This window comes from Panthera tigris, chromosome B2 (assembly GCF_018350195.1).
Source record: "Panthera tigris isolate Pti1 chromosome B2, P.tigris_Pti1_mat1.1, whole genome shotgun sequence".
Taxonomy (NCBI): Eukaryota; Metazoa; Chordata; class Mammalia; order Carnivora; family Felidae; genus Panthera; species Panthera tigris.
This window is the reverse complement of record NC_056664.1, coordinates 94,445,584-94,517,672: the sequence shown is the minus strand read 5'-3', so window position 1 is coordinate 94,517,672 and position 72,089 is coordinate 94,445,584. Positions and strand designations below refer to the sequence as shown.

General features: G+C 40.1%; 1 long non-coding RNA gene across 1 annotated transcript; it reads right to left on the bottom strand.

Moving 5' to 3' along the window:
- Positions 1-25,852: 25,852 nt before the first annotated feature.
- LOC122238700 lies at positions 25,853-71,643 on the bottom strand. Its single transcript, XR_006217774.1, has 6 exons — positions 71,531-71,643; positions 66,910-67,018; positions 65,179-65,369; positions 29,152-29,341; positions 27,645-27,823; positions 25,853-26,753 (listed from the first exon to the last, which is right to left on the bottom strand). It is a non-coding gene; the product is annotated as an uncharacterized LOC122238700 (long non-coding RNA).
- Positions 71,644-72,089: the final 446 nt, after the last annotated feature.

The following is a 72,089-nucleotide window of genomic DNA, read 5'->3' as shown; positions in this document are numbered from 1 at the left end:
ATATGAGTGATATCGTATGGTATTTGTCTTTCTCTAAATGCCTTATTTCACTTAGCATAATACTCTCTAGCTCCATCCATATTGTGGCAAATGGTAAGATTGCATTCTTTTTTGTGTCTGAATAATATTCCATTGTGTGTGTGTGTGTGTGTGTGTGTGTGTGTGTGTGTGTGTATGTATATACACATACCACATCTTCTTTATCCATTCCTCAGTTGGTGGACACTTGGCTTGTTTCCATAATTTGACTATCGTTGATAATTCTGCCCTAAACGTTGGGGTGCATGTATCCCTTTGAATTAGTATTTTTGCATTTTTTTGGTAAACACCTAGTAGTACAATTGCTGCTTAGTATAATTTTTAGAGATAAGTTTTTTTAAAGGTGGCATTTAATATAGACTTTAACAGAGTAGAGATGAAATTCAAGCAACAAAATCACAAGTCAGGAAAGGTAATTCTAATAGAGTGTGAGCCATATTTGGACAGGTTATATTAAAAAGTCAACAGAGATAACAATTATACATAGAGGAGAGAATATAGGTAAAGACAAGAATGCTCTTTAGATGAGTTAAAAACTTGACTGCAGGTGATCCCAGTGGTCAAGCTGGACACAGGTCACATGAATCAAGCATCAGGTGCCCCTGTGTAATGACAGTCCTTGGTCCAGAAAAAAAACCCACATCCCTTCCTGAAAGAGTGTGCTCCAAGTCATGGTGGGGCTGGTGGAGAGAAAGTCCTATATGAGGCAGAAGGCATGGTGCCAGGAGTAAGTTCTTATTGCAGGAGAAAGGCTGGATTTGACAACATCCACCAGGCCCCTCAGTATGGGTCTAAGAGTCTGACCTGCCTGAGTTCTTCTGTAAGCTATTCTTTCTGACTCAAGAATGAGAGCAATATGGAATATATGAGCTAACTTGCTAACATTTGTGCCTGGTTTCTTCTCCCGACTCAGCATACAACCAGAGTCCATGCCAGAAGGAAAACCCTTTCCCTCCCATCATATCCCTCTGCTGCTGGAAGTAATTTTTTGTACTCTTTTGGATCAAGTCATATCTTAATCAGCCCTCAGCCCTTGAGCCAATCATGGCTGCAAAACTGGTAGCCTCAATGAGTCAGCAAAATGGATCATTCATCAGATCACACTCATCGGATCATGACTTGACACCTCTACGTCAGCATCTGTCTTTACACATTGGCTAGCCTTCCACCGCCTATTATGGGTGCATATTTGGGGGGTAAAGACCCATCTTTTCACTATCCACTTGGTTGTCCTTTACTTCCATACAAAATCATTGCCCTGAAACAGAGGTTAAAATGACCACCAGGGTATTCTTTAGACTGCCCTACTGTCTTAACCTTTACCCCAGGCCCATTCCCAAAGGAGATCTGCTCTCTTGACATTTAGATGCCAGGAATTTTTCACATAAGCAGCAGAAATGAGAAACATTATTTAGTTCTGGCTCTCTCCTCCCCCTGATAAACTTGTAGAATTATGTAAAAGGTTTATTGAAGCCAAGTCTCTAGACAAGGCACAGGAATCAAACAACTTATTACTTAATAGATGATCTAAGTGCTGCGTAAACCTTGCATTAGAGTCATGTGCACTGAAGCAACAAAATTTGTGACAAAACCATTTTTTCCCTATATCTTTAGTTTTATCTTCCAATCTGTACTATACATGGAGAAGAAATGAGACTGACTAGATTTCAATGGAATTAGATGGGATTTTAACCAGTTTAAATAAAAGATTATGCAAATGGAGTAATGTCATATATTTAGATGTATTAAGAAAATGTAGCTCTGTAGTTTTGTCCACAGCTAATATAGTTTTATTCACAACTCCCACCTACTTTGTGTATAAAAATTAACTACATTTTCAATGTAATTTCATATTAGTATAATTTGCTAATTATTTAAAAATTGGATAGGGGCACCTGGGTGACTCACTCGGTTGAGCATCCAACTTCGACTCAGGTCATGATCTCATGGTTCATGAGTTCGAGCCCCGCGTCGGGCTTTGTGCTGCCAGCTCAGAGCCTGGAGTGTGCTTCAGATTCTGTGTCTCCCTCTCTCTCTGCCCCTCCCCCACTCATGCTCTGTCTCTCTCTCAAAAATAAAAGAAAATGAATACAAAAACATTTTTAAAAATTGGATAATAGTATCTGATTTGGGTAAAAATCCTTGAATCCTCAGAGAGACCACTGTCCCTTAATAAGGGGCCCAAGTGTATAGAAGGAGAGATGTGGCTTATGGGTCCTTGTGGGATTAGGGAGAAAGGACATCCTGGTCCCATGCTGGTCCTTTAGTGACTCCTGATAGTATTGGCTGTTTTTCAGAGCTGCCTATTCTCATCTGGAAGTATTTGTCCTGATGGCTTCCATGCTGGGGCAACTTGAGATCTGATGTTTGCAGCTTCCCATAGCCTGCTAGAATGCCCTGGCTGATTGTCCTCTACTTCTCCAAGACTTCCTCTAATGAGCCTGATGGCTCAGCAGTGCACCCCATAACCTTCTGGACTAAAGTTCCATCTTTCAGCTCAGCAATTCTCTATTCAATTGTATTCAGTCTGCTGATGAAGTGATCAACCAAAATTTATTTTCAAGTATTACCTTTTTAAATTTTTAGACATTCTACTGGTTTTTAATTTTTTTTATGTTTGTTCTCTATTCACATTTTACTCTTCTCTTTTATTTCTTCAAACATATCTAGTATAGTTTATATTCAGCATAAGACAAATCAAAGTTAAATCTTTCAGAGTCTGTTGCCAATATTTGCTATTTGAAAAATTTTTATTCCGTTGTTTTAGTGTGTTTTGTGAATGTGAGTTGCTAACTTTCCCATAAGAATCCTTTGAGGCCTGCACTGAACTTCTGGTTCTCTAGAGTAGATTTGTGTCTCCTTCTGCCAATTACCTGGAAGTGCTACCCACTGGAAAGTATTTAAATTAAATTCTCAGCTTGAAAGCATGAATTCCAAGTTAATCTTTCCATAATATGATTATGGATTCTCACTAAGGGTATTTTTCCTCCCTTCCAGAGCCAGAGATTATACAAGCTATTTTGTACATCTCCTGTATGGTACAGTTCATTTCTTATTCACCCTTTTATAAGGGATGCAGCTGTTTGAGATACTTCCCATTTCATGCAAGGATTTCCTACCTTGGTGGAGCTGATGTTTATCTTTCATTCCCTGAACCCCAAGCGGTAGTCAGAGCAGAAGTTCTAAGTTTCCAGGTGTAGACCAAATCATGTCTGGAACCTGTTTTTAGCATTTGTTCATCTCCCAGAGTTCCAGGTTTCTCTTCTTTTATGTGCTTGGTGAATTTCTTGCTTTTGTGCCAGCTCAATGAAATACTTTTATTCTATCCAAGAATTTGTATTAATCTAGAATGTAATCTAGGGTATCTATTCCAGGATACTTTTGAAATAGCACCAGCCCTTTCTCTGCCATGAATAAGAATAAACATTTATATAATTACAATTTGGTATCCTAGGACTTTGGAACCAGACAAATTTAGGTTTGAATTCCAGTGCTTTGTCCTACTAGTATATAAACTTAGGCAGACTTCTTAGACTTTTAAAACTCTATTTCTTCATCTCTGAAATGGATACTACAATACACTTAGCTCTCAGGTTAATATAGGGATTAAAGAGATCATATTTGTAAAGCACTTAGCAAACTGCCTAGAATCTGATGAGTAATTAATATTTATTTTGATTATTAATCTTATTTTATACATTTTGCCATGCACTTAAATTTTCCATGAAGTAATTTTTACTCAATTACTTAAACTAATATTTATCTAATGACTACCATCCTCCTAGATTTTAGAGTTAAAATAGCGAATGAAGACAAACTCCCTACCCTTTGCTATTTATATTCTAGTAAGAAAGGCAGAAATAAACCATTAAGTAAATAAATACAAATATATATATACATATATTATATTTTAATATATATCAGATACTGGTAAATGCCACAAAGAAAAATAAAGCAGGTTAGGAGATAGAAAATGATTGAATAGGATATAGATGCAGTGCTATTTTAAATAATGTAATCAGATAAAACCTTTCTAAAGAGGAAATCATTTGAATTAAATCCTAAATGAAATGAGCGAGCAAGCCATGTAGATGAGAATAGATGAGAAAAGCCTCCCAGGCAGAGAAGTACAAGTATGACCTTGAGTTAGAAACACACATGTCCCGGTGGGGACCACTGGGAAGGTATGGATGGTTGGAACAGAACATTAAGAACTGAGGTTAGAGAGATGGGTAGGAACCAAATCATATAGGCCTTTGTGAGTCATGATATGGACTTTGGATTCTATTCTGAGTATAATGGAAAGTGACTGGAGCATTTTGTAGAAGGGAATGATGTGGTCTGGCTCATATATTAATGAAACCGTTCTGGGTAACGTATTGGGTATAAGCGATGGAAGTAAGCAAGTCAGACTGATAGCCACTGGAGAAGCTTATTGCCAGCCCAGAGAGAGACAGTGGAGGTTTAGGAGAGGCAGTTGTAGAGGAGCTGAAAGGAAGCCATGATCTGAAAGTAGTGTTCACAAGATTTGGTGCTAGACCTGGATATAGAAATACATAAAGGAGTTCAGGATAATGACTATCTAACATTTGGGGCTGGGCAACCAGGGGTCAATGAGATGGGAAAGAGTGGGAGAGCATTGAACTCGTTAGGCAAGGAAATCAAGTTTGGTTTTGCACACATTTAAATTTGATATGTCTATTAGTGGAAATGTTGAATAGGAAATTGGATACTCATGAGTCTGGAGCTCTGAGGCCCTGCAGATAAAATCTGCATGAGCAGCATATGGATGGTTTTTAAAGCAGTGAGACAGGATGAGGTTACCTAATGCATGTGTGTCGATACAGAGGCAAACAGCTCTGAGCACGTTTCGAAACCCTGGGATGCTCCAATATTTAGACACTTAGAAATTAAGAATGAGAGTTCAGTGGGGGTAGAGGAGGGTATGGACTTTAGGTTATCTGAGCAGGTAATAGAAGAAAATGATTTTTAACAGAGGGTTTGTGACTGCTTCAGTTTTGCTAAGAAATCAAGTAAGGTGACGGCTAAAATTTTGACTTGGCACTTCACAAGATGGAAGTTATTGGTAGGAATGAAAACATAATGGGAGTGATTCATAAAGAGACAGCTAATATTGAAACTGGGAAAGGTTTTTTGCCTTGTTTTGTTTTTTGAGAGAGAGTATGGTGAGGGGGGAGGAGCCAAGAAAGGGGGAGAGAGAGAGAGAATCCCAAGCAGGCTCCGCACTGCCAGAGCAGAGACCATCACAGGGCTCAAACTCACAGACCATGAGATCATGACCTGAGCCAAAATCAAGAGTCCAGTGCTTAAACTGACTAAGCCATCCAGGTGCCACTGGAAGAGTTTTATAATAAAGGGGAGCATGGTAATGGGGATGTAGATTCCAGGGGCATTTTTTACAAGATGGCAGAAATTGTACCATGTTTGTATGTTGATGGGCATGATCCCATAAAGGAGATATTAGTAACACAGGAGGAATGTGGGTGGAAATTTTAAGACAAAGGTTCCAAGTAGGACAAGTCAGATGGGATCCAGAGCACAAAGTGTTATAAAGCCTTAGAAAGTAGCAGAGACAGCTCATCCCTCCTTCACTTTTTTCTGAACTCTGCTCAGACCTAGAGGGAGGTGTCTTCTCTGAACACCTCCCCTAAAATTGTACCCTACCTCCTGACCACAGCTCTGACTTCAGTCTCCGGTGCTTCCCATCATAACACACTTTGCACCTAATATTATATTGAACATGTGTTTATTGATTTACTGTTTGTATTTTACCCAAGAATGTAATCACCAAAGGGAAGGGACTTTGTTTGCTATCCTTCGAATTTATAACATTGCTTTGAATATAATACCCATTTAATAAGCACTTGTGTATTAAATGAATGGAAGAGGAAGAACAATAGACAAATATGTGTACAAATGTAGGTAGGTTAGTAGATTTGGTGGAAGGAAGAATAATTATTTCTCTTCTCATTACTTCCATTTTCTCAGTGTAATCAGCAGCAGAGTCACCAGAATGGAAGGTGGGAAAAAGTAAGAAGTATTTGCCCCAGGAAATAGAATAAATGTAAAATGTAGTTGAATAACTGGAAGATGTCAAGAGTCTATAAGACCTGTGGTCAAACTGTCAAGTGAAATCACTTAATAAATTTGTGTGTTTTCTTTCAACCCAAACCTTCCAGTTAGGTGCACGCACAGAAAAAGTGAAGAACTGGGTTTAATCAGTGTTGTTTTTTTTTTGCCATATGGGTATAACAGAGGGACAGAGGGTTGCATTCACTCTCAAGGGCTGCTGAGAAAAGTTAGCACCAACTTGGTGGCTTAAAACAACAAAAATATATTCTCTCACGGTTCACGAGGCCAAAAGTCTGAAATCAGGTGTCAGCAGGATTGGGTCCTTCCAAAGGCTCTAAGAAAAAAACAATCCCATACTTCTCTTCTAGCTTCTGGTGGTTTCCAGCAGTCCTTGGCATTCCTTGCCTTGTGGCACAATGTAATTCCATTCTCTACCTCCATCTTCTCTGTGCCTATGTCTCTATACGTGTTTCTCTTCTTATTACGAGGTACCAGTCATTAGATTTAAGGCCCACCCTAAACTGGTATGTCCTTATTTTAACTAATTACATCTGTAATTAACTAATTGCCTATTTGCAGATAAGGTCCTATTCTAAGGTTCTGAGTGGACATGAATTTTTGGAAGACACTATTCAACTCACTACCAAGGTTGAGGGCATATGCAAAAAAGTGATGATAGCAATGAGCCATAGAGTCTGGTAAAGAAAGAGACATTGGGATATGTATTGGTGCAGATAACGGGAACTGAAAGCTGGTGAGGTTGATAGATTGGTGGACCCTATTTGGTCAAAGAAATGGAGTAAGGCTACTACAGTAAAAGCAGAGATGGTGAACAGCATGAAAAGCTTAAAATTTTGGTCAAATTCTAGAGCATAACCATGAAAGAGGTTGGTAGAGGTGTTATAAAGGAAAAGAACATCACAGCTTAGACTGAGGAACTGTGAGGACAGCAGATTAGCTAAATTGTCTATGGGGGTGATGAAGTCCCCAATGATGGTGCCAGATGGAAAGGTAAATAATTCACGTGCTACACTCCTTAGTGACTAAGGAAGAATGACCGGACTGTCAGTTAATTACTTCAGTAAGGATGGCTAGCAGCTGGCTCCTAATGGCAGGTAAGCATGAAAAGAAGTGGAGATTTGGAGGGAGGGGCAAGAAGGATACCCACCCACGTCCAGATGCTGTGGGAACTGGGGCAGAGAACATGACAGTCTTCCCATAAGAGTGACCAATGGGCTGCACTGTCCTCAGGGAACATTCAGGTTTGGGGTAGACAGAGAATGTTCAGAGCATAATCCGAATAAGGTGTGCAGAGGATTTTGCTGATAACAGCATGGTAGAGAAGTTTGGGAAGTGATCAGAACAGCAGGAGACTGGATCAAACTACAAAATATACACCCGTGGGAGACAAGAGGCCAGGGGAGCGGGGGTAGAGTTGGTCAGGGAGACTTCGAATAGTGATGGAAGTGAACAGGGCAGCACAGCCCTCCATTGTAGGGACAGACTTTAATTTAGTTAATCCTTCTCTTAATTTGAGGGATGTGATATTCCCTACATTCTCAGTATTATAAATAACTCTAAGATGAATGTTTGCACCCTTCTCAGGTATGACAACTGTACCTTCAGCTTGTTGGGTTTCACCGTGTTTATTAATATCTACTTCTCACTAAACTGGGAGCTTAAGGGCCTTGAGAGTTGGGCTCGTGAATTATTCAGCTTCTTTGTTTGCAGCACTTTGCACATAGTGGGAGTTTCAAAATGGCTGCGTTGGCTGTGGCTAATTAAAAATCTAAAAATACAACACTTTTCAGTTGTCTTTGCTTTCCTTTGTCTTTTTTGGAAGTGGGGTGAGGAAGCCCAATGTTATGTTCAAAGATTTTTCTACCCTTATAATAGTCTTCTTGCCTGTTTACTTGTTCAGGGCACATCATTACCATGTGACAGGACGTGTGTGCTCTAAAATGACAAAGTGTGTGGATCCTAGCCAGCAGGGTCAAGAAAATACTTCATAAACAAGGCTGTAAATAACATCTGCACTGTCCAAATACAGCAGGACCTGGTAGCTCTTCCTTTTGGTTGTTGTTTTGTTTGGTCGTGGCCACATCTCCCCGTAGACCCAAACAAGTCAGGGAGCCACTGTCTTGGCCCCAAAGTACTTCAGGCTAATTCTTATTGCTGAGAATATATGGCAGGCTGTCAATGGGAAAACCAGACACTGCTGAGTGAAGTGACAGGAAACCAATGAATCACAGCACTGAAAAAGAAAGCCAAAAGATCCGAATAATCAAGATAAAGGCTTTAAGCCATGAAGGGAAAATAAAGTTTATAAACATTTTTTATCTCAGAGCCCAGAAAATATTTGATAAGACTAATAATAGTTTAAATTGATAAAAGAGTTTTCATCTGAATACCTCAAACCACAACTTTCCATGTAGCCCTTAGTCAACGTAGCAATAGTCAATTTGTATTCTTTCTACTGCAGTTAATTTGCAGACTATTATAAAAATATACTTTGCCTAATGGATGTTACATGAAATTAAAGATAAAAGTGGCTGTTAATATCTCAAAAGATAACTACATCATAGATATGTACTGCAGAAAACTCAACCGTGGCTACAGGTGCAAACTTATCAGTTACCTTGATGACTGATAGAATGATTGTGCCTTTTCTGGATGGTTCCGATATGGTATGAGCCCTGCTCATGCAACCTTGACAAATAAAGGTAACTTTGAGGAAAAAGCAGTGGAACCTTGTAAGGTGGCTTTTCCTTTTCTCTGTCTGAAAGAGTAGGCCAGAAAAAGATCTCTTGCCAATAGCATGCTGTGTCGCCACTCAGCCATTGTTACGATTACCAAATTGAGAAGGGATAAGGTGTTCCGGCAGGGCTGGATGGGGCTCCATCACCCCCACCACTGGCTGCAGACCGAATGCGCTGAGTCTGGGTCACCTGTGCACCACATTGCCAAGGCCTGGGGGCCTGACACAGGGAAAGGTGCCAGAGTACAGCTCTCTTCACTGGTGCTCATGGCACAAACTCATAGAATTGCCAAAAGAAATACATGAAGCCGCTTTCATGGTTGAGTACTCTGGAAGCACTACTTTGTTTCTGAGTCAATTCCATTTGGCAGGTACTAACTACTATGTGCCCTAGGAGGCAACATGGACACAGCATTGGACTTAGAGGAGGGACATCTGAGTCCAGAGCCAGGTTCTACCACTCACCTCCTATGACCTCAGGTCATTCAGTTGCTCTTTTTCTCAGTCTGTCTTCACATCCATGAAATAGGTGTCAGTGGAAATTAAATGCCATCAAAGTGACTGCTGTGAGACGTTCAGCTTTACTTTCCTTCATGTCTCCTTGTGGATTAGGGATTATTGGAAACAAAATCAGTTTAAATCAGGGTTTTGACTCTTAAAGAGTTGACTGTTTCAATGAGAAGTTATTGGCCTAATCCCCAGGAGAAATTTGCACATGCACCTGGAGATGGCATGAGGGAGTCAATCCAGGACAGTGAATCTGGACCTCTGTGGTGCAAGAAGGGGTCTTCATTCTCAACAAGCTCCCAGGTGATCTGAGGTGTTCTACTGAAAAGCCAGCCTTGGTCCCCATCAACCTCATGGATGCTGACATTTTAACAGAGACTACTGACACACCAGAACTCAAAGCCATTTCAGGAGTTGTTTATACCACATCCCAAAGAGCTGGGGACTGGATATAGGGAGGGAAAGAAAGGAAACCTTCCCTAATAAACGTCTCTTCCATTATACGATAGATACATAAGCTGTAACCATGAAATTCAGATGGCAATTTTTATGTTCTTCTTCCATGTTCACTTTCTACTTTGCATGAGAAATTATAATTTGTTCTCTCCACAGTTCACCTCATATCCCTTAAAGTGCTTGGCACATAGCAATGAGAGATAAACGTTGAGGTGAATTGCTCAATGGATAATGCACTCTTCCCACCTTCCGTAACTGCTAAGACCCATAAGGAAAGAAAGGATTGGAGTAAGAAGCAGAAAGTATGTGCCTTTAAAGCTGCCCTGGCCAAGAGCAAAGTATTTTTGACTCAGGGACCATTTCTCAGGGATGAGAACAAGTGTCCATGTCCCTGTCTCTCCAGGAAAGGAATGAAGCCTGAGATCTTGAAGACACCTTGTTCTATTTTGCCAACTTCACAAACACACCATATGAGATGCAAGTGGAAGCTGGTTTACCAAAATAATTTTTAAAAAAGGAAAATCAGTAATTGAAGTGGGCTGCCCTCCAATGAGACTTAGTGGCTTAAAAATTTAAGCAGCTGTGGTCTCAGGATTTTTAAGCTAGCAGTTTGATGCCCTAGTCCCTTGTGTGTGATTCTGTCCATTGATAGCTTTAATGCCTGATAAGCTGAATTTAGAGTGGGGAGAGTTCTAAAGCCAAAAGACTATAAAATGTAGAAAACTAAAAGAAGAACCAATGGAACTAAGAGCTTATTTATGATGTCTCGTGTGGCATTTGGGAGATTTTCCATTTGAATTGTTTCTTAGGAATCCATATCGGCATCTTGCTGAGGGCAGATATTAAGACATGGTCCCTAAATCTATTGGGGGGGGGGCATCAGTCCCAACATCCAGACAATTCCAAAGTCAGGTTGGCCAGGTTCTTTCAGGATTTCATGATGGAGCATGTTCTTTGATAGACAAGAATACAAAGCAGGGTCTCATTTGGCAGGATGGACAGGTCAATCCATTAAAGTTAAAGCCCTTGAGGTCTACCCAGATCTGCTGTTATTAAGGGAATAACTTAATAGGAACAACCACTTCACCTGAATGTCTATGGAGCTGTTTTCATGGGCAATTCATAAGATTTCCTATCAACACCCAAATTGGTGTCAGAATCATTTGTATAAATATATACACATATATGCCAGCTCTACCCTTGGAGAGCTTGGTTGAGTAGGGCTGTTAGGACTCAAGAATGTATACATTTAATGTTTATTTATTTTTGAGACAGAGAGAGAGTGTGAGAGGGGGAGGGGCAGAGAGAGAGGGAGACACAGAATCTGAAGCAGGCCCCAGGCTCTGAGCTCTCAGCACAGAGCCCTACACAAGGCCCAAACCCATGAACCATGAGATCATGACCTGAGCCAAAGTTGGACGTTCAACCAACTGAGCCACCCAGGCGCCCCACAGAATGTATACATTTAAAGCTCCACATACGATTCTGAGGCCCAGCTAGGTTTGGGAACCACTGGTGCCCATAATTAAACTGTCTGAGAGCAGCTCAGAGGCAGCATCACCATTCTCCAGTGAATTTTAGACTTTGAGAAATACTTCGATAGTGAGTTAAAATTTGTAGAAATACTCATGTGCTTCCCATACACACACGTACATGCACCCACACCAGTGACTGAAAGAAAATCTCTCGATTTGATTCACCCAGTTGCTGGCCAAATTCTTTCCATCCACTGAACTTCCTTGGAGCTCTTTGAAGTCAGCAATTACTTTGTTCTCAGAGGAGTCATTCTGTGGTGAGGAAAATGTTGAAAGTTTGGCAATGTATTAGGACTTTCCAAATCTGCGTTATTTCAAAATATTTATCTGTATGTTGTTTATCCTTTTTCGGTATTTAGACTTCATTCTTTCTAATAAGCAGAGGACAATCTATTGATATTAGTCACCTGGAATGCATAATAAAGATAGTAAATTTGCCAGTGGTGATAACAAAAGGCAGCTACCCATGACTGATGTCCTTATTAATCCACCCTGTGCTTTTTTGGGAGCACAGATTTAGTAGCTAACTGAATAGAGTCCTGCTCACAGTGACTGAAACAGCATCATTCCTCAAGTAAATATGAGCTATGATTTTCATTATTCTTCTTTCATTAACTCATTAACCAGCCCCGCTCCTCCTGATAGGCTACCAAGGATGTTCTGAGAGAATATTTTACACACATCCTATTCCCATCTTCTAGAATTACTATTCTCCGACTTCCTGTTTTATCCCACATATTTGTTCCTAACACTAACAGAGTGAGAAATCTTTGAGTAACATCTCCATTGATAATGGAAACATGTGGCTTTGTTATGTTCTCTTAGATTCCCCATTTGCAGGAAACCACAGATCCTAATGTCGATTTCCTGTATTGCTGTAGAATCTCACGGTGCAGGGATTTCACTTTTTAATGGTCTCTTCTCTCTTAGCGTAAGCCCGTCCATACAGCCAGGCTCACTGTTGTGTCTCAACATACACTGACTCATAACTCTGGGCACGGCTGCTCCCATACATCTCTACTCTCCAGCTCCACTCTGTGGTGCTGTCTCAGCCTGACCCTCCAACTCCAAAGGGTATTGAATCAGTAGGACATACCCAGTCCAGGTCCCAGTTAGTATCATCCATGTTTTTTACTATATAATGAATTAAGTGTTGATATTTATAGCAGCTTTATTGACAACCCTGATGATAAGATAACTTTGGTGTCTCCCAAACCATTTATGTTCCTTCAGTGAATGCTTCCACTGGATTCCCTCATCACAGCACATTATCAATCAGCCTCTGCCTATTGCAGGGAAATTCACAAACCCAGAGCATGTGTGTGTCTGTGCCTTTGGAAGAGATAGGCAAATTACAGAAAAAGGGACAGTTTTCATCTGTTTTGATTTTACCATCCTTCTACCTCCCCAAGACACACACACATGCACACACACACACACACACACACACAGAGCTTCTGTTTTTCCAAGAGCTTTTGAAATTTTACTTGCTTTATACCCCCGAGGCCAATGGACAGGAAATGAGAATTGGATAGGAAAGGAGCTGAAAACATCTTCTGCAAATTTTTTGTCATGTGGGGTATGGTAATTTTCCGTCTAAAATGTTTTTAAAATAGATTTACCAGGAAATATTGCTTTATATAGAAGGATGGCCATTCTTTAATATTTGTATATGGTTATTCTTATCACTAGCAGTCAAAATCATCTTATTAATAGCTCTTCAATAATAGCTTTCATTTGACACCTGAAAAGTTTAGCGAAGATTGAGATAAATTTTCCTGTACTGTAATTCCAGGGATGATATTCTAAGAAAGATCCTATCCTGTTAAAGGAACATATCCCATAGAATTACAGTGCCTGAAGTGCGTGAGGGGAAGACCTTTCCTAACTCTTAAATCCTTCACTCTTTTAAATTCACTTGCTATAAAGGAACAGTTCCAAATGATTTAGTCTAAACACAGAAAATAACCCTTCTAAATCTATTTAAAGTTTTAAGATTTTCTAATTTTCTCCATCTTCTTTATCATTTATGCATTTGTTTCCCAATCTACATTAAAATGGGAAAGATGAAAACAATGTAGCGGGTCTTTTCAAAAAAGATCTGTTACTTCAGTTTGAAAGGACTTCCTTCTTAAAATTTTGGTGTTCCAATGTCCTTGCTTTTTTGAAGTTATAGATAGGCTAGATGGAAGAATTTTGTTTATTGTCCTCACTTGACAAAATAAAAAGTAAACACTTCCAGATTGGTCCCCAAACTTAACTTTGTAATTTTACCTTATAAAGAAAGTCAAGGCTCCTACAGTCAGCACTCTGCCTTTAGAAATCCACTTTGGAACAGACTAACTGCCCGATAGTGGTTGCAATAAGCCAGACCACATAGGGATGCCTGCTGGAGACTTTGCTGCTATAACTTAAGAAATAGATTAGGTGACTGTTGCTGGTGTCCCAGAGGTCATAATTCTTCTTCAGATATTTCAAAAGGATAAGGTAATTAAGTTAATAATCCCTGTTGTTATAAATACTAGATGTGGCATTGTTCATTTATTGCCTTCTAACATCCATGATATCGATTTACACAAGAATAACTCGGGGGAAGTTCTGGTATTGAAGACTCTAGAAAGGAACTAGGATCAAAGACTCCTAGATTAAAGGGTTGATTTAGGATAAATGTTAAAAGGCATAATGTGAACAACACACTTATTACAAACAAGAAATCCCAGTCTTACCTACTGTTCTATCTGACAGGGATTTCACTTCCTGTAAAAACAAAACAAAAATGGAAACATAATTGAGTGAAGTAAATTGTTACTTGTGCAATTAACATAAAAGTGCTTGCATTTGGATACCTTTAATTTACATTTAAAATGCAGTTTAATAGTTAATGTAGAAAGGGCCACACAGGAAGAAAAGTTTGACTTCTGAATATGTACCTATTTGAATACTATGTGCAGTAAATGTACATACATATTTTAGGATCCTAAAAAAAAATTCATTTATCTATCTGTTGTATTTTGAGATCATAATATTTACAGTGTGTATGTGGCCTCTTTTGAGAAATTCAGAGACTACAATTTAAACTGCTAGATGGTCCCACTTCATAAACCAGGCATCCGAATTAGCATAGTGTCACAGGCTCCAAGATGGAGATAAATCGGTATGTGCTCAAAGAAGAATTTTTTTTTTTAATTTTTTTTTCAACGTTTTTTATTTATTTTTGGGACAGAGAGAGACAGAGCATGAACGGGGGAGGGGCAGAGAGAGAGGGAGACACAGAATGAGAAACAGGCTCCAGGCTCCGAGCCATCAGCCCAGAGCCCGACGCGGGGCTCGAACTCACCGACCGCGAGATCGTGACCTGGCTGAAGTCGGACGCTTAACCGACTGCGCCACCCAGGTGCCCCTAGAATTTTAATAAAACATAAAAACACAACCTGTACCCATTGTGTAGTATTTCCGTAGACAACTGTTTCTTGGTGCCATGTCATGTGTGACAACTGCTATGGCAAAGAACGGGTGGAAAACTTAAAAAAGTAAAAATTATGCAAAATAGTGGAGTTTCAAATCTATCTACCAAGTTGACCCAGAAAGATCATTTTATAGAACATTTGTCTCAACTAAGTCTTAATTTTCCCCCTTATATCTTACTCCTGGGCAATTTGCCGGGCACACTACCACTTTCTAGAAGCTATGGGAGGGTATTTGTGTTCAGCATCTGGTGTTCAGAAGAGATCTGTCCTCATGCTTCTGTGATTCTCTACCTTACCCTGCAAGTAGATATGCACTGTTCTTTTCCATTTTCAACTTTTATTTTTGGCTACTTAATATATAAGTTTACATCTATAACAGGGGTCACAGACTGCAACCCACAGGCCAAATCCAGCCTGCCACTTGATTTTCAAAATAAGGTTATATCGCACCACATTCATGCTCATTTGTTTATGTAGTGTTTATGGGTGCTACAACATTTGAATAGTTGCCACAGATATTGCATGGACCACAGAGCTTAAAATAGTTATCGTCTGGCCCTTTATAGAAAATGTGTGCTGACTCTGGTCTGCAAGGAAGAAAACGTATTGTAGGAGGGGGTTATCCTTTTATAGGGGTTTGGATGCTAATTATCATTGAAACATTTCAAAAGAATTTTTTATATAAAGTCATTGCCTTCTGGAGCACCTGGGTGGCTCAGTCGGTTAAGCATCAGACTCTTGAATTCAACTCAGGTCATGATCCCGTGGTTTGTGAGTTCGAGTCCCATGTTGGGCTCTGTGCTGACAGTGTGGATGGAGCCTGCTTGAGAGTTTCTCTCTTCTCTCTCTTTCTCTCTTTCTCTCTCTCTCTCTCTCTCTCTCTCTCTCTCTCTCTTTCTCTCTCTCTCTCTCTCTCTCAAAATGAATAAACTTTAAAGTCACTGACTTTCAACTCACTGAGGGAAAAAAAATATATATTCTGTGCAAAAGCAGATACCTGCCTGTGTTTCTTATCACTTTACTTTTTACTTTACTTTACGTTTTTCACTTGGTCTTCATGTAGACCCACAGTCCAGTCCATGCTGGGAGAAGGGGAAATATTTGGAGCAAGTATGATTCCTACTGAAACAGGCAGGCCTTTGGCAAAATTTGAAGAAGAGGAATTCACTTTTGATGTCTTTCTACCATCCCTTTTCTCCTGTCCTGCCCTATGCATCTCCTCTTTTCTCTTGGCATGGTTTAGGTCCTAACTAGGTCCTTTACTCGGGTTAGCTCTCAGTGAATCCCCACCGGACTCTTAGCCGATAGGGACTTTGCTATTACTCTTCCCCTTGGCATTTATATATTAAAGATGACTTTCTGAAGCTGAAGTGCTACAGCAAAAAAACAGCCAATCAGGCGGCTGAGTGTATGGGTTGCTGTCAGGCAACCAGTTTTGATCTCCATTGGGCAGCCCCTCCTGGGCCAGCTGCTTTCCAACATCTACTAGCCACACCAGAGGCAAACGGCTTCCCTTGGGGTGACATACCAATTGTATTTCCCTATTATATGAAATTTAAAAGGTTGAGATAACCTTTATCACCTCTCAGGATAAACCATTATGTGTTCCACTTACCCAAAAGGGGGGTGGGGGAGCGGTAAATCTTAGGGAATCAGAGTTAATGGTGACCACTTTATAGTTCCTGGAAAGTTAGAAGACTCCGCCTGTAAGTAAATCAATAATCTATAGATAAGTGTAGATGAAAGAGTCTAACTGTTGGTCACTTATAATTCTCAATCGAGAATAAACTCAGGTTTCATTAATTAACTGATTGGGATTGTATGCTGGTTATAAAAATATGAAGTGTCCTCTGTCCTCTTCTCCCGATGCCTGGTCTGTGGAAGGAGCTCAATATTCTACAGTCACGCTACCCCGAATGCAATACGCCATCACCTGAGAGCTTGTTAAAAATGCTGAATCTCAGGTCCACCCTAATCTCCTGATTCAGAACTTCTTGCTCTTTAACAAAAACCCCAAAATTCAGTTTGAGAAGCATTGGGTAAGAGGCCAAGTGACACTAGAAACCTGGCTGTGCTACCTTAAACTGGGAATATTTAGGAGATATTGTAGGAAAATATAGTAGGGGAAATGAAAAAATTAGTTAATGTAGAAGGACAAAGCGTATTTTTCCTTTAAATAAAAATCCGTGAGGAGAGAGAGAGCGTCGTTTTGTAAACTCAGTCAGTACTGGGACGGGCTTTGTGAACCACGTGGCCCAAGTCTGGCCTGCAGGGAGTTAAGTCGAAATCTTGACTTCGTCCCTAACATGTGCCATTTCCTTTAAAATGCTGTGAAAAGAGTGAAACCCTGACAGGTTGAGCTTGGTGAAGGCTCTGTTTTTCCTAGCAGGGAATTCTGTCAGCTTCGTGCTCATGTGGAGGGCTTGGGCTCATGGCAGGAAGAGTCAGCAGGACACAGAAATGATTTAATGGACTGTGCAAATCTCCAAACTAGAGCCCACTCCCAGAATAGAAAGAAGCACCTGGGATTCTTGGAGTGCATTGTCTTGGGGCCAAAAGGAAGGATGATACTCTGCGTGGTTTACTGAATTTGAGATTCTTTCTGTCGGCCACTCCACTTCTAAAAGAAAGAATTTAAAAATCTGTTGTCTAGCCAGAATGCAAAGTGGAATTGCCTAATATTTGGGAGAAAAGAATCGCATTCACAAGTCAATAGGATATGAGGTATAACCAACATGCTTGGCTTTGATCCTTTACCATCTTTAAAAATAAGTGCTTCTGCAGCCAGGGGCCAGAAATGAACACTAGGGTGGGGTGGTGTACCATATTCTGCTCTGTTCCTTCTATGCAGTAACTGTATGCAGTTATGAATTTTTCCAGACATCATAAGGAATGTGTGAAAAAACCAATTATTCTGACTCTGTGGGAAGGTCATGGACATCCTTCTTTTAGATTTCTCCATGAAAGCAAAGGCAGACTTCAACTACAGGGAAAGATTCTTAGAGATGGCCTGCAGTCACAGACCTTGTGGACAGCTGATGGGGACGGCAGTCCTAATTTGGACTCTGTCGGAGCTGGTCCTGGCATGTGAATGAATCTGGGCAGTAAGAGCCAAGCAGAAAGAGTACAGGTCTGGAAGCTAAGGTAGAAAGAAGAAGAAAAGTAGAGAGAAAATGCTCTAGAGTCCATGATCTAGAAGGATAGGCCAGGACAAAGTTCAGAAATCCCTCTTCAGCCACCTCAGCAAGATGATGGAGGTGCTTTTTTTTTAATGTTTATTTTATTTATTTATCTTTCTTTCTTGGAGGGGAGTGTAGAAAGGAATAGGGAGGGAGGGAGGGAGGGAGGGAGAGAGAGAGAGAGAGAGAGGGAAATCTTAAGCAGGCTTCACACTGAGCATGGAGCCCAACATGGAACTCAACCCCACAACCCTGGGATCATGACCTGAGCCTAAATCAAGAGTCAGACATTCAACCAACTGAGCCACCCAGGCACCCCTGATCACCTGTTCTTAACCTCTCTGTCCAACATCCATGCATGCCAAGTTCTTTCCCAGTAGAAGTCATCGCCACTCTGATATTCTCTCCCCAGCACAGTGAGCTAAAGGTCGTCTTTCAGACTCAGAGCCCACAATATTTCCTTACAGATGTCTTCCCATTTTTTTTGTCATAGCCAGAAAGGCAGGTTATAACATTCATTCATTGGGTCCCTATAGCACATGTTACATAATTCTTTCTTAGAGATTATTGCATTGTCTTCTAATTTCTAATTTATACCCTATACACACCAATGTGGTGCTCCAAAGGAGACACCATGCCTTTCTTGTCCATGTCATATGACTAATTCTTGGCAATAAAGGATGGCATGTAGTAGGCAATATTTGCCAAGGTAGAACAAAAGTATTACCATATATACGAACACTTTTAAAATAATCTCTCAACCCTTTTTTACTTTTTTTTTTTTAATAAAATGAGGGTATTACATCTACTAAGGAACCATTTGAAAAACTCACTTGGAAAAATGTGAAATGCATTAGCAGCCCAAAGTCCATCTCAAGCCCCTCATCTTCTGTAAGTTTTTGCTGACAGCTTTGATCCCCAGGGCTATCTCCTTTATCCACAGGACAGTTGATACGATACAGAGACACCAAAGTGTGCTGTCTTTTATTGCTCTTAATTGTTTCATACCTATAAATCTTATCTCTCCAGATAGACTGTAGTTCAATGCAATGCAAACAAATTCAAATCAGGACATGGTTACTGGGCGACCAATATGTGTGAATCTGTGCTGGTACCAGTTCTTGTATTCACTTTACTTCATTTACTCAACAAATACTTGTTAAGCATTTAATTAGATGTATAATCACTTTTCCGAGAGAGATGACGTTTTCTTTTAGGTTTCTATATTTCTAAGAAAATTACTAAATTGACCAGACTACAGTGAGTGAACCTGGAAGTTGCAGCTCAGTGGTCCCAAGCCTAACGTAGATTGACGTACAGCAAATTCACATGAGATTCTGATAACCTTGATCTCAGGAGGTCCCATCCAGGAGGTGAAACATGGCAAAAAGGGATTCTGAACACCAGTCCAAGCCAAAAGTCATGTATTCCTTAGGTTATAGGACCCCTGCCCTGGGTGAGGGAATACTATGGCCCCAATCCTGGAGAACACCTAGAAAATATTAAGGAAGTTAACTTAGCCAAAAACTTGGGACTTTTAGTTGAACCCTTATAGACTTTATGAGCCTCCGAGGAAGATGCTAGCAACGAGACAGCTTGTACCTAGAACCCCAGAATCAATACCTCCCAGGCTGCAAAAGAGGGCTGGGGGGAGCTGTAGGAGCCTGGGAATTCTACCTGAATGTCAGATCTGGGGAACAGAACCCAAGTCTATGTTCCCCCAGATGGTGGCCCCGAGACCGCTGACCTTCCATCTGCCTACGTTCAGGGTGGGAGTGAGCCTGCTGGGAGGGGACTCAGAGAACCCAATGTCAGCTGAGTCAGGGAGAGAAAAAGAGGACCCCACGGGACCAGTAGCAGGGAAAACCAGAAGGGCTAAGGACCAGAAATTTAGCCACCAGTTGCTCTAAATAGCTCCTGGGTCACTAAATTTATTGCACCACATTAAAATTGTCTTTTTCCTTTTCTGTCTCCCCACCAGGCGCTAAGTTATAAGGGCAGAGCCTAGGTCTTATCTTGCTTATCATTTATTCTCAGCACAAAATACAGTGCCTGCCACAGAGTGGATATTCCAGATATATTGCCTAATAAATGAAAGAGTGAATCCACGTCAGGCATAAAGCAAATAAAGTCAGTCAAGTAAGGAAAAGTCAAAGTGTGGAAGGTAGAGATGTACCTGGGCCAGGCAAGCAAAAGGTCAAGTCTAGAAGACAAACTGAGGCAACACTGAATAGTGATTCTGTGTCTGGGCTTAGGCGTCAATCTTGGGTTTGAATGCTGCCTCCGCTTCTCTTAGCTTCTACCGTGTGAGCTCGGGCAAGTTGTTAAATTGCTCTGAACCTTGGTTTCTACTCTGTGAAATAGCAGTTTACACTACTGACCTCATGTGAGGATTTAATAAGGTAATTTATGAAAAAGGTCAGCTCCGTGCTAGATCCTGTACTCAACAAGTGGTTGCTGTTAAGGCAGGCAGGAAGCAGCAAATCCTGTAATTCCAATAGCTAATAAGCATCATCCAGAGTTGGTGCGATTGGAGTCCAGAGTTAAAGAATCCAGTCCCCGAGGCTAAAAAATAAATGAGGGACTCAAATGGAGACAAATAACCAAGGCCAAAGACTGAGGTGTCCCAGGCAAGGGATCTTGTATATCAAGCATGGAGGGAGAAGAGGGAGTGTAGCTTGAACTCGTTCCAATAGCTTTCTAAGGCCAGGGATCCTTCTGTGCCTCAGAACAGGGCGCTCATAGCAAGTGGGCAAGTATGAGCTCATCAGAGAAGCTAATAAGTACACTTGGCAAGAGCAGAGATGAGAAAGGGTGTGAAGTCAGGCAGTTCATGACAGCCGGGCAAGGAAGGTGGTCAATAAATAGTTGCTGATAATTTGCTTTCATCGTTAGCACAACTGTTCCAAAGTGGGGATGTGCATAAGCTCTCATTTGATCGTGAAACTCAAATGAGGCACAGTTGAGCATCTTATTTGCAAAAATTCTGGAGAAAATGCTTCCTAAACCACCCCACTGTTTCATTTGTAGAATCACTGGGATATTTTATGGAATGTCTGGCCATTTGTCATTAATCTACATCCAACGATGTAGGAAGCACCACCTGTGCCAGCATGGAAACAATATTTCTTGGCTGAAATAGGAATGAGCTAGTAGAATGGATCTGGCACTTTTACCACTCTGGAGATCTTCTCTTGCCAGCCACCCCCTCTTATTAAAGCTGTGTCATGATTCTGCTCACAAAGACAGTGGTGATTCTGAAATTCTCCAGCTTCTTCAAACCCTGACTCGAGCATGTCGTGTTTGGGGGTTGGTTTGGGCTGTTTTTTTGTGAGTAATGAGTCTGTTTCTGAGCGTAAGAGCAACAGGCATCACGCAGAATGCAAAGTTTCCTTGTAAAAATGTCAGTTGCAATAAAAGGAATCTGGAGCCAGCCTGGCAGCCTGGGAGCTGTTACAGGATGAAGCCAGAACCTCAGCTTGTGTCTACATGACACCAAACATCCAGTGAAAAAGTGAAAAACTCAAGCAGTCATCCAGATGTTTTGTCTGCCTGATGCCAAACATCCTGATGTTTTCAAACATCCAGATGTTTGGCATCAGTCAGACCAACATCCAAAATCTGGAAGCACCTAGGTATTTGTGTCTTGCAGAAACAGCCTTGGACCACTGGGCAGTGAAAACCAGGAACTTGGGCATCATTTTTCCTGTTTGTAGGAATTTCATAAGACCTTCATGAGAGTAAAGTGATTCAGTTTAAAAAGTGGAAAGAGCTTGGAGGTAAACACATAGTGTAATAGGGCTTTGCCAGAGTAACTGATACAAAGAAAAGAAACACATGACAAAGCCCACTGCAGCTCAAATGATTTCGCATTCTCTCTCCCAGCCGGTGAAACTTTTTATATGTCCATCCCTCAAATCTCTGGGAAGGGACAGCAGGGACCTCACCTCTGAAGCAAGTAAAAGTTTGAGTCTAATCTTGTATTGATAGCAGGCATCACTTACTAAACTGGATCCTCTGCTTCCCAAGAGTGAAGCTGACCTTCTAGACAGACTTCAGAAATTTTTTCATGTTCTCATGACCAGTCTGGTCATGCTGAAGCTATTTGACCTTCAAGCTGACCTATTTCTGGATATGCCCCCTTAGTATGAACATAAACAAAGACTGAGCCAGCCTCTAAGAAGACAGAGAGAGTCAACTGGGCTTTGCCAGGACATACTGCATTCTCATTTCTAGATAGGCCCTCTATCTCAGGTTGCTTCTCTTGATTCTGGCTCATGATCTATGCCTGCCTCTCTTCTCTCAATAATCCCGAGGCACCAGAAATGAGGAAGAGAAGAAAAAATGAAAGAAAGAAGGAGGGAGGAAAGGTAGGAATGAAGGAGAAAGACAGAAAGAGGGGGCAAAGAGAAAGGTCTTGAGAACAGCATGTGCAGCGGAGTTTAAAAACAACAACAAAAGGAACCATAAGAACAACCCAATAAAAGAATGAAACACAGTCATGGGACTGTGAAGAGAATCTGAACATCTGCACTTTTTCTTATTTATAACCATGTCAGGAAAACAGGAAAAACAGTGTACAAAACCTCAAGTGGAATTTTCTTTCAGTCCCAGTTTTGTTGGTATATTCCACTAGGAAGAAAGTAACCATTTTGATTGTCTTCTATAGGCTTGAAATATACAATTCATCATTGTCTCAAGCATCCTATGATTGTGAGTTAGTCGTTATTACTCATTGTTCTGTGGGGGAATTCCTCTCCTACCCACATCTGGACTTCTGCTGTTACGGCAAAGCGGAGAAGCAGAGACCGTCCGACCCTTTATCATTTCTGGAGTCGATGCATCCTTGTCTCTTTTGGGATGGCTCTTTGGCTCTCGCTTCATTGTTGTTGTTGTTTGTTACTGGTTGATTGAATCATTTTTAAACTTTATTGTGACAATGATAATGGCAATGATTGTGCTCAACCAAATTAGTTCATCGGTACCATCATTGTTAAGTCAATCAGGAGATTAGCAATGGCTACTATACACATAATTTGGGCTCCTTGAAGGAGACAGACATCTGTTTTCATTGGCAGCGTCTGTTTCCAGGCCCTTACTTGATACCATGTGCGTGCCGAACCCCTGTTCACAACAATAGCTTTTATCCTTGGGGGTTGGTAGTATACTTAATTGATGCCTTTATCTTTTCATGAGAGATGCCAGCTCACATCAAAAAAAAAAAAAAAAAAAAGAGGAGAAAAAAAACACAACAAAACACACTACAAAGGCTTGGCGTTTTATCTGCTAGAACTAGAGAACCTCAAAGCTGGACCAAGTATTAGAGAAAAAAATAAAGATTGCTTTCATCCACATTGCTGAAAAACTTTGGCCTATGTCCTCTCCTTTTTCCTGCCATCATTGAGAATTCAGTAAGTATTTATGTCTGAATATTAAAATCTGACTTTTGCCTTTGAGCAATACAAGTGTCAATCAAAATGGAACAGAGGTGGGCCAGGTGCATGTTTCCTGCGTGAGATTGAGTGATGCCGGAGACCGTGGCAGGGACCATTTCCTGTGCTCGGGGCCTGAGGGGAGGCCAGCAGCCTTCTCCAGAAAGAAGTGAAGTGTGCATTTTTATAAACTCTGGAATAAAAATCAGGTCAGTTGGTTGTTTTGTGGGGCTCTGCAGGCTGGGATACCTGCATGTTGGGAAAAGAATACTGTCATGTCCTACTTCCTAGAGACACATCAGATTCTTTAGTAGGTAAATGGTGCTGCTGTGCTCAGAGTGCCGAGGTTTCTTTTACAAGAGAGATTGGTGCATTAAAATTATGGTTATTTATTCGTCCCCTCAAAAAGCACTTATTGAGTAGGAGAGCAGCATGCTTTTGCCAAGAAAAACTCAAGACTAAAACCTGGATGATCAGGGTTCTGGTTCAGTTCAGCTGGAAAGATAAGATAAACACATGAGATATTTAAATGAAAGTAAAAGACAGTCCAAACTAAGTACTTCACTGGGCATTTGGTAAGATGAAATCTGTCTAAAGGAAAATAATGTTAAACACTTCCAGGATGTAATAGTAAGAAATACTTTTCAAAATGTGTCATCTTAATTATTTTCATTATATTCACTGCAATTATTTAATGTTTATTTATTTTTGACAGAGACAGGGAGAGACAGAGCATGAGTTGGGGGAGGGGGGGTAGACAGAGAGAGAGGGAGACACAGAATCAGAAACAGGCTCCAGGCTCTGAGCGGTCAGCACAGAGCCCGATGTGGGGCTCAAACTCACGGACAGTGAGATCATGACCTGAGCTGAAGTCGGATGCTTAATCGACTGAGCCCCTCACGCACGCCCTATTTTTACTGTGATTATTGATACTTAGTCTCAAATCCAGGGATTTTTCCTAGGCGAACACAAAGACAAGCATTAAGACGCAGGGTTTAGACAGCCACTTCACTAGTTGCTTAAATTACCTGTTTTCTTTCAAATCCAGCTACTTCCAAGTAATTTTAATCATTATATTTTCTCTTCTATTAATTATTACATGTCTACAAAAGGAATATAGTAATAATAAGCACTGATGTATGCATCCAGCTTCGTCAAACCTTAATATTTTACCCTATTTCTTTCAACTATTTTTTAAGGAAAAAAACATATTCTTTACTCAGTTGGAGCCATTTACATACCCTTCTCCTAATGTTATTCCCCCTCTTTCTGTCCCTCCTGGAGTTCTGAATTTGGCGTTTTCCCGTGCACGTTGCTATACTTTTACAGTATATGTTCATATCCATAACTGTATATTACATGTTTTTAGCTTGGTTGAAAAGGTATTATGATTATGCAATTTGATTTTTCACTGAGTGTTGTGGTTTTGGTATTTATCCGTGTTGACATTTGTGTATGTAACTCACTTATCTTAATGGTCCTATATAAATGCACCACCGTGTGTTTATCCCTCCTGTTCACAGACACTTGGGGTGCTTCGAATTTTATTATGACAAGCAAAGCTCTCATGAATTGCGAAAATAAGCTTCTTGGTGAATGTGCTAGAGTTTCTCTAGGGGCAGAATTGCTGGATCATGTAATATATGCACCTTTTACTTTCCTAGCTATTTTCTAATCCTCCAAAGAGAGTGTACTAACATACAGACCCAACAGAAGTATGTGAGAATTTCTGTTTACCCACCTCTCTGACAATGCTCACTACTGCAGGTACACAGTTGAAAAAAAGTACTATCACTGTTTATACACTCAAAACATCTGAAATATGACTAAGAGCTAATACCCACTTGTCACATTGTTGAAAATAACCTATTGTGAATTACCGCCAATATTATAAAAGAACCTGCAATGCCCTTAAGCCTTCCCACTGGGGAAATGTTACCCACCAGCCAAAGATTGTCTTTTCCTGAGATTCTTCAGTTCGTGCTCAAGTTTTAGAACCAGAAAACATTTTAGAAATCATTCTTCTTTTTTTTAATTTTTTTTTTAACGTTTATTTATTTTTGAGAGAGAGACAGAGCGTGAGCAAGGCAAGGGCAGAGAGAGACACACACACATAGAATAGAAAGCAGGCTCCAGGCTCTGAGCTGTCAGCACAGAGCCCGACGCAGGGCTCGAACTCACAGACCGTGAGATCATGACCTGAGCCGAAGTTGGACGCTTAACCGACTAAGCCACCCAGGCACCCCCGAAATCATTCTTTCCAACAGCAGCATTTAAACATAAAGAGTTATGCCCAAGGTCACACAATTATGATAATGATCACAATATTATGATTTATTTAGAAACCACTGTGCTCTAGGTGCTTTACAGATATTCTTAATCCTCATGACAGTAGCCAGAAACCATCACAAAGAGTTTATTCTTCAAAACACAGTTATCGTCACATGGCTGCTGAGAGCAAGACACTATGCTGTTTAATCCAAGCAAAACAAAATCGTAGCCGACATGGTCCCTACTATCAAAAGCATACAATCTGCAAGGGAAGGTGACACCACAGTACAAACTAGCATGCGATGGCTCAGACCAAGGCAGCGTACTGGGAAAGGGTCTTTCTCTAGCTAGGATCATTTAGGAAAACATCCTGAAGAAACTGGTAGGGGAATTGGGCTTTGAAAGTTAAATAGAACTTGGTTGGGCACCATCCCTCCCTGGATGTGTGCTGACTGGGTATTGCCCATGTAATGACCATGAGGTGGGCAGTGAGTGGAATCCAACAGTCCATAACCATATCCTGCCACCGAAATAGGTGCGTCTAGGGGTTGGGGGAGGACAAATCAGCCCAGAGGGGACTAAGGGGAAGGTCAGTGCGATGAACAGTGCAAAATATCTGGAGGGTCAGGCAACCAACAACTGGGGAAAATCCAACAAAACTACCTCTCAGGGACATGGCAACAAGACCTCCGTGCTTGGGCCCCTATGGCCACCTTTCTTTCCACTTTCCCCTCCTTTGCTCATCTCTTGGCCTCTCTTCTGTTTCTAGGGCATGCCAGGCTGGTGGACCCAGTAGGATCTTTCTCATCTGCAGTCTTCTCTGCTTGGAACAATTTCCCTGATTTTACACGTGGCTGGCTCTTTCTGAACATTCAAGTTCAACCTGAGATGCTTTCCCTTAGCATCTTATCTAAACCAGCCTCTGCCTTCCTCTTCCTCCATCTCAGCAGCCCATTTTGTTTGCTCCATGGTTTTTCTTGTTCTCCAAAATTATCTTCTTGAGGTAACCGCTTGCCCTAGTGAGAGAGTGAATGAACTCCAGGGGAAGAGGAAATTATCGTTCCTGTTATGTGTTGTGTAACTGGCCTCTGGCACATAGAGGGCCTTCAATAAACCTTTATTCATTGTTGAACCAATGAACCACAATATTTAGTTTCCAAAGAGGCAGGTAGAGTATCAGAAACTGCAGAGTCTTTGGGGAAGTTGGGTCTCACAGGGATGTAGTGTATGGACAGGGTTATAGTAAGGGGACACTATGGAAAATGTATGAAATAGAAGGTTACCATGAGGAACTCAAAAAACAAACATGTAGCATAAATTCAAGTACTAAGACTAAGGTCTAAGGTGGGCATTAGAATCAAAGCAGAAACCGAGGAGGGTGAACAGGCTAAATCAGTACCAAGAGACTTTCTACCACAGTCAGGTGTCAGGCAAGAGCTCTTTAAATCTTTCTTGCCTCAGCTCAGGGAGGAAAGGATGTGTGCATACTGCGACCTCATCCATTGGCAAAGCAGAGAACTCTGTGGTGGCTGAAAGCAGAAATTTTGGCAAGAGGGAGAGTGAAGATGGATATTCCAAGTGGAAGGGACAGCAAGAAGCAAGGCAGAGAGGTGATATGTGTCCAGCTTAGAACAGTGCCTGGCACCTCACAGACCACGAAAAACTCTTAAAGAAGTCAGTTCACAACTTCAGTCTGGTAGTTAGATCAAGGACAGAGAGCCTGAACGGGGGCAAACCAGCTGGAAGCTTATTCCAAAATCTGATTTTAGCAGTTTGGTTCCTCGCAACAGAGCCGTGCAGGGAGAGATGCGGCACAGAGAATCCACAGGGCTTGATGACTAATCGATCATGTGTTTGTGGAGGGGATAGGTCAGGGACGGTATAGGAAAGAGGGAAATGAATCTTACCCTGCGCTTCCAAGTCTGGGTGACTGGGCGACACCTTAGGGAGGTAGAGAAATCCAAACGAAGAGTGAGTTTAGGGTGGAGCCAGAGGGGTCAGTGTAGATGGTGGAGGTACCTGAAGGCTTGGATTCAGCAGTGATGTTTAGGAAGTGGTTGAAATGAGACTGCAGCTCTGCAGAGGCCTGGAAGAAAAATATATCAGTGCATGTAAGCTACGTCAATCGTTGTCAGAAACAGGCAGGCTGGGACGAGAATGAAATTGAATCGGGATTATCAGCTGTGTAGTAAAACATAGCAGGACCCTGCCTATCCAGCCTCGTTAGTCAGTGGCAGAAAATATCAGGATTCATCTCAAAAACTATACATGTCAGGCTTCTCTGGACAACAAATCAATTCCTACTAAGCCTACTAACATCCTTGAATCGGGCAATTTACTTCTCTTAGGAGGCAATGCTGCCGAGTGGTTACGAGTGTAACAATGGAGTGGGACTAGCCAGCTTCAAATCCTGACTTTGCCACTCACAAGCCACGTGGCTTTAAGCACGTTGCTCAACCTCTCCGTTCCTTTATCTGTGAAATAGAAACAGGAATAGTACCTGTGCCCATAAGATTGTTGTGAAGTTCAAATGAACTAATGCGTGCAAAATGTGTGGCTTAGACCCTGGCACACAGGATCGTTGAAGCTTTATATTGAGGACTGGAACACGGACTCTCATGTTCATTGCTTAGCCTAGGTGTGTTTAATGCCTGGAAAATTGTAGAATATTTTCAACACAATAGAGAATAAAAACCCTATCAATGTTCATTCCATCAATGGAGGCCACCTGCTTAGACAGAAATTCAAAAATACACCACTTGGGCTTGTGGCAAGTCTATGGAGTCCTCTGCCTCGACACAGTGTAGCAACTCCATTACACTACATTCTCACAATTGAAAAAGCCCTGGGAGAATTTCAATGCTATTGTTTTAGAGACTTCCTTTCATCCTGCTTTGAATTTGTCCCAGTTCCAATTTTAGACAATAAATCATAAGCCTTTAAAAAAGGAGTTACATTCAATATTGAGAAAAGGGAAAATGAATCCCTGTACTAGATGTCGGTCCCTGACTTGGGCAAAGTCTGAACTCTTCAGGTTGGTAAATTCAACTGTGGGGTGTTTTTTTGGCTGGTTTGCTTAGTTTGCTATTGTATTTTAAACACGAAGGTTTATTTAAAATGAGTCCATCTTTCTGTTTTGTTCATAGTCGTTAGACCATCCCTAGCAATGAGGCCGTGGAATTTATTTGAATTGTCATTCCTCATTACCTTTCAAAAATGAACCCTTGCGATAGTAGCTTTTACAAGGATAATCTACCAGCAAACATCAGTAGGCCAGACATACTGGCAGGCCCTAGTCAATCTGTAACTGAAAACTAAAAGTGTAGCAGGAAATCCTAATAATGAAACTTGCAGGGTTATATAGCTGATGAAGCAGAAAACAAAAAGTAGGTGATAACTGCTAAGAAGTGCAACCTTGACAGTTGTCTTGTCTTTGAGGATTTTCTTAACGTGTGGGCAGATCTTCGTCTATTTTTGAATTCACTTTAGCCATCCAAAACAACTCTTGGCTCTGTGTCATTTTCCATCCTCTTCCAAGATAACACCTGCTAGCTATAATCAGCAGGGCTATTCCAACAAGCATTTTTTTGCTCTGTTGTCTTTCCTAAAGTAATAGAGAGTTCAGGTTATCATATCTTAGTGTCATGTGGAACTAAATCACACTCCAAGAAGAGATAACAAGATGGCCCAAGATGGGTGGGCGTGGTGGGTGTGGACTTCGTCCCAGCCAAGGTCCCTTGCTCTCCAGGGGATCTAAAAATGTTAAGCTTAAGTAGTAGGAAGAGGTATCAGAGCTGGGTGGGGTGGGGTAAAGGAAATAAGAGAGACAACTCTGCCATTGGCTCAAAAAATACCTAGGCCCATCTGGTCCCATAGTCACAAACTGGGTGGTTTCATCTTGTTTTACCAGTGGATCCCAAAGTAGTCTTGAGCGATCACACCCTCCCCATATGTCCCAGCTTTCCCTCCTCTGAAATAGAGGTCTTTACACTCTCTGCCAAGTGTGGAATAGGCCAAATCTGCACGTTGGTCAGAACCACATGGTTTTTCAGATCTGCTAACTTACTCTGTGCAGCCCCACCTCACCCCAAGCTGACGGCTGCCCATGTGCCCAGGCAGTCTGCTGGTCTCTCAGTGAACAAAACTACCCAGGAATCATGGCTTTGGGCAGTGATTCTTTCTAAGGCATCTTTGGGAACCTAGAAGGCAGCGGACATGTCTACAGCACTTCCCTAAAGACCAAGGAGAACCCAGCTGTGAAGACTCAGAAGCTTGGTGGAGACATGACAGGTTCCAAATACAAAATACCTCTTTAAAAAGAAAATGAAGTCATTTATATATAACTGGAATCTGACCTCAGCTACTCACCCACCATGTATACATTTGAAGTCACGTAAGTGTGGCAGTTATTAAAAGAAAACGTTTCTAGGATTGGAGACTACTGTATTTTTACATCTTGCTCAACATACAGTAGCTTTGTAGCTATTGAACTAAGAACATGGTATATAAGAAGACAGAAATCAGGCCCTAGAAAATGTGTACCTTTGCAGCCTCTCAGCATCACCAGCTTGCAGAGAAAGCGGCAGGTGCACCTTTCGCAGCAGAGGAAAAATCTTCCCCTCACAGTCTAGGGAGGTGATACAGTCTGCCAGGACTCAGACTACTCTTGAGTGCCTGGCACAGTAGCCCACTCAGGCTTCTGACAATCACAAGGCAAAACCAGTACGTTTGCTTGCTACATGGAAATTAACTCATCTTCAGCACCTCCAGTGCCTGGCACGCTGGGGCCGTCTTGGAGCCTATCCGTGTTTTCTCTGTGCGGGAGTCTAGATTAGTACTGGAGACAAGCCCAAAAGAATCATTGGGTCCGCCTACAGAGTACTCAAGCCGGAATTCCTAAGGGTCCAAGGGTCCCTTCAGATGAGCTCGTTCGTCTTGTATACTAACAATAGAGGAATCTGAAGGTCCTACAGATTATTGGATATATTCATACACATAGGGAAAGCTGTCTGAGGTAAGCTGCCTACCTCTGGTCTTCTCTTGAAATGAAGACCTGGAATTAAGAACATGCAACGTTGTATGAAACATACTGGAAAATACTGGTAGCTGCAGTACCTGTATACACAGTACAAAAACGTACCATATTCTCCCCCATACTCATGGAGCCACAGACATCAAATATGCAAAGCTTTCTCTATGTCAATCATAGCTCACTGAAGTAGTTGAAAGAGTAAAAAAATAAATGTATTCTGTTCTACAATCTAGTTTGCATATATGTTCATGTGATTTCAGAGATTTTTAGGTTTTCTATTAACATTGTTCTAAACCTGTTTTTTTCCCTTCCCATCACACATGTTTGTTGGGGTGGGGGGAGTTCCCCTTAGAAGATACATTTCATATTGGACCTCATGTCATTACTCATTTTCTATCTTTCTCTAAACTCTGATGAGGACATTCACTTACACTTGTTAGCTGATCATTTCCTAGGTGCTTGTTGTAGAATATAATCCAAAGCAAGATTTGAAGGAAATCATCAAACGGTTAAACCTTGCTTCTTTCTGTAACATGTACACCTACAGTACTATCTCTGAAACCAGTAGGAGAAAAAAGAAAAATTGTATTCTTTTGCTGTCCAGAGATATGCGGTGTCCATTTAAACTCTCTTTGTGCACATGAGTTCACTGGGTGTATCTTTTTTTATTTTTTTTTTTAAGTATATTTATTTTGAGAGAGAGAGAGCATATGCATGTCCATGAGTGGGGAAGGAGCAGAGAGAGAGGCAGAGAGAGAATCCCAAGCAGGCTCTTCACTGTCAGCGCAGAGCCTGACGTGGGGCTCAAGCCCACAAACCATGAGATCATGACCTGACCCGAAATGAAGAGTCAGACACTTAACCGACTGAGCTCCCAGGTGCCCCCACGGGGTGCATCTTAATGTGTGTTTAGGTTATAGTGAAAACATAGCCATTTGGTGAGCCTTACTTTGTAGGAGAGCATAGAAGAGAGTCCATTTGGGCCTTCTAAAAGGTAGGCATCCCCACAGTTACCTGAGTGATTAAACAAACGCCATGAATGACATTTCAGAATAGCTAAATCTTGTCTTGATGCATAGCTCCACTATTTTAGTAGATGGTTCAGAAAAGGCTCGTGGTCATTCATCAGTCCGCACAGCGGCACCAGCAAGATCTTTGTGATAAGCTCTGTTTGTGTGTAGATCTACATACCTATATATAAGGATATAAATAAACACACGTGCCTGACTTGGCCCTACTTTAAACATAATCCACCTTCAATATGATGTGATTACAGGAGCACTTGGAAGACATATTGCTTTGAGGACCTCCACTGGTATCATAAATTCCACCACTAGAGACTCATTCCTTTACTTCAAATTTCTTCTTCTGTTATGATGCAAATAACACTGGGATGGTGCTAATTAATTAAAAGCCATACACCAGTACAAACAAAGTGATCTGCTTCTCTACTGAGAATTAGGTTTGATTTCCAGGAAAGCAAAAAGGACAGATGACACTGGCTGCCCCAGGGAACCCAAAATGGGGAAGAAAGGTATCCAAGAAGGGAGGATAGGGTTGCTTCAAGACAATTGTCACAATTATCCCTAGGGCCAAAAAGGCAGACCTGTTTCAAAACAGAGATGACCTTAACTAGTGAAATCAAAAGAGACCTTTAGCCCCAGAAACAAGAGAGAAGGAAAAAAGAAATGGAACTGCAAATAAACAAGAAAGTTACACCTCTCCTTCAATGAACCTGTCCTCTCTCCCTCCGACAGCTGGTGTGTTTCTGACTTATTCCTATTTGTGCCAACCACCACCCCCCTGCCCCTGCAAGATCTGCCTGCTTTTTGTACATGCACATAGGCCATTGAGCGCAGCCTACATTTTCCCTTGTTAGGAAATGGAACTAATCCCCGGATTGCCAAACATTTATAAACAGATGAACGTAGAGTACATTTTCAAAACAAGCTTTTGTAACAACTATAGACGGTCAAGAGGGTGAAAGTGGAGTAGAAAGGGTAACAGGGGGAAAGAGAAGCCCCTAGCCACAGGTCCCAGAAACTTGGCCCCTGAAAGGGAAACATTTGTGCCCCACGCTTAGATCTGGATGAAATTGTGTTATCTGAAGGATAGGTCTCACCAGCAGAGTGCATGTGAATGGAAGTGATTTCAGTTTCTCCTTCTGGAGCCTCACGATTTAGCCAGGTCACTTGATGCCTATCACACCCCAGGCCTCCCAGACTGCTTTCCTAGGCTTCGTGAGAGACAGATCAGAAGACTTGAGATGCAGAGGTGGAGCAAAAGGCCAGGAAAGGTCCAGGAAAAGGTCCAGGAAAAGCGGGCTTCAGTGGGCGCATTGTTGTCGCGATGACCATGGTTCTTCCGCCAACATCTTTCACTGCCTCCCAGTGTTTCTGGGAGACAAAAGAACCCAGCTGAGACTTCGACAAAGAAGAATGCAGGGAAAGGGGAGAGAATACCTTGAGCAAGAATAGCCTGGAAGGAGCCAAAAGTGGAAAAGGAAGTCTAATTCTGTCCTGGTCCGGGGGGGAAAGGTTTTTTGAGAAATGTAAACAAATCAGGAAATCCTGGCACTTACTCCAGTTCCGATCTGGGGAAGCACACCAGTCCTTTCCCTAGGAGTGAGCTGCTGTTTGTGAATGAAATCCAGATTAAATTATTCATTGAGTCCTGCCAGCCCCGAAGTTTCCAGCTTTCCTCTTGCCTATGGGGTAGTTTAAACCTTAAAATAATAATAATAAAAAAACATATGCATGTTATTAACTCTCCGTATTCAAATGGAAATTCAATGCTATCATAAATCTCTCTTTTCTAATGTAAATTCCTTTCTCCAGCATGAAGCTGCAGGAAAGCATTGTATCTGAGCAATCTAAACTTGAAAGAGAATTTTTGTTAAACCAGTTATGATAGGGGAAACATGTTTTTCACTGAGTCGAAAGATTAAAGTTGGTTGTAAAAAGGGGTGGGGGACTGAGGGAGAATTATTGGTTGCTCAGCTAATGATTAGATACAGAGCTTCAAGGACAAATTAAGAAGCACAAAAGAGCCATGCAGATAAGTGAAAACAGTTCCAATCGTATTCGATAAAAGATGCATTGTTTATCTTAGGTTGTAATCTCCATTTCCATATTCATCTCCATCTAAGGAACCCTCTGTGCCCCATTGGCCGCCCCCAAGTGGATTCCAAACTCTGGGCACAACACATCTGCAGGTCAGGGTATCTCTCCATAGTTTCTCACCTACCAGAGTCCCCCCTCTCTCTTCCCCTAATTGTGTTAGGTTTTGGTGCCTCTTCTAATGAGGCTTTGGCTGAGAAGAAGATGGGTGTGAATTGAAGTTGTCCCTTTTTTGGAAAATGTGTTGTGAACCCTTTGGTTTATTTCAAGGAATTTTCAGCAAACAACACATATCCTTGATACCACGTCAACCCCACTAGTTCTGATTTGTCACTCCTCTCCCACCCTACCCCCACTCTTGTCCTGCCATTCCCACAGACCCACCCCAGATTCTTCATCTCAAAGTATTCTCTTCACGCTAGACTTGGTCTGAGCATGCAGGAACAAAACTATATCCACGTGTTGCAGAGCTACAGGAAACACATCTAAAGGGCTTCTTTAAGCTGTCATGTCAGTAGAGGCTCACTGACAAGAGACCAGGTTCTCTTGGATGAGGAGACGGTGGTGTTGAGAAGGCCCAGTAACATGCCTCTCCTCCAGGCCATGGCCCCCACACTCTCACTGGAGGCATTTGCATGCAGGCCTCCAGAGTGGAGTGGGGTCAGTTCCTTAATCCTCAAGGCAAAAGCTTTTGCAGTTGACTTTTAGGAACACTGTACAGGGATGCACAGAGAAAAATATATCCCTCTGTATGAACACAAGATATTAACTCTGTCCAGAAAGGCATTTGTGACAAAAAGTAACATTGAAATTGGAAATAAAAATATTAACAGCAGGAGAGAACTTAATTCATTCAGGTGTGCTGTTAAGGGTTCGAATACACATGCAGTCAATTTATTACTAATGTTTAGAACTGAAATAATATAACATAGAATCAGCTTAATAAAAATACCAGAACCAACATCTCTGGCAGCCAGTGCTTATAGCATAGTCACCTTCTAACAGGGACCAATTTCTCCCTGATCTCTTATTTAATGTTCAACATTTGAGATAGAAGATTTAATGTTCTTTCTGGATGGTTCAGCGATTTATGGCACCTATAGAAATGTTCATAAAATCTGAGGCTGTGCAAGGCTTTTGGCATCTGTGTCATTGTTATCAGAACCATAAAAATCATCACCCTCTTGTCCATGGCCGGTCTTGTCTTTCCAGATAATATAATCCAGAGAAAAATAAACTTGCCACTGAGAATCTGCTTCTAGTAGACTACATTGTCCAGCGCATGTGTGTTGAGACGATGGCCGTGTCAGATCAGGAAAGGGAGGGAGAAAACCAATCAAACTGTATGTGTTTGAGAACTTCAAGGAGAACTTTGTGAAAATGTTTCTAGGACAACTCATTTTATCTGTCAGAAGGATGCTGTGGTGTGTACATTATTCTCTTCAACCTGGTCCTACCCAGGAGTGGTGGTCTCCGGAGTGTAGACAGAGAAGGGAAGCAGGAGCTGGCCTCCCAGCATCTGGTTCACAAGACCACAATGCAGAGAACACCTGCAGCCGGCATTTCAGCCAAGTCTGGCCTCCCATTGTATTCGATCGGACTTTCTGCCTTGAGCAAGAAAAAGGCATTGTTTATCAGATTTGCCAAAGGATCTCCGGGGAGGTGGAAAGAGACAGGATAAACAAACCAAAACAAAACACAAGGGTAAGCAAAGCACTGGGAGACCTTGATTATATATGACTACCCAAGGTAATCTTTCAACCTGACACAGAGTAAGGAAAGCCAAACGTTAGCATGGACCAAGACAGTTTTCCAATGGGTTTTTAAGAGAACCGATAGTGGACAATCTTGTCCAAACTCAGGTCCTTAAGTAGAGACAGAAATCAAACCATACTCATTAAGCGTCTAATTTATGCAGAACTTTGCCACTTGAGCTTTAAGAGAAGACTGGGGTCTACCCCGCCCTAGAAAAAAAACTTGCAGAAAAGACCTTCTTGCTGTTTATGTACTGAATGTTTTATCTGTGTACTTTATATTTTCCTGTTTTGTAATAACTGTGCACGGGGTGAACTGGATCCCTGCAAGTGATACCAGAAGCAATCAACTGGGTTGAGACTTCTCTGATGAAGGTAAACGAAGCAAACACAACTGATCCAGCTATATAATACCAACCTAGCGATTGGTACATTGGAACGAAAATTAGGGAGCCTACTTCAGAGACTGAGGAAATAGTTCAGAGACACTGTTTAAAACGTTGTTGTGTTAGTAATTCTGAAGCAGCGCCTCGGTGTTCTTTCCTTTGTATAGAGCCCCAACTAGTGGAAAACTGGAAACCTGCATTTAAAGAGAAACCATTTACATGGGAGATAACCACGAGTCTTCCCTCCCGCAGGTAAAAACCCACAGGATCTTACAGATGCTACTCTTCTTGGAATGTGGAGATAAGGGTAAGGTGCAAAAGGGGAGGGAGGTGTGAAACTGGTTAATATTTGGCTCATTAAGGTAGAAAGAGAAAACTGGTACCAATGAAAACGTGTATAATCTCTTAAATTTGAAATGAGTCAACGCACTGTATCCAGAGCTAATCTCAAATTCTAATTTGAGAAAGGAGAGCATTTCTTCAGTTCAGAACTTCTGCTTCCTGAAGAAGTCTTTTCAGAAGAAAGACTCTGTGACACAAAATTGCATACACTGGAAGGGAAGGGATCTGGTCACACAAATTAAACGAGTGTGTAGTTACAAAGGTGTCACTTGTTTGGAACAAAATGAGTAAGAATGTGTCCATGTTGGGGTCAGGTGAGGGGAAGGTAGAAGAGCACATGAAAGCAGCAATGGGAAAGAAAGGACTAGAACCTCAGTAAGCTGGAATGAGATAGCAACACCTGGAAAAGTAATGACACAGATTTTCCTAGAGGAATCGAATCTTGGGGGTTGTTGGGTTTTAAGTTTTGTTTGTCTGTTACTGCTCCTTTTCAAGGAATCTCATTTTTGTGTGTGTGGATTTTTAAAGGAATCTTGGCTCCCTGACCAAGAAGTACCAGTAAAATGCAGGCAGCCTAGAAAGGTTATAAAAATGTAAGATGAATTCATCAATCAGATCAAGTGTAGCTTGTGTGCAGCAGGGGCTCCAAGACATGCTGAGGGACTTCGTGGATATGCAACTTCTGTGCGTGTGTGCATTTTTTGTAAACTCTGTAATTTTTACCCATTCTCAAAGGGGGTTATAACCCAAAAGAAGAATAAGAAACATCATTATAGAGAAATCTGCACACAGACAGTCACATTTTAATGGATGCCCCTCAGAATGATCTCAGAGTTCATAAAATTCTGTTCTTAGAGAAACCAAGTAGGAATACAAAATATTTCAGTGTACCGCAAAGCAGATTGCAGCCTTCTTGTTTTCATGCAGTGAGTGACTCTTGGGCAGAAAATTACAAGAAGTTTCCTACTGTGCTTTGCACTGTTGTGATGGCATAGGGGTATCGTCCCATCCTCAAGCCTCAACATAATGTACAAGCTGTCTTTGAGCAATTTCTGAACTGATTGATGTCCATTAACCAGCTTTCTTTGGTATGCATTAGACAACATGGTTTGTGCTCAAAAAAACCAAGAGCAGTAGCAATCATTTTTTTCAATAGAAGAAGCAGTGGAAAATGTGGGGGGTGGGGGGAGGGGGGGAGGAGGGGGAGGAGTTTAACTTCAGGATTTGAAGGCTTACTCGGCACATTGAATTATTATCAAAATCAAGTCAAGAAAATGGAATTTTGTTCCACTTACTTTATGTTTGTGGTGGTTATTAAATAAACTCTCTAGTCTTTCATTTCGTTTGTAAAGGGGTTTGTTTAAATACTACTTATTTGAAGATCATTTAGTCTCTAGAGTTCAAGGGTAACACCATGGTGATGCTATCTAACTTCTTTTATGGCATTAGCTTTCCCATAGATTTTATTTAACAAATGACTTAGTTGTGAAGGAAAGTTGTTACATTAATCTGCCTGTCCTAGCCTTCACCTCCCAACCAGTTAATTGTACCAGGGGAGTTTCAGGGATAACTAAAGAGCACACATCATCCATAAGTAATCTCCTTGTCAGTTGGCAGGTAGTCCTATGTCGCTAAGATTTTCCTTCTGAGCTATTAAGGTACCTCAGGTAGGCATAACCATGTCTTTAAAATTCATGAAAAACAAAATGAGTAGCTAATCTAAGACATAAAACATAACGTGACTGCATTTTTTTTTTGGCTTTCTATTGCTTCTGAGACTATACTAAACTCACATAATTGATACAAGTTTTTATATCTTTATTGGAACAATTAGGCAGAGGTCTTCAGGATAAAGGTTTCAAAAATTGAGGTTTGGTGGGGTTTTTTTTTTAACTCCCTTACCCCCTTAACGAGATCATTTTAAAAGTTTATTTTAAATATTATAACCACAAACTGTTCAACCAAACGAAAATGAAAGTAGGCCACTTAGAGGTTTTTGTCTAAACTAAAGCAAAACGTCTTAAGCTAATAATTTTAACCATTGGGAGTTCACTGCCTACTGAAAGCAATTACTTTGAAATTAAGAAGGAAGTATTTTAAATATTACATCTGAATCTGTAAGTTTTCTTTTGCAGGATATACAGAGTATAGTACTTTTTTTTCCTTCCCCTTAGGACTAAACTGACCTTCCTGCCTAAGCAGTAAAACCCCAGACTTGGACTTGAGCCAGCCGCCTTTCAGCACATCATTAAGAACTGTTGGAGGTGCTGTTTAAATGTAAATTTTCCAGCACTCCGCCAGACAGGCAATGCTAAAGCAGGCAGGGCATATTTAACACATCCAATTTTCTGAAGGAAGAAAGGGGGAAAACTTTCAAAAATATGTATATCAAAGTGAAAGTTATTGAAAAAGAGGCCATTCATCTGACTTAGGGTGTCAGGGAGGCAGACGCCCATACACCTTACAAGATGTCCTAGATAAAAGCGAATCTGCAAGTCAATTTAGAAAAGGATGAGCAATCCCTTGAATAAGGAGTTTTCTTATTCTTTCTCCAGAAGGCAAAAGCCCAGAAGTAAAAGAAGGCCACTTTTGTTCCCTATGTGTTAATGACAGGATTTCTTCAGGCATTGTCAAAGTTCAGTGTGGAGCCTGGACCAGTAATGCATATGCATACAAAAAACAAACTAAAAGTAAAGGAGACAGAGGAGGCAGAGGGGGAGAAAGAACAGAAAGGGGGAAAGTCTCTATTTCCATTTAGTTGATACTCACATTTTAAGCCCAATATAGGTTGAGACATGCAGGTGAGAATAACAAGGTCAACTCATAAGAAAGGTTTTGGAGGTGAGCCATACCACCATCAGAGTGAACACAGAGCTGCACCCTACCTAGCAGGTCTAGACTTCATATTGTAACCTGTGATGTCAACTGAATGCCCAACCATAAAATAAGGCAGAAGCAGCCAAATCATTTAAGAGCTTCCCCTCATTTCACAGAATTATATCAGCCTGTACAAAAACACAAGCATATGAACACAATGTACACAGTCAATTCTCAATTGCCTGTAATTATGTTTCTACCTCCACTGATAACCCAGGTTAATTTCTAATTGATTTTAGAATGCATTTCAAATGACTATACCTTCTGGTATGCATTTAGCTTGATCTCATCTTACTATTTTAGCACAGTCTGATAGAATCAGAGCTAAATGATAATGAATGATAATGACTGAGGAAGTTGCCTGAGATATTGAAAGTAACCGTGAAAATTTGCAAAACAGATGATTGATACTAAGGCAGGAGACTATGCAAACATTTTCTTTTCATTGTTGTCTTTACCTTTGATTAATTGCTTCCTAATGACTATTGAACCTTATATGCATTTTCAAATAACTTCCCACTATGGTGGGGATTTTTAAATTGATTTCCACAAGACTCAAGGTGCCAAGTAAAATATTAATTCTTAATTTCTTTGTAGCAGAAGTAGATACCTTGGGAGTATTACTAGTTTTTTTAATAATTGATAACTTTTCCTACTGATAAACCAGGGTTGAGTTGGTGACGATTTTTAAAGAAATTGACTTTTCACGTATTACAAGTTTTCTTGGGACTTCTCTTCAAAGAGAAATAGAGTCAGGTCAAATAGTAAAAAAAAAAGAATATACAGATTATATCAATACTACTTTTTGTCCATGTATTTAAAAAGTATATCCATATTTTAGTAGAATTAAGATAATTCGTGTCTCTTCTCTTGCAACTTGCACAAAATTTTGGAAGAAAATAAAAATGGACTCTGAACAAGTCTCATGACTTAAGGATTCTGAGTTTTAGCTTTTTGGTCAGTAGATAACTTTTAGCAAATCAATTCAGAGACCCAAAGAAAATACAAAATTGGTTGAAATATGTTATCAACAAAAGTACGATTATAGAAGGGCAAGTTGTATCTCCACAAATAAATTCATGTTGGGCTTGGTAAGTCTCAGTGTCCAGCCCACAAGAGATAGAAATATATAGTATGTTTGTTAAGGTCAAGATTTCAGTTCTAGAACTTTGCCCCCTCCCCCCCATTCTGTACTCCTTATACCTGTTTTTGAAAGAATATGTCTTTATTATCTGGACCTCAGGCTACCTATTTTTTAAATTAAAATTTTTATTGACATGTTTTCTCAATATACTTGGGAAAGGTACAAAAATGTGAACATTGATACCAATAAAAAATAATGTGAACACTTGAGAGAAAAGAGTGACAGAAAGGAAGAGAAACTATTTCGTGTCTGTAGCCGTATTATTGTCATCGATACTTGTAGTTACAGTACAAGTAAGAAGAGAGGAAAGAATCCCACACATGTGCATCTCATTATGTTTACTTCAAAAACATGCCAAATCTCAATTTTAAATGTCATAGAACTTATTATTTTGAGCCCATCTACAGTTGTTTCTTACTGATGTTTTTGGACTAGGCATGTGTAATTTTGAGTAGTTACAGGTTTTTGTCTAATATGAAATTTTCAGTCATTAATATAGTTATAATGTAATTTCTCTTAATTTTCAGAAAACATAAAGTTTGATACTTTTCTGTACCCATAAAACTAGATTCTGTGTCTATTGTGATCTGAGGGGCTCCTTAAAATGATTTTTTATTACTAAAATCTTCCTTATACATTGAGAACATTTAAATACATAAATAAAAGTTGGTCTCGGGGCACCTGTGTGGCTTAGTCAGTTGAGTGGCAGACTCTTGTTCTCCGTTCGGGCCTGATCTCAGGGTCGTGAGTTCAAGCCCCACATTAGGGCTTAAAAAAAATTGGTCTCAAATAAGCAGTCTCATTTTCTTTTACAGGCCATATATTTTAACTGTGAATAGAGTCTTTAAAAAAGACTAGTCATTAGAACTGCATGCCATATTCCTTCAAATAATATTGTAAAGAAATTTTCTTATGGGGACTGAACAAGAGGGCCTTTTCTTATTTAGCTATTTCTCCTCCAATTTCTGGAGACAAAAAAAAAGTTGTTACTTAATATCAATCTTTCATTTGAGAGCTGATAAACCATTGCAAAGTCCAGGTGCCAAAAGTTTCCATAGTCCTTGCCTATGGATACCATAACAAAGTACCAAAAACTATGTGCCCTAAAACAACAGAAATGTATTCTCTTACAGTCCTGGAAGCTGAAATTGAGGTGTCATCTGCGTCATGCCCTCTCTGACAGCTCTCTCTCATGGGGAGAATCTCTCCTTGCCTCTTCTAGCTTCTGGCATTTTCCAGCAATCAGTGGTATTTTTTGGTTTGTCGATGCATCACCCCAGTCACATGGCCATCTTCTCTCTAGGTGTCTTCACATAGTCTTTGGGCTTCTCTCTTGTCCAAATTTCCCCTTTTCATAAGGATATCAATCATATTAGATTAGGGCCCGCCCTAATGATCTCACTTTAATTTGATGTCCTCTGTAACGGCCCTATTTCCAAATTCACACTTTTTTTTTTTTAATTTTTTTAAATGTTTGTTCATTTTTGAGAGAGAGAGAGAGAGAGAGACCAAGCGTGAGCAGGGGAGAGGCAGAGAGAGAGATGAAGACACAGAATCTGAAGGAGGCTCCAAGCTCTGAGCTGTCAGCACAGAGCCTGATGTGGGGCTCGAATCCATGAACCACGAGATCATGACCTGAGCTGAAGCCAGAGGCTTAACCAACTGAGCTTCCCAGGCTCCTCTCCACCACTTTTAAACCTATGAAAATGACAAGTTCTTATGTTACAAATTAAGAAATTAGCAGAATGAAAAGAGAATAAAGACGTATCAGAAAACAAAGGAGAGATAGGCCAGGGAGCTGGGTAGGATCTAGACACAAAGAGGAAATAAAATTTTAAATAAAACAATTTTCTCATTAACATTATCTTAATTTTTAGAATTTGTTAGCAAAATATATCAATCAACATTTAAAAGAATTTGTTATCACCACACACTTATGCTGTTACTGGTTCTTATTCACTTGGTTTTTAAACCATCCTACCTACTAAAAATTTTTTTTATCTAAGAAACCACAGTTATTTTTTTAAACAGTATTGCAACAATACTGCACATTTGTTTGACAGAGTCATTGTTATCCACCTTTTGAAGGAAGGCAAAATAAACTGTCAACTAAAGATCCATTCAAAAGTTCAAAATTTCAGATCCTTAAAGGGAAACACTAAAACTTACATCTCTGTTGCCAAAAGCTAATCTAATATTCAATAGGAAACAATAATTAAGAAAACAGATACAAAATCTGCATAACTGTATTCTAAAAACTCACCATCGGTCTAGTTATTATGTGTTAATCCTGAGGAGAATGCCCATAGATAGATATAAATATATTTTTACTTTTTCCCTGCTATTTTTACCTTTTCTATACTTGAATTTTGCAGCAGGAATGCATTAAATACTGGAGTATCCAATATACTTGCTGAAGAAATGAGACCGGCTTAATCAAACAGGATCAAACACTTAAATCATTTTCCCACAGGAGCTAATTATGTATTTACATACGAATTCCTTTTCAAGAATTTAAAGGTTTTGGACTAAATAGATGGCTTTTATATTTTTAGGTATGCTAACAATAGCAAAGTTCTCACTTCCCTGATTTCTGAGAGTCCTGGAAAGCACTTAAATCCAAGGACTTGGGACTTAGTTAATACAAGCACCACACTTTTATAGACACCACTAAGCCACTGGATTTGAACAATATCTGAACTTTCAGTATCATTCTAATGTTATTGTAATAATTATTATTCTTCCAGTTGAAAGTGACAGAAACCCAACTCAAAAGCGACGAAAGCAAAAAGGAAATTTAGTGGTTTATGAAACTAAACTGTCCAGAAAAGACTTGATTCAGGATTCAAAGAGTGTCACCAGGAATCAGTTTTTTGTTCAGTAGGGTTCCATGTGTCAGTTTTGACTCCATTCTTAGGTCACACATGGCTGCAGATGACTGAGAGCACATCCCAGGACCACATTCTTCTAGGTTTAAATCTATGTAAAGGAACAAACATCTTTGTCCCAGCATTCTCAGCAAAAGCCCAACATTTACACTGGTTGGTCCATCTTAGATCAGACATTTGCCCCTGAACCAATCACTATGACCAAAGGAATAAAATTTAAATCTGGCTAATGTGCTGTACCCTTAGGACCCACCCTACCACAAAATTGGGGAAGGAGTAGGTTCTAAACCAAAAGATGCATTGCTGGAAGGAATGGAGTGTGGTGAGGCAAGCTGAGGTCGTTGATGTGTTTGAAACACTAACCAAATGGGTAGAAATTATAGGAATCCCCATCAGAATGAGAAATTATGTTCAAATCAGTTTGGTTTTTTCACCTAAATTGATATTTTTATTTTGCTTTTGATTGTGAAAATGGTAAATTCAGTCAACCCTGAAATGTGCTATTCAGCGAATCCTAAATAGTTCACTGTTGAGCTATTTTGGAGCTGTTGCATAAACACAGTTCCATCATATCTCAGATGTCATTTAGACGCATGATCTGCACAGCCTTCCAGCACCGTTAGACTACATGGAAAGGGGTTTCTAGCATAGCCAGGGCCTGAGAAAGACCCATCAATGAAGCTATTGATGCAAGGCTCTATGGATTAGGTTCAACACCTTGAGTTTCACGGGAAATGAACAGGAGTCGGGGGCAGCTGAGGGAACACAGGTGTGACATGTCCAGAGGAGCTCACATTCTTGAGCCTGCAGGCAGCCATATTCTATTCAAGCCCCATTCCCCGGGTGGTCCAGCTAACAAAGCTTCCTGTCATAAAGCTATCACTCAGGACAAGGCAAGTGTATTGTGAATGCCAGGTTCAAAACAGTTCATTGAAAACTTGTTGGTTAAGTCATTAAAGCAGGCCAAGCTTTGGGAAATCCTCCAGGAGGGAGCTCATTTTGAGAACAGCTTTCCAATTCACATGTTTCATAAGTCAAGGGTAAGCTTAGTTCAGATGAATAACACACACACACACACACACACACACACGCGCCATGAATTGTGGGATTAAGAAGTAGAGTTGAGGTCAGGGTGAGACCACAGCTGAAGTGAATTGGCTTAAAGAAAACTAGATATGTTGTCTCCAAAACCATCTGTTTATAGGATTGTTTTGCTTGATTGCTACTGCTTGTATCTCCAGATTCAATCTCTATCAGGAAGATTGCAGGTGAAGTTGCCTGCCTACCAGCCACACAGCTCAGCTTTTTTCTTCTTGGAGCAAAAACCAAAAAAATAAAATAAAAAATAAATTATATGTCTTTCAAATGAATGAAAGGCAAGCAGAATTTTATCTCTTGCAGGGCTGAAGAAACAGAACAAAATAAAATGTAGTCATTGTTCCTACATAATGCACAACCATCCACTATCTGTCCTACAGACTGCCCTTTGTCTTAGGTCAGGTATCAGAAAGAATAATTTTTCAAATTCCCTTCCAATTCTATTACTCAGTGTGTTTGTCAAGTATGTGTTACTTTGCAGAAACTGTCTTCATGGTACTTGTGTTGGTCTCCCATGATTCTGCTGTAACAAAGCACCACAAATTTAGTGGCTTAAAATAGCATGAATTTATTAGAATTCTGGTGTTGGGCTAAAGTCAAGGTGTTGGGAGGACTGGTACCTTCTGGAGGCTCTGAAAGAAAAATCTGTTTTCTTGTCTTTTTCACCTTCTTATGGCCACCTACATTGCTTGGTCTGTGTCCCCTTTCTCCATCTTCAAACCACAGGAGAGTCTTCAAACCAGAGGAGAGTCTTCTCCTCTGGCTCTGACTCTTCCTGCATTCCTCTTATAAGGACCATTATGATTACAGTGGACCCACCTGGATAACCCACAATTCTCTCCCAAATTGAGATTTAAAATAATCACATCTGCAAAGTTCTTTTTGCCATATAAGGCAACATTCACAGGTTCCAGGGATTAGGACATGGACATATTTGGGGTACTGTTATTCAGCCTACCACAGTTCTTCAGAAAGTTGGGTTGATGTCATTCTATGACACTCTTCAATGCTTTCAATTGTTAAAAAGGCCCACATGTGCTAAATACTACTAGGAACTATAATATCTTCAAAATAATAGGTTATAGTTTATGCCCTTGGAGAGCTTTAGTCAAGTTGGGGAGACATACTCATCAGCCAGTTAGAGATGTATGAATACTAAGTAGGAGTGAAACACAATGTTATTGAGCACCTACCACGTGTCAGGTACTATACAAGATGCTGGGCATGAAAAGATGGATGAGTTATGGTCTCTAATCTGAATCCAGAGAGTAGAGAGACATACAGGGGAGAAAAGTCCGTATTTGTAGAAAAAGACTTCCGTTTTAAACCCACAGCTTATCTTATAGGTTGGCTTACGATGATGGAAAAAGCAGTGGACTGGCATAGTCCTGGAATCTGGGCTTTTCCAGTGACTTTGCAAAAATTAGCTGTGTATCCTCAGAAAGATCAATTTGCCTACTTGCTTTGCTCAGAGTTTTAGCAACTTGTTGGGTTTATTAGTCTGTGAATTTTCTGAATATCTTTCAGAATTTTAGTAAAAAACTGTTGTCAGTACTGGAATTGATGGAAAACACAACCCTAGGAATGGAGAAGATAGAGGAAAGGATTCAAGATTATTCAAAAACTAAAAATAAAAAATAAAGGAAGACAAGAGGGATTGTTACTGAGATACTGAGGTGGTAAAGAACAGGGTGGATTCATAACGATGGATCTGCTATGGAACGCTTTGCCTGCCCGCCCATGGTAGAGCTCTCTTTTCTGGAATGACCAGCGTATGTGCAGTTTGGCTTTGATTGGTTATGGCCATAATCCATAGTGTGAGACTTAACTCTATGAACTTAGCATAGCTAAAGAACCTGAGAGATCAGTTGTTCCCTGGAGATCAAAGTTAATTCCTGCCTGAAAGCTGGGACTTCCTAGCACAAGGCACAAAGTTTTCTGGCTACAGCCTGAATATTCCCAAACATTGATGAGAAAAATAATCTATTTTAACTTGTAGATTTAAATTTTTTTTTTTTAATGTTTATTTTTGAGAGAGAGACAGAGTGTGAACAGGGGAGGGGCAGAGAGAGAGGGAGACACAGAATTTGAAGCAGTTTCCAGGCTCTGGGCTGTCAGCAGAGAGCCCGACATGGGGCTCAAACCCACGAACTGTGAGATCATGACCTGAGCCAAAGTTGGACGCTTAACCGACTGAGCCACCCAGGCGCCCCTATTTAAATTTATTTTTTAAATAGTTTCCCAACCAGGAGAGGCTGTGGAAAAATATATTTTGATCTATTCTGATGTGAAACGTAACCCACTGTATGCAACGCTCGTTCTATAGTTTAACGTGTTTAACTTTCCAATAGCCTAACTTTAAAGTGTCTCTGAGTCCTTTTTATTCTCTCTGAAATAGAGTTAGGGGTAATATCAGTGAATGAAAAAAGATGCCCTAAAAGAAAAAAGGAAAATCCTTTCTCACAAACAGTCTGAGGTGAAAAAGCACTTGTTTGTTTGTTTTTCCTGGAGAGTCATACTGGCTCCTTCTAGTCTTGCATTCTGAGTTTTGAAAAGCTCCTGTTGTTGGTTGGTAGCATTAATGTGCTTCTGGAGAAAAAGAAACAGCTTTCCACTGAACTGTTGATATTTATGGAAAAGGTAAAGTGGGATTCTTTTTAGCCCCTTCTGTGAAGGGAGACAAAAAAATCTGTGCATTTGAAGGAAATGATATCACGTATAAATGGTGTTTTCAGGAAGTCTCTGAGGTGGTCAACAGAAATGATGTGTCAGCTCACAGATTTTATTTTTACCACAGTTGTAGAAATTAAGAAAGTACAGATTTTACTGGGAAAATAAATAGCGATTAAACTGCAGTGGCTGACTGGGGAACACGTCTTGTCCCACTCATCTCCTGGGAACAGGCTAGTAGGCATTAGGTGAGATACAAACACAAAGCAGCACAGTTTCTAGGGTAAGGGGATGTGAAATGAACCCACGTCCAGTTTGTTGGTTTCTTACAATGCCAATTGCAAACCTGGAATTGACAAGCCTTCAACACAAGGGCATTTTTTGTTCTAGTACAGTTGAGGTCTGTTTAAAAGCACAGCCTTGGAGTACAATAAATTCCCCCACTTTCCCTAATGGATTTATTCTCCTTAAGTTCTTTATGTAAGAAACACTACACCATTTGAACCAATGACATGAAACTGTGAAAGAGAAGATTTGTTCACTTCACGGATTAGTTCATGAAAGTGCGGGTCTAACTGTTGGAATTGGCAAGAGGAAATACAACATTTGAACAGTGCTACTCATTGCCTTTCTTAACAGTGGGTGAAAATAGATTTATATTTCGCAGCCCCACTTTTCATTTCATGGGATTTACGCCCTGTTCCTAGAGCAATCAACAGCCTGTGATTAATGGGGATACCAATTAACTCAAGTGGTCTTTTCCCTCAAGCTTAGAGATTTTGTCATTACTGCTCACACAATTTACTCTTGTGCTCCAGAATTTTCTCCATCTTTTCTTCCTTTGACTTACCTTACGGTGTTTCTAGGACTAAGCACCTACATGGTAGGACACCTGGCTAACATTAGATGGTTAGTAGAATTGGCATTGCTTGCTCATGGATGCTAAAAAGATATTCCATTTCAATATTCCTGTATGTAACTATCTTAAAATTACTGGAGACACAGAAAGTTTTTAAATGGACACTTCTTACAAATTCTGTCCCAGATTACAGAGTTATGTCTGCATCAACAAATATTTACTGATATATAAGTGCAATGAGGCCTTTTACATGTTTATACTAATCTTTGACATTTGCAAAACACTTTTATATCCATTGTGTCATTTGATCCTAACAACAACCCCAGAAGTTGGAATGGGTAATATTATTATCCCAATTATTTCAGTGGAAAAAGATAGAGGTTAAATGCTTTGCTGAAGGTTGCACAACTAATTACCAGCAGAATCAGATCTTCTGGCTTCCTGTACGGGATTGTCCCATCCACCAGGGGATACCAACTCTATCCTGAGGAACCTCCTTTGAGACCACCTAAAAGAAGCATTGCAGGGGAGCAAACGGGCATGCCACACCCCGTTCTGAATTCCCTCAGAGAAAACAACAGTCTTGCTTTTATCTGCTTGACTTGTTGAGAAACTGGATGCATCTGTAGTTGAATAGGATTTATGCCAAGAAAAAGAAGGAAAAAAGTGGAAAACCACTGCAATTGCCCCACATACGATACTGGCTTAAGATGACTAGAAAATACTGGCATGGTGATAATATCAGTTCAGTCGTGTTTCTCCAGTACTAATAATCAACTTAATCCATTTGAGAGAAAAACGCCAATTATAACAAACAAAAGTATCATCAGCGTCATCCTTGAAGCATCAAGAACCTGGTTATCTGTTACCATCATATTAGATAATGTTTTAAACTCTATGTGGACCTTCTAGACATCTGTCAATTAATCATAACAAAATAGTTATTTGGATGAACACAGAGATCTGGCAAATAGACGTGAGTCATATTGGATGAAGGCAAAGAGGATGTGGTCGATCTTCACTTTTGTCTTCTTTTGGGGTAGGATGCTAGCCGTTTACCACCCAGGCCAGCACTGTGCCTCCTTGACATGTTGTACTCTAAAACCATCTAATAGTTTGCCTTTCTTTCTTCAACAGAAATTTTCTGCAATGCACATTAAATCAGTGGGTAAATTAGATTTTCAGAGATAATACACACACATAAGCACCTGTCCAGTCATGAAAAAGGAAAGATATGAGGCTGGGATGGCTAGTGGTCATCATGCCTCTCTCCCCCAACACACAGGCAGAAAAAGTCTCTTCTCACAAGGAGAGAATGGAGCCTGAGTAAAGACAGCCTAGCTTGACAGTCTCTTCTTTCCAGTTCCTATTTCTGATGTTCCCAGAGCAACACTGGCTTCTGCAGACCTTCCCATTGTTTTGTGATTCTTCCAATAAAAGCCTTCTTTTATCCCAAGCTAGTTTAAGTTGGTTTTCCATCAGCTGTGCCAAAGAAAAAGCCTTGACTAACATGGCATTGGTTCATAGTGGTGGAAAGGGCTAAGGGCTTAGGAGCAAACAGCTCTGCACTTGAATCATGACTACCCCAACCATGCAAACTCAGTCATCATTTAATGTCTCAAAGCTTCAGTTTCTTCCTATTAGCACAGGAATATAAATATTAATAATACCTCTGTTGTAGAGTAATGGTGGTGACTAAAGCAAGCTCTGTGTGTAGAAGTGCCCAGCCATTCTTTCCTAGTGTGATCCTCAATGGTTAGGAATATTTCCAAGTCCCCAATATATTATTCATTCATTCATTCATTCATTTAACACATTTATTAGTTCAGTGCTAACTATTGGCCTAGTATTATATCTAGCATCAAGGCAAGAATGTTAAAAAAAGAAGAAAAAGAAAAGAAAAATATAGGGTTTTTGACTCCCAAGAAGTTTGTGATTTGGTTGCAGAAACATACAAATTATGGGATGGACTGGTGTCACAAAATTTTTGGCATAAGGAGTGACATCACCAAGGTGATGACATAGGTTGTTCCTGTCTTCATTCCTCCTCATAAGAACAACTAACAAATATTCAAGAATAAGACACTACTGAGAGAATCCTAGAACATAAGGGCAAGGCTCAAGGGCCCCCCGCCATGCACCTCAGAGACCAAGACAGACTGCATTAGAAGAGTAAGAGAAGCAGCTCTGACTCTGTGCCCCTTCCCCAGGTCAGTAGCAAAATGCAGAGAGGTCTCCCCTAAACCACTGACTTCTCCAGTGGGAAAAGAGGACCCAGGAGAGACAACCAGCACTGCCAAAAAATTGTGGGTTACTTTGACAGAGCCCCTACTCTGATCTCATCCCATGGGAATTACATGGGATTCTGTGGGGCTCAGCCACTGGGAGTCTGACTATGATGGGGAAGGGGGGAGGGGTGCAACAACCAGCATGTGGAATCATGGCAGACCATGGTCATACCTGCAGTGTCCAAGTAGTACCCCAACTGGTGGTTTTGTTCATCTGAAGAACCAATTCAGGGGCAAACTCCGACCAAGGAATTCAATGGAGTGCAGATCTGCCTGACGTGGATTCTTAAACGAGGAGATTTGGCAGTGTGAGAGTCTGGTTTGCTGACACCCAGGCAAGGAGCTAAATCATGGCCTTACCCTCTGTGGAGAGTTCCTTCCAACCCCATTTGAACAGAAGGGCTGGTGACAACTCCAGGAACCTGTTTGGCCCAGCAGCACTAAGCTGAGAGGCAGGCAGGCAGAGCCAATAGTTTGCAGAGAAAAGCTAGTGGCCCTGCTTGGTCAGAGAAATTGGGGTGCAGGTTGGCTTTAGTTAAGACAGTAGACAATGACCTTTACCAGTTTTAGAGTTTCTTCTCTTGCTTCCCTGGGGCAGGGAATCTAATTCATAGCTCTTCCCATCACTGAATACAGTCTTTAGCCTATCCAACTCAGGAACCCAACCAGAGTACACAGGAAGTTGCATACCTATTCAACAACCCCACACAAAGTGGCACTTGAACAGGGAACATGGCCTGTGATTTCCCCTGCCTGCAGAGCAAAACCACAAGGGAAAATCCTGTAGTAACTACACAATAGAATACGATAAATAAGTCAAAGCACACTAATACCAAAAGACATCAAAACACCAAAAAACAGTCAGCGTGATAAGAAACAAGGAAAATGGGTCTACCAAATAACCAGAAAACAATTAACAAAATAGCAATGGTAAGTCCTTACTTATCAATAATTACCTTAAATGTAAATGGATTAAGTTCTCAAACTAAAAGACACAGAGTAGCTACATAGATTTAAAAACAAAAAACAAGATCCAACAGTATGCTGCCTACAAGAGATTCACTTTGGCATTAAAGACCTATATAAACTGAGAGTGAGATGGTAAAAAAAGACATTTCAAGTGTACAGTAACCAAAAAAAAGCAAGGGTAGCTAAACTTCTACCAGACAAAATAGATTTTGAACTAAAAATGGTAAAAAGAGACTAAGAAGGTCCTTATATAATGATACATGATGGATAGATAGTCCATACGGAGAATCAAGAAGGAAACAGTAGATTTGAACAACACTGACCAAATTGACCTAACAGATATATTACATAGAACATTCTATCCAACAGCTACAGAGTACACATTCTTCTCAAGTGCACATGGAACATTTTCTAGGATAGACCATATGTTAGGCCACAAAACAAATCTTAGCAAATCCAAGAAGATTGAAATCCTGCCAAGCATATTCTTTAACCACAATGGCATGAAACTAGAAATCAATAATAAGAGGAAAACTGGAAAACTCACGAACACATGGAAATTAAACACCACTCTCCTGAATAACCAATGGATCAAATAATAAATTAAAGGAGAAATTAAGAAGTTTCTTGAGACAAACAAAAATGGAAACACAAAGTACCAGAACTTGTGGGGTCCAACAAAATTGTTCTAAGAGGGAAGTTCAGAGCAATAAATGCCTACATTAAGAAGAAAGAAAAATCCCAAATAAACAAGCTAACTCCATGCCTTAAGGAAATAGCAAAAGAAGAACAGACTAAGCCCAAAGTAAGCAAAAGAATGGAAATAATAAAGATTAGAGCAGAAATAAGTGCAACAGAGAACAGAAAAACAATAGAAAAAAAACAACCAAACGAAGAGTCAGTTCTTTGAAAAGATAAACAAAATTGACAAACCCTTAGCTAAACCAAGGAAAAAAAGAGAGCCATAAAATTGACAGAATTATAAATGGAAAAGGAGACATTACAACTGATACCACAGAAATTGAAAAGGATCATAAGAGGCTACTCTGAACAACTTAATGCCAACAAACTAGACAACCTAGAAGAAATGGAAAAGTTATTAGAAAAAAAATTTGTCAAGACTGAATCAGAAGGAAATAGAAAATCTGAAAAGGTCAATTACTAGTAAGGAGATTAAATCAGTAATCAAAAATCTCTGAACATGAAAGCCCAGGACCAGATAGTTTTACTAGCGAATTTTACCAAACATTTAAAGAATTAACACCAATCCTTCTCAAACCATTACAAAAAATTGAAGAGAAGAGGACACCCCCAAACACATTTTGTGAAACTATTTTTCTGATACCAAAACTAGAAAAGGAAACTACTCGAAAAGAAAACTACAGGCCAATATCCCTGATGAATATGGATGCAAATATCCACAACAAAATACTAGCAAACCAAACTCAGTAGCACATTAAAAGCATCATTCACCATGATAGAGTGGGATTTATCTCTGATATGCAAGGATGGTTCAACATTTGCAAATCAATCAATACAATACATCACATTAATAGAATAAAAGAAAAGAATCATGATCATTTCAATAGTACAGAAAAAGCATTTGACAAAATGCAACATTTACTTATGACAAATATTCTTGATAAATTAAAAATCATAGAAAAATTATCTCTCAACATAATAAAGGCCATATATAATAAGACAACAGCTAACATACTCAATGGTGAAAAGTTGAGCACTTTTTCTTTAAGATCAGGAACAGGACAAGGGTGTCCACTCCTATTCAACAGTCTAGAAGTCCTAAAAAAAATAAATAAAAGGTATCAGAATTGGAAATAAAGAAGTAAAATTGTCTCTATTTTCAGATGACATGATTTTATATAGAGAAAATCTTCAAGACTCAACAAAAAATCTCTTAGATCTAATCAATGAATTCAGTAAAGTTGTAGGATACAAAATTACCATAAAAAATCAGCAGCATTTCTATACACTAACAATGAATTTTCTGAAAAAGCAATAAAGAATTCTATCTCATTCCCAATAGCATTGAAGACAATACAGTACTTAGGAATAGGGGCGCCTGGGTGGCTCAGTCAGTTGAGTATTTAACTGTTGATTTCAGCTCAGGTCATGATCACAGGGTCATGGGATCAAGCCCTACATCTGGCTTTGTGCTGAGTGTGGAACCTGCCTAACATTCTCTCTCTCTTTCTCTCTCTCTCTCACTCTCTGTCTCTCCCTCTGCCCCTCTACCCCATTCATGCTCTCTCCCTCTTTCTCTCAAAAAAAAAAAACAAAAACAAAACTTAGGAATAAATTTAATTGAAGAGGTGAAAAATCTCTGTTCTGAAAGCATCAAGACATTGATAAAGGGAATTAAAGTCACAAATCAATGGAAAGGTATCCTGTGTTCATGGATTGAAAGAATTAATATTGTTAAAATGTCAATACTACCAAAACCAATGCAATCCCTATCAAGATTCCATTACCATTTTTGGGGAAAGTGGGGGAAAAACACTCCTAAAATTTATATGGAACCACAAAAGACCCCAAATAGCCAAAGAAATCCTGAGAAAGAAGAACAAAGCAGGAGGCATCACAGTTCCTGATTTAAGCTATACTCTAAAGCTACAGTAATCAAAACAGTATGGTACTGGCATAAAAACAGAAAAATAGACCAATGGAAACAGAACTAAGACCACAAAAATAAACCCCAGCATATACAGTCAGCTAATATTTGACAAGGGGACAAGAATATTCAATGTAGAAAAGAGTCTCTTCAATGATGCTGGGATATTGGATAGTCCCATGTAAAAGATTGAAAATGGACACATATCTTGCATGCCTCACAAAAATTAACTCAATATGGATTGAAGATTTGAATGTAAGACCTGAACCCATGAAACTGCTAGAAGAAAACATAGGAATAAAGTTCCTTGACATGATTTTTTGAATATCACAGCTAAGTACAAGCAAAAAAATAAAAAGCAAGTGGGACTACATCAACTTAAAAGCTTCTGCACAGCCAAACAAATCATCAATAGAGTGAAAAGACAACCTATGAAATGGGAAAAATATTTGCAAACCATATATCTGATAAGGGGTCAATATCCAAAAAATGTAAAGAACTCATACAACTCAATAGCAAAAAAGGAAGAAATCTAAATTAAAAAATGAGCAAATCACTTAAATAGACATTTTTACAAAGAAGATATACAAAAAGTCAATAGGTACATGAAAAGATACACAACATCACTGATCATTAGGAAAATGCAATTTAAAACCATAATTAGATATCATCTCACACCTGCTAGAAAAGCCATCTTGTCAAAAGACAAGAGATAACAAGTGCTAGCATGGATATAGAGAAAAGGTAACTCTTGTAGACTCTTAATGATATTGTAAATTAAAACAGCCACTATGGAAAACATTATGCAGGATCCTCAAAAAATTAAATAGAACTATCATATAAGCCAGCAATCTCACTTCTGGGAATATATCCAAAGGGAAAAAAACTAACTCAAAAAGATATTTGTACCCCCATATTCATAGCAGCATATTATTTACAATAGCCAAGACATGGAAACAACCTCAGTGTACATCAGTGGGTGAATGGGTAAAGAAAATATGGTAGAAAAAAAAAAAAAAGGAAGAAAGTATGGTAGATATATACAATGGAATTTATTCAACCATAAAAAATGGGGAAAATCTACCATTTGTGACAACATGGATAGAACTTGAAGACATTATGCTAAGTGAAATAAGACAGAAAACAGAATACTGTATGATCTCACTTATCTAACTTTTTTAGATTTGTGGAATCTAAAAAACAAAAAGAAACTCAGAGAAAAAGGGATCAGACTTGTAGTTTCCAGAGGTGGAGGACATGGGAAGGAAAAATTGGAGGAAGGTGGTCAAAAGGTGCAAAATTCTAGTTCTAAGATAAGTAAGTACAAGGGATACTGTACAACATGCTATAGTTAACACTGTTGTATGACACAAAGGAAAATTGTTAAGATAGTGGTTCCCAAGAGTTCTCATAAAAAGGAGAAATCTTTTTCCTTTTTTTCCTTTTTTTTTTTAATTTCCTTTATTTTATTGTACCCACATGAGAAGCTGAATGTGTGCTGAACCTATTGTGGTAATCATTTCACAATATATGTAAATCAACCCATCATGCTGTATGCCTTAAACTTAATGATATATGACAATTATTTCTCAATGAAACTGGAAAAAAAATCTTGGCATAAATATGAATCAACACAACATAAGAGAATGACCCTTTTGGGATACCTTATATCAACAGAGATTTTTAGGGAAAGTAGAATTTGAGCCAAGGTTTAATAGGAAACACAGCACTACAATAGATTGCCAAGAGAGACTCTTCTTTTTAAGTCATCTCTACACCCAATGTGGGGCTTGAACCAAAGACTCTGAGATCAAGAGTCACATGCTCCAACCACCGAGCCAGCCAGGCACCCCCAGAGAGAATCTTTTTAAATGAAATGCCCTTTCTTATCTCTCAAAAAGTTAGTTTTAGTTGTTGGTCCTTTTGAATGAAAATTTCAGTGTCAAATGTTAGTCTTGAGTTGCGATTTAACCCAAAATAACTATAGTACATAAGGAGTCAGCTGTTTGTGCAGGTCAAATTTAATTCATACCTAAGCACTTACATGGTTTTTATTTCCTGTTCTAAGTTTTTCTCCAGCTCCTTACTTTCTAAAAATGCCTTGCATTAAAAATACTTGTTAGAGGGAAATCCAAACAGAAGAGTGTTATTTAAAAGAATACAAGGAGAAGTTGTATTTTCATTTTATCTCTGTGATGAGTAATTCTTTTAAAAGGTAGATGTGTGCTAAAGACAAAATATTTTTTTTAGATTTTCTCTAACAGCACTTGGGCACAACTTTAATGTGTGTGTATGGGATAGGGGTGCTTGGTGTGAATGTTCCTGGGATCCCTTCTGTCTAATTGAGTTCAAATTTCATGAGGTTTGAATTAAGAAGAAGTGATGTCATCTGGTCATAAAGCAATTTTATCTAAAGAAATAATATATGTTCAATCTGCATAAATAGTTGCTTAAGAAGCATAAATTAAAAATATTTCTAAGAGCTTTTTTAGTAGCTTTTTTATTCTACCCCAGACCCACACATTTGTTGGAGAAAATAAATTAGGAGGTTAAGAACATGGCTTTGGTGTCAGGCAGGTCTGGTTAACCTCTGAGCCTCTGCTTCCTCATCTGTGAAATAGGAATAATAATACGTATCTCCTAGAATTCAGTGAATACTATGTGAGGAAGTGTGAGTAAAGATTTAGGATTATGCTTGGTACATACTGTGACAGGGACTTGTTTAAGTGCCTTACTTACAATAAATGGTCCATAGTCTTAAGTGGATACTAGAATCACCTGGAGATCTTTTAAAAAGGAGATGGGAGAGATGGTTCAGATTTCCTGAAGAGATCATGATTTGCTGGTTTGGAAAGAGGCCCAGGCATTAGTGACTTTTTAAAGATCTTGAAGTGAAGGCAATGTATAGCCAGGGATGAGAACCACTACCTTAGTCTTTGGTATCTACTTCCCTATAATCATTCCAGAATCCAGTTTTCAGCTTCTCGTTCTCCATACAATACCTCCGAACTTTCCAGCTCTCTGTCTCTCGTATTTCAATAAAAGACTTTTTCAACTCTGTGAGGACCCAGTGGTTCTGTCACCTTTACACCGATCCTCCCCATCCCACCAACCCTTCATTCTCTCCCTATTTAGCTTAAGTTCCATGTTTCATCATTAAAATTATTCACTTACGTATTTTCTCCGCTTCCTTGGCTCCTCCACTTCACTCACCCCATCTGGTATGGTGTCTGGATCTTCAAAGACAGCTCCCGGTGAAACATACCTTCCAGGGTCCTGTTATATCCTCCCATACTGAACCTGGCTGCTGTGTGACTCACGTTTAACAACAGAATACAGTGGAGGTAATACTGTGCCAGTCCAGGGCTATGATTTAAGAAGGTCTGGCAGCCTCCTGCTTGCATTTTGGGGAGCCCTAAGCTACTGTTTGAAATTCAGCTACCCTGCTCAAGTGATTCTGTGGAGACTCCACACAAAGGGGTCATATGGAGAAGAGACGTCTCACAGAGCCAAGACACCAGCTCATTTGAGCCCCAGATGATAGCAGCCTCAGCTAACACCAGGTGATGTATGGTCAATACACATAAATATGAGAAATAACACACTGCTGTTGCTTTCAGGCATTATGTTTTAGGGCTATTCACAATGCAGCAGTAGACAAATAGAAATTTGCTCCTACCAGTTCTGTGCTGACCTAACAGAAACCTAAAATTGGTGGCATTGTCTGTGGCATTATCTGTGGGACCAGAAGGTAGAAGAGCCTTAGCAACACCATTAGTGAAGATTGGAAGGACAGCGAAAAAATTGCTACTGGGAACTGGAAAACAGGGGACCTGGGTTATGTACTAGCCAATCAACTGAAAACACTGTCACCTGTTTTATCATAAGAGTTAGAAAGGGTAGTTAATGAAGAGTGAAACTTGCTAAGGAGATTTCCAAACAGAACAAGGCTTTTGTTCAGTGAAGTGGGTTATAAGTGATAATTTAAAAACCAACCAAGTTTTTAAAGGAATTATATAAGCTTGGACCTAAAAGGACAAATGTTTCCTGTTTTCAAAAGGAAAACAGACTTTTAGGCCCCAACTTATAAAACAGGCAACAATCAGGCTGAGATGCAAACATGGCCATGTCTTATGGAAAAGGAAGGATGGTCTATGTGTAGCCAAGAGCTCAAAGAGGAGAGCAAGGACACAAGGAGAACTATTCCCAGCGAGCAAATCTCTTCCTCAGTAAATGTGTATTTTTTACTCCTGGGATGGAGAAAATTGGTTTACGTGCCCTGTTGGATTTTAGAATTGCTATGGACCAGTGACTCTTTTGCTCCCTGCCCCACTCACCTTTAAATTGTCTCTTTACACATCTTCGGATCCAGAAGAGATACACCCAAGGAGCATCAAACACACCCACTGACAGCATGCTACACTTAAAAACCCAAGCATGACACTATCATAAGGTAAAGCTTTAAAGCCTTGGGAAGGGAATAAATATGTTTTACGTATGGGAGAGATGTGAATCAGTGAAAGCCACAGGATAGATTCTGATAGCTAGTCTCCAACAATAGCCCCAAAGGTAACACAGCTTCAGGGTAGCCAACAGAATGTGGTAGAAGTGATGCTGTGCCTGTTCCAGGCATCAGACTTAAAAACTGCTAGAAGCTTCTGCTCCTTTACTTTTGGTACCCTGAGCTGCCATGCAATAAGTCTGACTCCTTGCTGGAGATGCCAGGTGGAAGAGAAAAGTCCTGAGACTACACAGAGACAGAGAAGTCCAGCCATCCCAGCCCAGTCTGCCAGCCATCTTGCCAAGATACAGACTTGTGAGGGAGCTATTGTGGACATTCCAGCCCAGTCAAATCCACCATGTTAATATAGCCCTGCCTGATCCCTTGTGAAACAGAAGAAACAACAGGTCAAACCACAGACTTATGAGAAATAACAAATTGTTGCTTTAAAATTGCTATGGCTGAGGATTTTTATGCAGCAAAAGGTAACTGAAACACCTAAATTCTAAATGAACACAACTCTTCCATTTTGCATATATGGCACAGGTACATTCTCATGGATGACTGAGGCTTAAGATAAGCACAGGACCCTGTTGACTGGTCCTCCCTTAAAGCATAACCAAAATTTCAAGTGGGCAGGCACTCAGTGCTATTGAATAATAATGCTGTGTGTCCCTAGTCTATGTACTCACTTGGCTATACCTTTCACTTTCTTAAGTTTTTACCTTGTCTCTTTCAAATAGCCAAGGTCTCATCCTCCACCCTCTCTCTCTGCTTTACCACCTTTGCTCCTTCCTTAACTCTTAAAATAGAAGTTACAAAAAGACAACTTCCACTAAGCTCTCCATTTTTCACCCGCCTACATCTGGGACCATATACTCTGCCTTTCCTTCTGGATCAATGGTCTATGCTTCTATTTAGTGCCAAACCCTCCCCTTTTGTGCTGGATTCCATTCTCTATCACTTTAGCACCTCTTTTTCTCTGCTTCGTCAATTTTTCCCTGTCTACTGGATCATTCCCATTAGCAAAAAAATTCTCCCGTCTCAAAGACTCCTTCCCTTGATTCCACTTTCCCATCCAATCATACTAACATATTGATGCTCCCTTTATAGCGAAATCCCTAAAAAAAAAAAAAAAAAGGTCTCATTTCCTCTCACCTATTCTTTTTAAAATTCACTCTGATAAGGAATTCACCCAACCACTTCGCTAAATGATTTGTAGAGTCACCAATGACCTCCCTTCCAGTTGATAAATCAAAAGGCCGATTCTCATTTATTTTATTTGAACTATCAGCATCATTTGACATGGTTGATACTCCTTTTCTTGGAATCACTATCTTTACTTGATTTCCAAGATGCATGCTCTTTTGGATTACCTCCATTACCCTAGCTCCTCCTTTAAGTCTCCTTTACTGGTTCATCCTCATTTCACAATATCTAAAAGTTGGACTGTCTCACAACTTGATCCATAGACTCCTCCTCCTCTGCACACACTTGTTTATATCATCCACTCTCGTGACTTCAAAAACCATCTGCATGCTGCTGTTGACCTCAAATGCATGTTTCTAATCCTAATCTCTCCTTTAAAGTCCAGGCTCCTATCTGCTCATTCAACAATGGGCTTTTCAAATTTAACATGTCTAAAGTGAACTCGTGTCTTTCTTCCTCATACCACAACTAATTTCTCTCTTTTCTTTCCTAGTCTTAACTCTGTACTTCCCTTTACTCAGGCCAAAAACCCTAGAGTCATCCTTAACTCTTTTCTTTCTCCCACACTACACATTCAGTCAATTGGCAAATACTGTTGACTCTAGCTTTAAAATATGTTGAAAATGGGGCCACTCCTCACTCTTGCACCACTGTCACTCCGTCCAAGCTATCATCGTCTCCTGCATGGATTGTTGCAACTGCTTCCTAACCAGTCTCCCTACTTTCCTACAGTCTTTTCTCAGTACAGCAACCAAAGTGATCCTTTGAGAATGTGAGTCAGACCATGTCACTTTACCACTCAAAGCCTCCAATGTCTCCCATGTCACTCAAAGTTAGAACCCTTACACTGCTTATAGGGTCCTAAAAAAAACCTGTAATGTTCACCCCCATGTCTCTGACCTCGTGTCTCACTTCCCTTCCCTTCCTTTTTCTACTTCAGCCCATCTGGGTTTCTTAGACTCTCCAGGCAGGTGTCAAGATTTTTGTACTTGCTTTCTGCCTGTAACGTTCTTCTCCTAAATATCTTTGTGCTTGCTCCTTCATCTCCTTCTATATTCAAAAATACACTTCCAGTGATGTTTTCCCAGATAATATTTTCTAGAAGCTCCAAGCATTCCCTAATATTCATTTCCTGCTTTGTCTTTCACTATAGCAATCATTCCAGTTGTGTGTACATATAGGAAATTTTTGCTTCGAATCTCTGCTAAAATGCAAGCTCCACAAGCAGGAATTTGTCTTCTTTTTATTCACAATTGTTTCATCGTCAAGAACCGTGCCTAGCACATAGCAGATGTTTCTTGAATGAATGCATGAGTAGCCCTAATAAAAATACAAATTCTAGAACTGACACACTCAATAACATGGGTGAACATCAAAAACATTATGCTGAGCTACAGAAACCAGATGCAAAAGAGTGCATACTGTATGAATCCATCTATATAAAGCACTAGAAAAGACAAAGCTAATCTATAATGACAGAAAACAAATTAGTGGATTCCAGAGGCTGGGGGTGGGTGAGAAAATTGACTGGGAAGGAATACAAGAGAACTTTTGGGGCTGATGAAAATGTTTTTTATTTTGGCTGTGCTGGTGGTGATACAGATATATACATTTGTCAAAACTTCTTGAATTTTGTACTTAAAATGGGCACATTTTGTTGTGTGTTAAGTTATACTTCAGTAAACTTGATTTTATATATTTGTATTTATAAAAACACAAATTCTGGGGGCGCCTGGATGGCTCAGTGAGTTAAGTGTCTGACCGGCTCAGGTCATGATCTCACAGTCTCTGAGTTCGAGCCCCACATCCGGCTCTGTGCTGACAGCTCAGAGCCTGGAGCCTGCTTCAGATTCTGTGTCTCCCTCTCTCTCTGCCCCTCCCCTACTCACACTCTGTCTCTCTCCCTCGCTCAAAAATAAATAAACATTTTAAAAAATTTAAAAAAAAACACAAATTCTGGAGTTAGGACCATATGTCATCAGGGTTAGTAAGAGAATGCCAGAAATATGGAGTTTATTTATGTCTTTGGGGTCATAAGATTCACACAGTGATTTCAAGTGCAAAATAAATAAATCTCACAAACAGTTAACTATAACAAACACAGTATTTAGAAAGCACCACATAAATTATCCTTCCCTCCTTGCCAATGTAAGCAATGTGTTATATCTTTAGGACATATCAGCCAAATGTGTCATGCCACAGGTATAATTCTTCAATGTTTTTTTCTGTCAGCAAGATTCATTCATTTGTGTCTCTTACCAAATAGGATGTGTAATTAAATTTCTATTAAAATAAAGCCAGCACGGGAGGGGATGCATCTATAGGGACAAGGAGGCAATACAATGCCCCATATATCCCTTCATGTCCTAACAGGCAATTCAAAATGAGAATTTAATACAGAAAAATTTAAAAACCTTTAAGAACAGTAAACTTAACTATTTTAGAGAATTTGAGAAATTGGCACTTTTTAAAATCAAGAATTTTTGCAGACCATGCTCAAAAAATATATTTCCAATAAATTTTAAGTTAGGGAGTTCCAAAATACGTATTATGTATATATTACACAAAAATAAATATAACAAATAATACACAGTAAAATGACAAAACACTTCCGTGAACTTGAAAAGAGACTAATTGATGGAGACATTGTGACTCCTAAACGGGCCTATTCTCCCTAAAGTAAGCAATAAAGGAAATAATTGTTACAACAAAACAGCTAACAGTCTGAGTGAAAACTTCTTGAATTTTGCACTTAAAATGGTCACATTCTAGAGAATTCTGCTAAGTGAAGAAAGCTGATCCAAAAAAGTTACATACTGTATGAGTACATTTCTATAACACTCTTGAAATGGCAACATTATAGAAACAGAGCATAGATTGATGGTTGAAGGGGGTTAAGGAAGTGGATGGGAGTAGGAGGGAAGTGAGTAGGAAGTGAGTGTGCCCATGAAAAGCCAACAGGAGGGGTCTTCCTGGTGGTAGAAATAAATGTTCTGTATATCGATTGTATCAATGTCAGTATCCTGGTTGGTATTGTACTGCAGTACACTGGGGGAAACTGAGAAAAGGGGTGCGGAAGATCTCTCGTTTTATTTATCACAACTACATGCACATCTACAATTACCTCAAAATCGAAAGTTTAATTTTAAAAAATTGAATCAATTTCTTTCTTTTTTTTTTTCAATGTTTATTTATTTTGAGAGACAGAGAGGACAGAGAGTGCAGGCAGAGAAGGAGAGGGAGACAGAGAATCCCAAGCAGGGTCCACACCACAGAGCTTGGTCTCACCACCCATGAGATCACGACCTGAAATTAAGAGTTGGATGCTTAACCTACTGAGCCACCCAGGCACCCCAAATCAATTTCTTAACCATTTGGGAAAAAAATGAAGTTATTCCCCTATTTCATTTTTGAAATCAAAACTAATTCCACGGGTGCCCAGATGTCTCAGTCAGTTGAGCATCCCACTCTTGATTTCGGCTCAGGTCACATTCTCGTGGTTCATGGAATCGAGCCCTTGCCAGGCTCAGCATTGATAGTGTGGAGCCAGCTTGGGATTCTCTCTCACTCTCTCTGCCCCTCCCCTCCCCCCAATCTCTCAAAATAAATAAATAAACTTAACAAAAAAACCTAATTCCAGATTGGAGAGTTAAATATAAAAACAGCTCATAGCCACCGTTTATTGAGCAAATACTATACATCAGGTATATTTATATATATTCTCAGTTCATCCATCCAACAAACTTGTGAAAGAGGTTTACTATCCACAGTTTGCCAGAGAGGAAAATTAGGATTTCCCAAATTTTTATATTAAGAAAAGAAAAATTTACAAATAAGAGAAAAATGCACAACAATGTGTTAGCTCTGATTTGGATGAATATGATTCTAAGTATTTTAATTTCTTCTGTAATTATTTATATGCAATGGGTTGTCTGTAACGAACATATTTTATGTCTAAATTTTTTTAAGGTTGGGCAAAAGTAACAAAATATGTAATTTTTGTCAAGGACAAGGAACAAGTTAGTAAGGATGTGTGGCTCATGCAGCACAACGCCAAAGCTCTAGCTTAGCATAAACTGTGTTTTAATAATTGCTGCAATGAGCATTAATAATGTTTAAAGATGTTTTAAAAAATAACAATTACAATTACAAAGGAGAAACTGGGCAACATTTAGGAAATGACTGAATGGTTGAGACACACATTTTTTTGAAAGGTGGAGCTTGTAATTACTAATTACTTTTGTTTTCATAGCTGCCCAGCTGAAGTAAGAGAGACAGGCAGTCCTGAGGCTGGTCAATCATAATCTTCTAGGGGAGGGTAACCAGTGCCTGGATTTGGTGACAGCAGTGGGGAGAGGAAGGGGGAGACAGAGATCGGAAAAGCTAGGAAGGAAGCAGGTAAGACTTGGTGATTCATTAGCAATAAAGAACAATGGGCAGAGAAAAGCCAAAGTGTGATGTAATAGAAAAAACAACACTGCTGATGGTCTTGGTGTTGCCATGACCCGGATATGGAGGCTCAGGACAGTCATCTTAACATTCTCTTGTCTTCATTGTCCTCAACCCTAGAATGAATGGGTAGCTCTAAAACTTCTCCAATCTCTCCCAGATCCAGCGCTTTGAAGCTGGGTTATCAGAACAAGCACAGTAGTAACCTTAACAGAAATTTAGGAAGAAACCTGATCCCAAAGGCTGAGATGCAGCTTCTGATGATACCACTGTTGCGTGACCTTGAACAAATTACTGAACCGCTTTGTGCACCAGTTTCCGTTGTAAAATGGGAATTAGAAAAATAGTGCCTATCTCATAGGGTTGTCCCACATAAACCTGTAAGCCTGGGACATTGTAAGTCCCAATAGATACGCTCAATTAATACCAGTGCCACCCATGCTTAGAATTGACCACAACTACACCTCGTAGTCCCAGCACAGGGATTCTTGAGATGCCAAAACTTTTGTCATAGCATTCGACTGTTTCACCTTTCTAACACAACGATACGTTATAGGGGGAAATGTCAGATGTTTATAGGAATATGGCACGTAGGTATCTGGAATTTGGGTGGCTGAGTCATCAGACAAGAGTTATGGTCTTCAGATACTACTTCCTAAAAGTAAGTGCTGGTTGTCACGTCCACTCTTTCTAGCCCTGCACCATCACATCCTAATATTTGTCATAGGTATTACCCTAAAGCAACAGAACATAAAGATCTGAGTCATTTTGAAAAAAATAAGTGTTGATCCAGCAGCTGTAACCGTCAGAAACAAACCACTCTGACAACAGCAGATACCCATGTACCAGATGGAGAGAGTGTGTGACCAATCTCCCATTGCCATTACTTGCTGTGAAATGCATGAAGCAAGAACAGGAAGGGATGCAAATTTATACATGCACATGGATTCCCTCCCTGCCCGGCCCCAGGCTGTTCCTTACCTGACTCTCATCATAGGGACTCTCATCATAGGGGTGGCAGTTCAAATAATGTTTGTCAACTAAGAAAAACAGTAACTGTTTGCCTAGGATGGCAGGAGGAACACTAAGCACAAGTGGGTCAAGCCTTGGAGGAGAAGGTACCAGCAAGGAAACAGTATTTAGTACAAACATCTTGATAGTAAAATCATAGAATACATCTATATAAAAAATGTAGAGAATTTTTTTATCCTTTAAGATTCAACCTACCGAATTTTATAAAATCCGTTATTTCAGAGCCAACTTTCAATTTCAGCTTCAGTGAGGCTGCATGCGCCCGGCACTCTAAGCTCCATCCAGAACAGTGCTAAGGGTACTTTCCAGTCTCAAGTTAGGGTAATCATCTTGAAGTTCCCTCAACTTCGCTTTAAAGGCCACCAAAATTGCCCATCTGGAAATTTCTATATTAAAAAGGAGAGATGGCAGTTAAATAATTCTTTTTGTGTGTTTGTTTCTCTCTCTAGTGGCAAAGAATATTTTTGTTTCACCTCTGCTTTTTAAAACGTTTTCATCGCTCTTAAAAATATACACTGAATAGCCAGAGTGGTGGCATCAGACCTTAGTGTCGCTCATTAAAAAGGTTCATAAGTGAAAAAAGCAATCCAGTGTTTGTGTCTTCCTGACTCCCTACAACACAAAGTACCACCATCAGCTCAGGAGTTCAGATCCAACCATCATGAGCATTCCCCCTGGGACCTTGAACACTTGCTCTTAGTAACACATTGAAATTCCTGATTTTTTTCTCCCTGCTGACAAGCAAAGCTATCAAGAGGAGGGTGGGTGTTGGAACCACTGCATAAGTACCCATTTCCCTATATTAAAACTCTTGTATCCTTAAAATATTTGGAGGTATTTCTATTTCCAACTCTCAACTTGAACTGATAATAATGTAACTTGTCTAGGACAGAGGAGCCCAGGGGATGGTCCCACCATAGCATCACACAATGAATTACTTTTTCTGAGGTGTGAAAATACATATTAGAATTGGTTATCGGGCCACCCTACTTCTTCTTTTTCTTTTCTTCTTAAATTTTTTAATGTTTTGTTTATTTTTGAGAGAGAGACAGAGCGTGAGTGGGGGGAGGGGCAAAGAGAGAGGGAGAATCCGAAGTAGGCTCCAGGCTCTGAGCTGTCAGCACAGAGTCCAGTTGCGGAGTTTGAACCCTCGAACAGTGAGATCATGACCTGAGCCAAAGTCAGACAATTAACCACCTGAGCCACCCAGGAGCCCTGCCACTGTACTTTTTCTGAGTTATTTTTGTTGATGTTTCCATTATTCCTGTTCTCCTAAGTATTGAAAAATCAGTGAAATCAACACAAACAGCACAGTCAGGAATTCTTCAAAAAATGGAATTTTTCTTTATGCTCATTTTTCTAATAAATAATTGAAAGGAGATGACATTCATGGATCTTGGTAGGATTGTGGAAGTATTTGGCTGGGAGCCATAAAGTCAATGGTCAGGTGTTTCCTAATAATGAATAACATGCCTAGACTTTACAGAACACAACATGTTGTCACTTCTCTGTTATTGTGTCAGTTTCAAATATGAGAAAATTGAGACTCAGGAAATTTTAGTCAAGGTAAACAGCAAGTGGTCAAGTAAGGACTCAAATTGGGATATTCTGTCCCAGGATATGCCCTATCCTAGAACAGTGCTCTATCCACACTGCTCTTCTGTACATTAGAGATCAGGCCAAAAAATTGTAGGCGGTATTTTGTATACATAAATATATATAAAATAAATATGTATATAAAAAATTATGAATATGTGTATATGTGTTGTTTGCATGTGTGTTTCTTAATTAACCTCTGTCAAATACTGACCTTCACCTTTGGAAATTGCAAGGAGAGAATGGCACATTAGGGCTTCATGTTCCTATTCTGTTTTCTATTTTTAGATTAGCTGTATGCAAATTGAGTCACTTTAAGCCTGAGCTCACCTGGTAGTCCTCTTTACAGCTCCCCTCTCTCTTCCTTTTTCTCTTTTTCTTCTTGTCTATCCTGTACTTGGACATTGTTCTTCTGTATCACATGGTATCAAAAGCCTTCCTGAAATAGGGCAAATAAATTCTCTCTTCTTTTGGGTTATCTCAAACCTCTTGAAGGGCTTCATTTTCTGTATGGGGTTGACATTCTTAATCATTTGGGAGATCTTCTGATAGAGCCTTCTGTGATTTTTTTTTTTTTTGTAGTTTCTTCCTTTAGTACAGGTGTGACTATAACCAAAGCAGTTGGAAGCAGAGCCAGATGTGGAGGTGTGGTGAAATAGATTATTTTAGAGAGAGAGAGAGAATGTGTGTGTGAGAGAGAGAGAGAGCGCATGTGCATGTTCATGTGCAAGGGAGAGAGACAGACAGACAGACAGAGAATCTTAAGCAGACTCAACGTTCAGCCCGGAGCCCGACTCAGGGCTTGATCCCATGACCCTGGGATCATGACCTGAGCTGAAATCAAGAGTCAGACACTCAACCAACTGAGCCACCCAGCCCTACAATGAAGCAGATTCTTAAACTCAGTGTATCTCAAACTTGAGAGAAAGTGGATGAACCACAACAAAATAGTAACTCTTGTTCCTTTATTTCTCTTCCGCTACTTGAGAGTCTTTACTAACAAGATCAGCCATAGGATGGTGTTCTATTGTTTCAACTTGCTACATGTGTTAAAAAATGATGAAAGAAGATAATTTAGGTGATACAGATGAACTTTATTTACACTTCATGAAGCAGACAATCTCCTTTCCAAGAACGGCTAAATGAAGCCGAAGACAGGAAACTTTTATAAGATAAAGAATCAAGAACAAACAAGAGAAAAATAAGAAAGATCTAGTTTTCTGGTGTCACACAGCCAACCTTGTTTGGCGTGAGAGGACCCAGAGTTGGCTTGGCGTTTGGGAATTGGCAGCCTGGATATACTTTGTTTCTGGTCAAACTGAACATTTACAGGGGCAGAAAAGTTATCGAAGTCTCAGTTTGTTGACACAGAGCCCTGGGCAGGAGCATCTGCATCTTGAGCCTAGAAAGTTATTTCAACACGTGTGATTTTTTAAAAAATCATTAAATGACGTGTTATAATGTTTTTAACCACGTGGCACTCTCAAACAGCGTGAGAGAAGTGTGTAACTACCAGTATTGCACATTGCTCCTGGTGGGTGCTACCTTTCCATCTCCCACCCAGTTTGAACATGTGAAAAGGTAAGAAAATGTTGTCAAGAAGTCAGTTGGCAAGTGAGAAGCATGCAAACCAGGGAGGAAGAGCAAACAGATTAGATGGTGGGACCTGGACCAGAAAGACCGGGACAGCCTTGAACCATGGACCAGAAACAATAACAAAAAATACTAGTGATGCGAGCAAAGACGTTCACCTATGTGTCACGAAGCAGCTGCTGAGAGTGGAAGAGGCTAACATTTGCTGAGTATTTTCCTCATACTGTGCCCCCTTCAGTGTGCTTTTCCTCGAGTTATCTTGTAAGTTATAGTAAAAGCACACCCTTGGAGTATGATTTTTACCTAGTGGGGTAAGATAATGCAAGGTTAATGAGAGCAGAAGCTGGCCTGATGCACTGTATTTGCATTCATGTTATGAGGAGGCACATTATTTTGGGTTTTATTGCAGTAAATGTGAAGAGTGGCAGAACTTCTGGTGTTCAGTGAGCCCCATACTGCTGAGATGCTGCATATGTAACATTAGAACTGATGAGGTGAGAACTACATTGTCTTCTCTGTAAAGACCACATTGGAAGTCCTGCTTCAAATTCCCAAGACTATTCTCTAGGTGAAAGAAAAGCAAGTAGGACCACCTTCAGAAGAGAAGACAGTGGGGTACAAGTTCTAAAGTCACCACACTACAAATCACATATGGTCAACTTTATCTTTGGAATTCCTTGAATTGACTTTACATTGCCAGCACCTGGGTCATGTAAAGAACAACAGCCAAAAATTAACTCCTTTTGTTGCTCTGTGTATGCTGTCTATGGATTCCCTTTTTCTCGTTCGAGTGTAAATAGGGAGGGAGGATAAAGGAATTTCCCCCGACCTCTTTTTTTTTTAATTTTTGATGTTTATCTATTTTTGAGAGTGAGAGAGATAGAGCACGAGTGGGGGAGGGGCAGAGAGAGGGAGACACAGAATCTGAAGCTGTCAGCACAGAGCCTGATGCGGGACTCAAACCCATGAACTGTGAGATCATGACCTGAGCCCAAGTTGGATGCTCAACGTACTAAGCCACTCAGTCCCTGCCCCCCACCATCAACACTTAATTGTTGTTTGGTGCAACACAGATATCACTGAATTTCTGTAAGTTAAATGAGGTTTGGTACAACTCCACTGTTACTAAGAGGCTCAAAACCATGTCATATAACTCAAAGAATTATAGATACTGAGTGTTAGAGCAACATAATCACTGAAGACCCTTTAACTACCTTAAAATATTTAGAGGACTATCCTATGAAAGAGGAATTAGAACACAGATGGTCATTCTCAAACATTTATTACCAGTTGTTGCCATGGCTATCTGGAGCTCTATATTTAAAAGAATGTGAGACAGGATGCCTGGGTGGCTCAGTGGGTTAAGCGTCTGACTTCGGGTCATGATCTCACATTTCGTGAGTTTGAGCCCTGCATTAGGCTTTGTACTGACAGCTCAGAGCCTGGAGCCTGCTTCGGATTCTGTGTCTCCCTCTCTCTCTGCCCCTCCCCCACTCACACTCTGTCTTTCTCGCTCTCAAAAATAAATTAATTAAAAAAAAGAAGAAGAAGAAGAATGTGAGACAACATCCAAGGTCAGTGAGAAAGAATTCTGCTTGACAATGATGTCTGTCCGACACTTGAAAGAAAGCCAGTGCCCAGGTGTTGCATGTGATGGAAACACAGTAACTATAGTTGACATATACTGAGCACTTGCAAGAATTCACATGAGGTTGGGAATGCTGTTTTCTGTCATTACATTGAGAAGTCAGAAAAGTCAGTCTGGAAAGAGAAAGAACAATAGAGCTAATTTTCAGAAATGAGCAAACTTAGCACCTTTAAGAGCATTCTCCCTCATTCCTGGTAAGTTTCCACTTGTCTTTCATTTCCCTCCTAAAGAAATCCATGTATCCTTGCAGTAAATTTCCCTTTTTGGCCTTAGCTCGTCATGTAGGTTTCTGGCTTTTGCAATCAAGCAATCCCTAGAGGTCTATGTCTTGGTGGTATATTTCAATCTCATTTAATTCAGTTTAACCAATATGTATTTAATGCTTACTATGCTTCTTATGTTCAATAATTTGGGTTGAGTTATGAGTCTGGCCTATGACTAGAATCTATGGAAGATTCAAAGGGAATAGTAGTCATAGATTATGAAAAAACATAAATTAAACAAGACAGAACGTAATGAGAGTTCTTAGATCTTCCCACCCCAGGTATGTATTCTGAGTCATCTTTAACATTCTGTCCAACTTGTGCTAGTTGGCAAGAGGTATGAGCAGCCGTGGCTGAGAAAGAGCCCTTTTCTAGTGCAAAGCTGAGGGATGAGAAGAAGTTTGACCCAGGCAATAACAGCCAGAGGTGAGGCTCTCTGACAATGACGAACACAATCTAGTGAAGCCCTTTAATTAAGCAAGATCTTAAAAAAAAAAAAAAAAAAAAAAAAAAAATTATTCAGAAACTCCTGCCTTAATCTCTGAAGATAAAAAACCTCACTCCAAGTCCTAAATTGATTCATTGTCCATGATGACTGAGATGCCAGTAGAGCTTTCATCCCACAAAAGCATTACCAGGACCCAGCTGATTAAAAAGTTAACCAAAACCCCCATCCCAAGTTAGAACCCTTACCTCTAGGAAGAGCCCGAGGGGAATAATAAACATACACTTTCTGTTTGTGTTCTGACTACACAGAAAAGCAGAGCAAATCCAAACCAAGTCCAAAGTTGGGAAGGAAACTCTTTTAATTGGCCATGAGCAACCAAACTTCCTCTTCTTAGTTAACTGTGCTCAAGTAACTGACACCAGAAACAGTGCCACTGCTGTCCCCAAATCAAATGCCTCAGCTTCCATCCCCACCTGAAAATGGATTCCACAAAGCTCCTCATGCTGCTTGCTCTGAACTGAAGTCTTTGCACAGTGTCAGGTGAGCAGAGCCTGGGTTACATGCTCAGGCCCTACCTACAAGAGATGCGGGAAAAACAAGCTACCGCCTTTACTCATGGGGTGGCAGGGGCCGTAAAGTGGGAAGTTCTCCACACTCAGGAAAGCTGTTCAAAAGGTTCTAGGCAGGCAAAAATGTGCAAATGTCCATCACGTCACCCAGAGGACTTATTCCTTGGGCCTAAAATTCAACCAGTTAATAACCTAGTTTGGTAAAAGTCTGCCAACCATCCTCCAGGAACGATTCTCCCCTTCTTCTTCTTAGTAGGATGACTGCCTCCAAATTCAACTGGATACATGCTTCTCAGCTAGACTCTATATTTCCCAGCCTGCTTTTCAAGCGTGGCCATGTGACTCAATTCTCACCAATGAGATGATAGAAAAGGTGGCAGGTGTGACTCCTCAATCTTTTCTTAAAGATGACAACACTTAGCCTTTTTACCTTCTCTTTTCTTCTTCCTTCTTCAGTTGGACCAGCCGCCTTGGATCTAACTATGTTGACATTGTTAGAACACACCCACAGCCCTGGTTCCTAGATGACCTCACAGACCAGTGGTTCCTGGGTGACCTTGCAGGGCAGTGCTGCCTGTCCAGCCCTTTGAGAACACTATTCTTTGGGCTGTTACATGAAAAAGAAATAACTTTTCTCTAATTTAACAGGTGCATTTCATGGGCTCTTGGTTACAGCAGTTGTGGACATCCCACTAATATGTTAAGTCGTTTCAAGAGATAGCACATATGTTTCTGGATCTCTTGAGATGCCTAAAGTGCTAGACGTAGACTCGTAGGCTACTGGTATTGATTGCTTTCTCAAGAAATGCATAATAAGAATCCTGCAGTAGACCTAAGTGAAGTTCTAAATCTCCAGGTCAGTGCATGGAATACAGAGGGCACTTAATAAACGCTAGCTAGTTCTCTGATCCTTCTTTCTCAGGAATCATGGTAGCTAAGTGTCCTGAAGGCATATTATTTGCCTTACTCAAGCCTTGGAGATGTTTCAA